Below are 54,733 nucleotides of genomic sequence, written 5' to 3'. Positions count from 1 at the left end.
GTTGTTAATATATCCCTTTTCTAAATTTAATACCAGTAGTTACAAACTTGCGATCTACTATGAAAAATGTTGATTTCGGGTGTTATGATTAGGCATATATCTGTATAATTAATTATAGATGATACGTTGATAACTCAAGTGGCTAAAAACTTATCATATCATCTCAATTCTCATTTGTAAGGTTATAAATCATATTTGTGAAAAAATAATTATAGGTGACTTACGTTTTAGAAAGCATATAGTCTCTCCGTCTTCTTTTACATGTCTATTTTGCTTTTCGATGAGTCAAATTGACCAATTTTTGACTAAACATTACAAATAGATTATTTTTAAAATCCGAAAGTTGCATATTAAACTAGACAAAATATACTTTCCAATAATATAATTTTTATTATTTATTTCAATTATATAATACATGTAACTTTCGATCAAAGTATAGTCAATTTAACTTGTCAAAAGTCAAAATGGACATGTAAAAGGGATGGAGAAAGTACACAACTTGTCAATTATATTTTTTATTGACATCAAGTGAGAATGCTAAGGTTAATCTCATTTACTTGCATCACAAATATTGTTAGATTCCATCAGGAGTAGCTATGTATAAACTATACGTGCGCCCCTCTTTCAACGGAGCATCTCAAACAATAATAATTACAGGATTTATAATCCAGATTCTTTAACAAAAGTTAGGTCTTAACAAATCATTTGATTTTTTAAGTATCGAACTCTCTCAAACTAAGTGGCTCCGCAATGTGTTGTTGGGTGTCTAGGGGAGCCAAGTGCGGAGGTCCCTCCGCTCCAGATTAATCTTAAATTATTAAACTTAACCACTTTATTTGTTAGTGCAAATCATGTTTTGTTACAAACATATTCGTATCCTAGACATGACATCCACGGTTCCTGCGTGTCCTCCCCAAATGCTATTTTCGAATTAATAAGTTGTCGTCTAAAAATACATAAGCGTAATAGTCGGATTATAAATAAAATAATATATTTATCATATTAAGTCATTATTTTAAGTTACGTTCGAATATTTTTTTTCAAAAATTATCTGATATTGATGGAGGGAATCTTTACAAACTCTGCAATCTGGGCTCCCCGGCCAGATGTAGGGACTCATTTTTAATGAAGGCCTTTTATGTCAAAGAATAAAGTTGACATCATGCTTCCCCAAGACAGACTTCCAGCAAAAAAGAGAAGATAAAATCAACAACCTTTCTCCCATGCTCTCATTCTTATTCTCTTTTTTTTGAACAGTAAAAGTACATATTAAACTATAATACTTTATTAAAGCGAATTAATTATGTCTATAGTGCGAGAAAATAAATAAACAAATTTGAAAAATAATTTTAAGATGTAGTACTATATCCACACGGTTTCTAGAAAGGCAAGGGGTTGGTACCAGTACTCCAGGTAGACCAAGACAAAGGTGGTTTGTGGTCTGCAGAAGTGGAGTCAATTGACATGAGTTGCATCTCCATTGATGTGCATTTCTCAACGATCATTTAAAGCACAGTAAAGAAAAAAATTACGGTTCTGCAATATGGTTTACTCGAGTACTGGCATTTATCAGTTTGACAGTAACATAATGAAGAAAGTAGGAAGGGTAACTACGAGGAATTGTGGATATAAATTTTCAAACATGGGAATTTAGATGCAGGGTTAAAAGCTCCATCCAGATGAAGCTCTATGTGCCTAATATATATGATAGTCAAAATGAGGGGATTTTAGTAACCATATTATCTGAACAAGGATAAATAAATGTGGATCTTCACTGGTGATACTTTATAGCATGCTGTACATATTAGCTAATCTATTCCTAATCTCTTAGAATTATATAGTTAATCGGTGAGCACTCACCCGAGATCTTGATGACAACAAAGATAACTTACTACCTTCAATCCAAGTAGACAATTCAGAGACGGAGGTGTTTTAATTGAACGATGGTTGCTCTGAGTGATCTACTTCTGGATACCACTATTTGTATTTAAGACACTGGTCAGGGTCTTCTGAAAAAGTTGATGATCACATGGCACTGATCAATTACCAGGAACTGCTCAGTGGCTAATTTCCACCTCCATTAATGCCAAAGGGCTGAGTATGTGCTGAGTAGAATTTCATTACCTGATCAAAGGAAGAAGACTAAAAAGATAAATAATCCATATTAGCCATCTCTAATCAGTAACTAAAGTGTTTACAGCAAATATCTGTAAAAGAGAAACATATGGAATCCTATAAAGAAGTCAACAAAGTATAGAGTGATTGGACATCTATCAGTATCACCATAAAAAAATAATCTAGCTATTGCTCAAAAAGATCGAATATATATCCAAATTCTCCTGGGATCTCACTGCAGAGCACAAGGTGCATGATGGTGCAGCACCTGTATCACTTAATGATGCAACCTAAACTGGCTACTTTCAGAAGTGTTTTGATTCACAATCATACTCTTCTTAATAAATTGCACTATATTGCACCCATTAGTGTTGACTGGCAGATGATGACAAAGCCAGAGTTGCATATACTTGAATATATAAAAGCAAAAAAGATCAAAAATCAAATTTTTTAATTAATCTGGAAATCAAGAAAAATACAAGTTCATTCCAGACATTTTATGTGCTAAAATAGGAATATCTCAACATAGACAAAGAGACCACTGATCTTCATTATTCGCCTGAGCCGAAAACATTAAATCCATAAAAATGAAAAGACATTCTTATAGCCTCGGGAGAGAAAACAAGAAACAGCTATTGAGGTCTACAACTATTTAGTAGTCTACTCACCTTTGTAAACAGGAGGCGTTTCCCATGTTGAGATCTTATTCTATAATATGATCAGTCTAATAATCTGTCCCAAGTAACGGAAGGCCTTCGTTGCTTCTCTTAAGCATTTGTTTTTCTCATCCCGAGACCAGTGCTGCAACAAACACAGTGTACTTAAATGCAAAGTAAACATCATAAATCTTAAATATAAAGTCTAGTTGTCAGAAATCTCAGGCCAACCTCTCCTAGCATGTTGAGTTTCTCCCGTACACCTCTCAGCAACTCTTCCGACTCCCCCTCCCAGTTATAGAACTCCAGCTGCTTTGATTCTAATATCTTTTCAGACACCTGAAAAAAATATACCCATAAAGCTAAGGATATCTCTAAAGAGTGCAGTCACATTATCATATAATCATATGTAATTCAAAGAGTACAGTCACGCTATCATATAATCTTATGTACATTTAAGATTGCTGTCAGTATCGTCGCAAGGAGACATAATGCTGATCTATTTAATCAATGAATTGGTACAACTAATCTATGTATCTACAATTAAATTGCTCATGGCAGTAAAGTTTTTTTTGTTATTTACAATTGGCCTATTAAATGATATATGTCAAGGGAGAAACAATTTTTAAAGCTCACCTAAATATCTATACAAGGGCACCTATAACTCTACTCAAATAGAGATTTGATAGTATAAATTAAAAAAATGAAGTTTTCCATATTTTATTTGTTAAAATTCTCGCAATTCAAATTGCTATGAAAACTGGCAATTTATTTTGTAGTCGTCTATACGAATCTTAAAATTCTATTATCTATAATAGTCAAAAATTTCTGCCTCAGCCACACTTGAGGCTCCTCGTATTTCAGCTCACTGAGCTAACCTTTGTATAGTGGTGGGTGGGTTGGAGCGCTTGCTGAAATTGTACTGAGCTATAGCATAATCAAAATTCATGCTTATCTAGCATAATTACAAAGAAACTTCAACATCAAATGGTAAGACACAACTTGCATGCAAGGACAGGGGTCAATGACGATATTTATAAGTTATAAAGCAAGAAGGCTAATACTTGTACAACCAACTTCATGTACAAACATTTGCAAGTCTACGAGCCATTTCACATCAAACCAACCTAAATGTAACAGTTTATAGTTTAATTCCTAACCAGAGTCATGCATTGAAGTATATCAAAAATTAAAAGGTAAGCCATAAAACCTGCTTTCCTATAACTTGACCACCAGCTATATGTGAGAAGTATATGTTGTAAAAATGGCAAAGAAACAATGGGGGACTCGTCTCTGCAAGTTCCTCCAAGTACTTCACATATGCAACTCCAGGATTGCTTGCTTCAGGGATCACAATATCCTGTTGACTAAACCATTCTAGATCTTTTGAAAGAGCAACTGATCGTTCCAATCCGGTCTTTCTGAAGTAGGCATCTGGATTGAGTAATAGCCATAATTAGAATGAAAAGTAACAAAATCATACAGCCAGATGAACAAAAATTAATAAATAACATACAAAATCCTACTATAATTTTTACTCTGTTACTAACATTAAAGACCCAAAAGTCTAAATTACAAGACTAAATTGCCAGGGCAGGATCAGAATACCGCAAAGTAGATTCAACCTCCTCATTCTACTTGATATAAATAACACATACACGCAAAACAAAAGGAATGTACAGAGCATTCTCAAATGATTGAATAACAAACGACATGATTCTTGTAGTTGTCGCACATTTTTACCAATTTGAGATTATTATTTGCTGAGCATCAATTTTTGCACAGCTACTTTATTCAGCAATTCCCAACAGATATTCAATAATGTACCAACAAATAAATTGTACAGGCGAACATACTTACAAGCACAAGAAAACCAAATGACACACAAAAAAATAATTCAATTAATCCAAATAAGACTGCGCTGCTAAAATTATAATCCTAATTCATCCAGTTTCACCAAATTCCCGTAAATTCTAGCACAGCACAAAATCAACAAACACAACCATAAAACCCGAAAAGCAAACATCACAAAGAATCAAGAACTCACAAGAAACATGACTAGATTCATCCACAATCCTTTCGACAAAATCGAAAACAAGCTTACTATCAACCAAATACTTAACAAACCCCTCCACAGTGGGCTGCCACGTCTCCTCCCCCTCTCCACCACTCCCTTCACTCTCACTCTCACTCTTATCCTCAACTTCACTAATACCAGGATAAGTCCTAACCCTAGGCTTAGCCTTAGCACTTTCTCGAAGCTTCATAGCCACAAATCTCATTTCTTCAGTGATGCCTTCTTTTTCACCTGGGTATAGTTTCCTGTATCTTCTCCTCTTCTTGAGAACAGGTGGGGGCAGGGTGGGCCCCGGTGGGTCCGTGAAGGATGGTGGTGAAGTGGTGAGGTCTGAACAGCATGAGATGAAGTGGGGTTTGGGGAGTCTTGGGTTTGAGTACGAGGTTTGGTTGAGTTTGGGTAAGAATGTGAGGGTTGGTAATAAGTTGGAGGTTGAAGATGAAAAGCTCCACATGTTCACTCTGTTTCTGCAACAAAAACCGGGGATAATTTGGCTTTTAATTGGGTGGTTTTGATCCGACCCGGAACTATTTCAATTAGGTCATCTTTTCTATTTATCGGTGGGCATTTTTGTAATATTTGTTTATTAAAAAATAATTTAAGAGGCTACCTGATAAATGACATGTCACAAGAGTTGAAAAATACATATTAAAATTGAGAAAATGTACTTTTCATTCAGACAAATTTATTACATATCTATTTTTATTTATGTGCAATATTTAATCAAAATTTGATAAATTTGAGAAAAAAAATCAAATAAGATAAAAGATTTGAAATAGAGAGAGTATAATAATACTGAACACTAATTTTTATTTCTAGAACTTGTTACCAAATTTAAAATTTAGAAATTATGCGTTTATGCGTTTGACATAGAGAACTGCATCTTGCAGCCCTCATCATCTTTGTGATCAGTATTTATTACATTCAACCAATGTTGTAAAAAACTAGAATCGGATTTAATCGATGAAGTCACGCAACAATGATTAATCAAGGATCAATCGGATTGATCAATTCAGAACATGGATTAAATGGCGATTTAGAACAGAACATTCGACAAAGTTGCAGGAGCATTAAGAGGAACACAGGCCCCTGAGAACAAGAAAGTGAGTGTTCTGAGTCTTCTGACTAGTCGATCGTTCAATAGAAATTAAAGAAACATCTGTTAAATCAGATTACAACAATTCACATTCAGAACTAATTGAACTAAACAAAGAATCCCCTTGTGTTGGAGCTCCTAATAGCTTGATTAACCACAAGATCCTGTTGGTTTGCATAGTAGCTGCACCAGCTCCAGGATACTTCAACCAACTCGGTGGTCTGCCTACCTCATTTTTCCACCATCCACGCAAAAGGATCTTCAGCTTCAAAGACAGGCAGCGACATTGATCAAAGTTGTGTTCCTCCCTGGTTTAGGTCCTACACTCAGCACCATTCCAGGCGTGGTAGCCCCAAATCCAGGGGTCAGGATCGGGTGCTATGGGAAAATTTACAGGCTGTTTAGCTTTTCCCGTGGCACCTGATCCTGGCCCCTGGATTTGGGGCTGCCACAAGAGGAATCAAAACTCCAGTGTGGACATATAGTCCTTTGCAAATGGTTCAACAGAAGACAGCAATCTGCAGCACTTAATAAGGACCTAAATTCATTCAAAACCTCGTAATCCAATTATACTCCCCTAGTCCCAACTGTACTCCAAAAACCAACAACTTTGTGCAGATGAACACGAGAGCATCATTATGTCCAAATAAACACCACAGAAAGGTTAGTAGGGACTCAAGGGAGAGACTTGAACATGTTTCACCACTAACTTTGTAATTTGTTGGGATAAATCTTGTGACTACACGCCACACCACATGCACAAAATTGTTAACTGCACAAAATTCCATATAAGATTCAAACGAACTTACTCAGCAGTTACACATGCACTTACTATCAGAGACAGTATGCAGTAATCATATGCCTCTCTGAATCAACATAAATGCACAATGTTCTCAATTTTCACCACTAATGATGCTTTTACTTGGCTTAGTGTGAAGAATCCAGATGCATTCCACAGTCCTTTACACATCATCAAGTAGAGTGTCATCCATTACATATAATACTTCTCCACTGCAGACAACAATATATATGGAGTTACACGAAGCCCAAACTCGAGAGGCAATCATAGCAAACTTGTTCATCTAAACCGCAATAATCATTAAAACGGCCATGTACATCCTAAAAATCAGAACTTTAGAACAATCACAATATCATTCTAATGTTTACCCAATCATACCATAATGTACTTTTTCTAATGAGGCAATGACTGCATCGTAAAAATCCAACTTTACAACAATTCCATTATTATTCAAATGTGCACAGAATCATAACATAATATACTTTTTTTTTCATGACTCAATATTCTATGGGGCATAGTAAAATTCTCCCAATAGACTTAAACCATACTGGCATAATTTCAAAATACTCAAGGGCCAAGGCATAACAAGATTACAAGAAAATGTAAGCAAATACAATTCAACATCATCAAAACATTCATTCAATAAACACACATAATTCACCAGTTCCGGAAAAAAGTTCCCAACTTCAAATAAATACCCATCAAGATTCAAGAATTAAGGGAAGAAACAAGAAATACCCATCAAGAATAAAGTCATCTAGGCGGAGGGAAGCTGCTGTGAGGTAATATCAATAAGAGACCTAAGCTTCGCAACAGCAGAAGTTCTATCAGGAGGGCAATTCAAAAGAGAAGTATTCAAAGACTCAACAGCCTCATCTAGCTTCCCTGAAGCCAAACAAGCCATCCCAGCTTTGTAAGACTCATCAGCTAACTTAGCATCATAACTATCATTAGTATTATTATTGTTACTATTAATACTATTATTATTTTGGGTCTTTGGTTTTGTAACAGGGGCTTGAGGGTTCTTGTTTTTTGGGTCAAGAAGTGTGATTGAACGGCTGGATTCTAGTGCAGAGATTGCAGAGTTAATGTCAGCCATTAGATTATCTGGCGTGGTGGGCCTGCTTGTGACTGTGTCATAGACACTCCAGGGTTTGTTTTGGTTCTGCTTCATCTCTCTGTGTTTTTTGAGTTTGGGTTTGAGTTTTGTTGTGTGAGAGATGATTTGGTTTGGTTGATAATGATGTTGCCGAGGAGGATGTGTGATTGTGTTAATGATTGTGTAATGATTCATGATTGGGTCAAACAAATAAATAAATATTGAAATCATTATTGTTTTAGTTATTTTGTACTCTATTTTCTAACACGTATCTCATGTAGATTATTATATCAGATTTTATTTTTCAAAAATGAAAATATGTGATTAAAATTTTAATTTATAAAAAAATTAATTAAAATAATAATTTTATTAATACAAAAATTAAAAAATAGGAAAATATAACGAAAGTCAAGAAGTTAAATAATATAGAGAAAACAGGATATGTGAGAAAAAATAAATAATTATTATTTATGTGAGAAAATATTTCCTTTTTTTATTCTTTCCGCACAAAACTTGTGTCATGAAAAATTATAAAATATTTTAATAAGATAATTTATATTATTAATAAACTTTAATATTAGTTACTCATTTAAGTTTTATATATTAAATTCGGGATGTATTAAAATATTCCCGATAAATTTTAATAAAAAAACATCAATTCATTGATTACACTTGATTTGACTAAAAATCTTCTATTTATCTAAAAAATTCAGGTAATACCTGAATCAATAACTCTAGTAATTCCTATTCTCATTTCATTTCTACAACGACTGTTGATATATACTGTAAGACTTAAGAGTATACATGATCCAAAAGAACAGGTGGTATTAAATTAGAGTAAAGTACCTCTTAACAATACTGCTGTGACTGGAAGCTGAACAGTGCTAACATGATATATAATGGAAGCTCTCTAAGTTTGAATATTCCTATACAGAAAGGGAAATGTACTATCATCAAAAACAATAATAACTCTATACTTTAATAATACTCGCATGCTTGTTATCCCATCGTTAAAATTTATAAGATTACATTCATAACCAAAAAGATCATCTCATCCCCGAGTTCTCCAACTTGAGGAAAACCAATGGTAAGCCCCCCCTACTTGTATCGCAAAAAACAGGGGGGAAAGAAACAAGAAAAGTAAGAGCATGCGTTCTTCACAAACCACACCCGTTGTTGCCTAGAGACAAGAACTCTCGTGCCTCCTGCTTTCAATGGGTTTTTGTCAGCTTTCATCCTAAGGTAGGCCAAATTATACACTTACAATCCCAGCTACCCACGGAACAACCAGCGGAGCATTTGGATGTGAGTTTCTGTAAGATTCGGAATACTTGTCCTTGAAGCTTACTTGGGGTTTCTCGTCCTGCCGATTCACAGAGTATAATGATTTCATTAGTACGATGAAGCAATGTGCATGTTCAAATGAGAATTACTTCATTTGAAAGATATTAATCAACATACATATTTTAGCCAGCATTCTTGCTGTTTGTGTTCATATATATCCGGAGAGTAACATCCCCCCTCTGAAGGGCAGTATACCCATATATTGCATCGCTTTTCGCCTTCTCTTGCATTTTTTGCTTGATCCAGACATGCTTGACAACAGTCGTAAGCGCTCTCTTTATGGTGGGTCAGGCCCCAGCGAACAGCTGCCCCACCATAATCTGTATGACGTTCGGTATTGCACTCGGGAGGAAGCTGCCTGCCAGCTAATATTTCGCTGTCTGGATAGAAAAGGTTCGTTGTTAATTCATACATCACAAAACTTTTGAACTATACATATATATAAGGATATATATATATGTATTACCAAACTCTTCTTCACCCTCAGGCTTGTCATCATGTTCCTTGTTAGGAATGGCGACAGGTATCCAGAGACCGATTTCATCTCTGAAGTCATCCCAGCGAGACTTTAATGCTTTAACAAGAATTTCTACAAGCATACATCCACAAACATTGAGAACCTCTATATAGCATTCGAACAAGACTCCATAGAATTTTTTATTTATTTATCTCTTTTCTTTTATACTTTGCAAGAGGCAATAATCTCGATGTATAGTAAGGGCCCCTCATTGAGATACATAGAAGTTTTCTATTTTGCAGGAGGCAACAGATATAATGTAAAGTAAGCACACACCTGTGACAAAACAAAATTTTTAAAAGAGAAAAAAAATTTACTTGCTTCCTTGGGCAGAATGGTTGGACTTATGCTATTTCCCCGAGCCAACTCTCTAGCTTCTTTTAGTTTTTGCTTGCGCCATCTTTCAATCGCTTCTGTTTATCGAGAAACAAAAGAAATTGTTATAACACACAACAAATGCACAGACATGAATACTTTACGTGGTAAGGGACGCATAGTCGCATAATATACGAGGACCAAAGCTGAGCCACAACTGAAATTTTGTACTATTGCTATAACTGCTAACCCCAAAGCAACTCTAATTTCTAAACAAACCAATGAGAAAGTAAATAGCATTTATAAACTAAAAGACTAAGAAAAACTGTTTGTTCAACACTGTGTACAGTAAAGCAATATCCTGCCAAACCATAAAAATAAACAAACAGTAAATCCTAGACACCGCATGTTACTGTCAGGCGGAGTGGGAACTTAATATGTTATGGCTCATTTATAGTTGCAATTCATATTAATATCCACATATGAAACAACTACCAATTATTCCAATCCCTGTAAGTTGAGATCACTCTCAAAAGAATAAAAATATAACACTCACTAGTATAAGTAAGTCTGCTTTGATAAGCGGATTTGAAAAGAATAATCTTCCTAGTAAAATGCAGGTGTTCTAAATAGGCCCAAGCTATACTACTATACTAGTTAAAGGAGTAAGTCTAATTTCTTGCAGGACTTAAAAAGAATACAAACAATTATCAACATGCATCAATTCAAAGATAATCTTAAAAAAATTAAGAATACCATTTTTGTAACATGGCTCGGCATTACATTTCCACAGCATCTAATTCCATGTATTTGTAGATTTTCAATTCCTTCCAACGGTCTCAAAAGAAAAAAAAAAAATTTAACTTCAAATGATTCTCTGACATGAAGACGCCTTCAGTAATAGGTTCCCAAAGAGATATCTATTCATACTTGAATACACCTGAGTGACTAGCACATCTTTATCCACCTACTAGAAACCTACTAAACATAACCCAAAATCTTTCCCTAACCACACAGTCTTTCATAATCATATCTTTCACACTTTCCAGCTATAATAGGAAGTTAAACTTCTTGCGGAAGCAACAAGATTCTCCGTTCTACTAAAACTACAAAGTAGAAGAAATCATATATAACCCATGGTGGTCTAATCCTCCTCACAGAGTCACAGTAGAAGCAATAATATTCAATCCATAGTGGCCTGCCTTAATCCACCTACTAGAAACCTAATAAACATGCCCAAAAATCTCCTTACCCCAACCACACAATCTTCCATAATGACAACTTCAACACATTTCCAGCTACGAAAAAAAGTCAAGACTTCTCAGGGAAGCAAGCAACATCAATCCAACACACTAAGTACTAGATATTCAACCCATGGCGGTCTAACAATCCTTAGTCCTCACAGTAGAAACAATAATATTTTATCCAGAGTGGTCCGCTCAATCCTCCTCGCAAGTCATTCTTTCACAAACACTCCGACACAACACCATAGTTACTGAAGTCTTTCAGTTCAACCTTCCAAGTAAACTAGCTCAAAAGCCACAAACTTGCCTAAATAATACCTTCTTCATTTGATATCAATTTCTAAAAGTAATTTAGCACCTTGTACAGTCTTAAATGTTGACGAACTTATAAGTTATATACGCTTCATTGATTATTTTCATTCTGTTGATTTAAAAACTGAAATTTTCCTACAACATGCTGTTTTATAGGGCAAATGCTTTTCGCTGACTTCAGTGTCCGTTTTGTTGAACTGTGAGAGACGCTTCATTGATTATTTTCATTCTGTTCATTTAAAAACTGAAATTTTCTACAACATGCTGTTTTATAGGGCTAAATCATAATATATAAAAGTGCCAAAGTGGCAAAAGCTTTTCGCTGGCTTCAGTGTCTTGATCCATATTTGGTAATGCAGATACCACAAACTTCATGATACATAGTGGAATTATAAAATTTAATATATTTAACTTGCCGGCTAGCAGATAATTAGTCAACAACTATTCGCTAGTGGCTAGCCGGGCCCTCGTTCACTCGAGTTACCATCACAACAACCATGATAGAAGCTTATATGCATATAAAGTTCTAACAGAGAGACAAAATTTTGCAACATCAAATGATAAAACACCCTCCACAACAAGGTATTCAGTACAAAAATATTCTATCATCTTATAAATCAACTTTTTCCCAATTTTCCCACAGAGGCCCGTGTATAGTTTAAGATGCTATCTGCTATGTTCTGTATTATAACTTATAAGACGTAATCTCAATAGTCAAGGTCAATAGTCAGACAAAAGGATCAAGTTTGACATGCATATATTATTATACTCCTATCTAATAAGAAGCCCTTTATTTCTTTCCAAGATAAGAAAATTTCAAACTCTATATCAACACCATGGTTAATCTAATTAATATCATCCATGGAATCTTAATTTAATATATAAATATTCCAGGAAGCTTAGATACTTCAGCTGCCATGGATTTCAATCACATAATTCAATTTCTGTAATCTTGCTCTAATCTGTATTATCAGCAGAACATTGCAAAACAGATAAATAGAAAAAGAAACAAAAGGAACACACACTCATGAATTGCTGCATACACCTAGGACACAAGTAGCAAATAGAAAGTCATCTATGATGCACTAAAACTAATTAACAGAACAACGATATTGACTATAAACTGAGCACACAAAACAGTTAATATATGATACTGTTATAGCATGTCAAAGAGAGAAATTAAATAGAAGTAGCACCCACCATTTTGAACAGTTGCATTGGAGGACTTCAAGCTCCTCAATAATTGCACGATCTCATCAATTACCTGATGTTTCAAGTGTGATGGCAAATCAAGCTTCTTCTCTTCTCGTGAAAAATCCTTCTTTAACTCATCCACCTAAGCCACAACAATTTGCACACCAAATCATTAGCATAATATGCATTCAAATTTCACTCTGATAATTACCAAACAGAATTTTAGCTAGATTGGGGTAACAACAATGCTCACCAATTTAATAAGCTCAGTGGGTTGTGCTTCTTTTCTAATATGATTTGATTCTTCCATTTTCCTAACCTGATCAGGGGTATACCTAGCAGCTACATATACACCAAGAACATGGAAAAACAAGCATTAAACACAAAATCAACAAAACTAGCAAATCAATCGGTTCAAGAAACCAACCTAAAGCAAGAAAAATTAAACCTTTTTCAAAATTTAAGACAAGAGCATACATAAACAAGCACTAAACATAAGAAATTAACAAAATCAGCAATTGGGTCAGTGCAAAAACCAACCTAAAGCAAGAAAAATTCAAACCTTTTTCAAAATTCAACACAAGAACATAAACAAATAAGCACTAAACATAATAAATTAACAAAATAAGTAAATGGGTCAGTGCAAAACCCAACCTAAAGCAACAAAATTTGAACCTTTCTCCAAATACAACACAAGAACATGAATAAACAAGCATCAAACATCAAAAACCGACAAAACTAACAAAAGGGCCAAAGCTAAAACCAACCAAAAGCCATAAAAATCACACCTTTTTGAGGATCATTAAAAGGGTAGGTGTAAAGGGAGTTATAAAGAGTGTGAAGAACATAGAGAGCAACCCCAATGTTAATTGAACAAATAACCAAAGTGGTTCTCCTATAAGAACACCATTTTGTTCTCCCATTGTAGTACCCCCACTCTCCCCTTGCCATCTAATCTTCTTCTTCTTCTTCTTCTTCTGCTTCAACTTGGACTAATTCATCATCTCCTTGTGTGTGTAAAATTTAATAAGATACATACAATCCACACACAAAAGATGAAACACAGCCGAGCCTTTTCTTGACCCAAGTGATGTATAAAGAAAAGGGTGTGTTAGGGAGATTCTTGGTGTGGATCGAGTAGAATATAAATCAAAACAAGTGGGGAATGTGTAGAAACAAGGGATAGAAGGAACAGTGTAATCATTAATTGAACGAGTTTAAGACAGAATGGGCTGTAATGATGATTTCTACCTTGTGATTAACCCTTCTAACCACTCTTTAACATTTTCCTATTTTACAAAAATAAAAATAAAAAAATATTATAATCTTGATTTCTTTTGCTGAGGATTTAAAGAAGTGATTTTGGAAGATTTTTGTATGTTCTAAAAGATTCTGAAATGACAAAAGTCACAAAATGGTGATCCCTAAATTCAGTTCTAATTTCATACTTTTTATGATATGTTTAAATTTTATTGGTGTGTCGCTGACTTTTTTAACGGCATTATGTTAGATTATACGTGAATTTTTGAATTTTGTATACGTAAGTAAGCTAAATCGAGAAACTCATAGTTTATAACTAAAATATCATAAATTCTGGTTTCAAAAAAAAAATATATCATAAAATCAAAATCCAAAAAAAAAAATCTTGACAGCGACCTTCCTGTTTCAAAAGGATCGTCAATCTTATATACTCGTTTATTTATGTTCTTTTTTGTTATAATTTTATTAATTTTTCTAAATATTGTTGTCTGATAAGGGCGACGCCAATAACATTCATAGAAATTATAGTATGACTAAAAAAAGTAAATTTATATAGTTAATTAAGAATTTTTTTATTACAATTTATAATCCTAAAAGAATATACTTCTGAAAATATTTTTCAAAAAGAGATATAGTTAGATCTTAATAAATGGGTGGCTCTTTTTGAAATGAAGAATCTTAAACATATTTAGCAAAAATATTTGTTCATCATTTAGAATAGGGGTGTCAAACGGATACGGATTTGCCCATATCCGTATCCGTATCCGCCTACTCAAAATCGGATCCGGATCCGGATACAGATATGCAAATTTTAGAATAAAAAGATCTGTATCCGTATCCGGCCGGATATTATCCGGATACGGATAATATCCGTATCCGCTTTTTTAAACATCACCAAAAATCAAATATACATTCTGAGATTAATTAAAAAAACATATTTTGAACCGTTCAACATCAAATGTATACCGAGTTAGAAATTAATAACATACTTTAACAGAAGTTTGGGCATTCAGACCAAATATTTCGAAACAAAATATTAATTTTAACAACTTAAAATCACAAAACAACACTATTCGCAACAATTTTAAAAAGAAAAAGCTTGATGAAGATAGTTCCATTTTCTCCATTTGCAAGATACTTAATGTTTCTTTTCTATTTTAAATATTAATTCTTTTTCAAAATTTATATGATAAAATAAAAAATATAAGTAAATAATAAATTTATTTAAGTATTAATATATACATATAATAATAATTTCGGATACGGATACACATATATCCATATCCGTATCCGCAAACCCCGGATTCGAATACGGATAATATCCGTTTTATTCCGGATACGGATTATATTCGCTTTTTCCCGAATACGGTAACGGATTTTTCGGACGGATATCGGATCTTTCGAATTTAGAATAGGCAATACTACTATTAGTAATTCCATACTCATTTTCTAACAAAAAAAATACCCATACTCAATTTTAGGCTTTAGAATGACTTTCAAATTAATAACCATTTATTAACCAACACCTCTTCTAAACAACTGATTACCAGCTCACAGACATGTTGCATCTATCTCTGAAGATTAAGTGCTCGAAAAACTAAATCTGATCGAATTATTTCATCTATTAAATCCCAACCTTAATGATCTATACTGAACTTTCATAAAATTTAACAATGAATCAGGTAGCCAAGCCAAGCCTAAGATGCAAGTCCATGTCATGCTAGGAACAAGCCAAGCCCAGAGACAATGCAAGATCAGTGCTAGCAATCTAGTTCTTCAAATGCAGAACCAGTTTGTCCAAATTATGAGAAGATGAGCCATCTGGACCACACGCCTTTTTCGCCTTTCTCTTCCATTCCAAAGTCCTGTTTCTCATTCTCTTACCCTCCATTCCGTCCATCAACAGTCTAACCAGCTTCTCCATATCATCTCTATTCACATCATTAGGTATCTCCATTCCGCACTCCCATTGGTCACATAAGTACTTGCAGTTTATAGTTTGATCTCCCAAGAAAGGCCAACAGAGCATTGGTACTCCAGCTGATATGCTCTCTATGGTTGAGTTCCATCCTCCATGTGTTAAAAACCCGCCCACTGACACGTGGTTGAGGACATCCTCTTGTGCACACCAGCTTGAAATTAGGCCTCTATTCTTGATGGCATCCATAAATTCAACACCTAGAGTAACTTCGGATTCACCCATTATCAAGTCTGGCCTAATGATCCATATGAAGAAGCAATTGCTATTAGCAAGACCCCAGCCAAACTCCATAAGCTGCTCTGCAGACATGACTGTTATGCTTCCAAAGTTCACATAAACTACAGAATCAGCTGTTTTAGAGTCAAGCCATTGAAGACATGTGCTATCCTCTTTCCAAAGACTATATCCGATGCTCTTCAGACGCTGTTCCTGATCAGGTGGCATTTGGTCAAGCAGCATCTGTTGAGGGCCTATTGTGTATACACTGGTAAACATAGATGAGATGACATTTGCAAGTTCTTGTTCCAAATCGTCGTAGGTATGAAGTACATGTGATGTTCCATTTATTGCTCTCTGAGTACATTCCATGACGAAGTTAAATATGAAATTATTTGGATCTGTTGTCCTGATAGCGGTTGGGAGATCTCTTAAACGGATATCTGGCATTCCTGGGATCCAGTCTATTGTGGTGTCCAAATATCCGTTTGTTAGATAGCTTTCATCTGCATCATGACGAACAATTTCTAGATAGTATGAAATGTGAATACTAATATAGCTTTTGCATGCACATGTTATTGCAATGTTTTCAGGGAGGTATCACCTATATATTTTTTAAATTTTGTGGAGGCACTTATATAATTTTATAAACTTTAGAATGATGAAAAGATGTTAAAAAAATTTAGGGGGACACGTGTTCCCCAATGCCTTTTAATAGATCCGCCCATGATAGTTTCGAGTGTTGACCCTAGATTGGAAAACCTTACCTTTTAATGGGATAAGACCCCTTTCAAGCAAATTTCTGAACTGATAAAATCCCATAAATCCGCAAGCAGAAATTGTCCAAAGCAGAACAACAGGAATTCCAAGTGAATGTGCAGCATCAGCCGCGAATGGCATGAAGCCGTCAGAGAGGATGGAAGTGACCTTATGTGTTCCTGCATTGAGCTTCGAAAGAAGGCTCTGAAATGCAGGCAGCATGTTGTTCTCTATGACAGCGCGAGAAAGTTCAAGTAAGTCTTGGGTGGCCTCAGCCTCAGATGCAGGAAGGCCATCAGGTAATGTCTCGAATCTGAAACTCTTAAGGCTGTCAAGAGATTGAAGAGCTCCTGAATTGAGGAAACGTTTGTGATTGAACTCTGTATTTACAAATGTAACTAGAAGGCCTTTGCTGTGAAGGAGTTTCGCCATTTTTAACATTGCCTTTATGTGGCTTTGAACCGGGTAAGGTACGCAAACTACATGAGCCTGTTTCTCTGCTGCGCTTGAATCCATACCTCAATCAATTAAACAAAAGTATATAGCAAATTAAAGGCAATCTGCGACTATAAGACATAGCAAAACTGATGAATGTCTGAGTAAATATACATGATTCTGAATTTTCGGGATCCTGGACGCAAGACTTGCCCGTCTATAGTCAGAGTCGTTCCAGGTAAAAGATGCATTATATTTTTACTGTAGTATATGTAAGTTGTGAGCTAAAAATACGAAGGTGGTGAGATCGATGTTAAGCAAGTGGAGTTTTAAACAAGAGGAGAAGAACGTTGTAATCTACGTACCTCGTTCGGTTGAAGTAAGAGTTGATCAGAGCTTTGAGTGAAGAGTTGTATGTCGTGTTTTTATAATTTCCAAGCCACTGCTCACGAATTTAGGATTGAAGCAACTAAATTTTTTGAAAATATTTGTCCTACTTCCAAATTTTCCGAAAAATATTTTTATAATTTTTATAAAATTTAAAATGATAAAAAATATTAAAAAATATTTACGAATTACACGTGTCCCGTACTTCTGACTAGATCCGTCTTGAGAAGTATATTTGGCCGGAGATGCGTATAAAATTCTGAAACAGAAAATAAGTAGAGATTGATTAATATTTTGTTTGTTTTTATCAGAACGAGCATTGGTATAGTTTACAAATGATTAACGAGGTTAGAGCAACTCCAATGCACCCATTCCTTACCTATATTTGATCCACATGGACAAGATTTGAGGATTGAGAACAAAAAGATCTCCTCCAACGCAACTCCCTATCCCCTGTTAATTTTAGGTGAGAGAAAGTTCAACCCCTTATTTGAGGGATGAAAAAGCAACTCCCTATATGCTCCATGTCATCACCAACTCATATCTCCTCTTATTTTTGTGTTATTTATCAGTGCAATCTTTCTCTCTCCTTGAGTAGTATGTATAGATTTAAAATATAGGGAATCAAATAGGGAACACCGTTGGAGCAAAATAGTTTTTTGATCCCCAATTTTTTAAGTAACCATTAAAATATAATATTTTAGGGGTTGAAAATAGGGAATTGCATTGGACTTGCTCTTACAGGATCGTTTGTGAGTATACTTTGTAGTAAACAGGAGTAAATATATTTTTTTTTTTTTTTGCCAAGTAAAAATAATTATTTTTGATCCATTAAATAGTCAAATGCCCAACTAGGATTTTTTTAAGAGAAAAAACACTGTGTGCCTTTGTAATTGTCCCAGGGATGCGTACTTTTCATGCCCTTCATGTTTATATTGTGTAAAATTCACCCACTTATTCTAGTTGAAGGACAATAAAACATAAAAAAGAGCCCGCAAGGTTGGTTCAGCTGGTTAAAGAGGGGACTTGTATCCTCTTGGTCACAGGTTCGGCTCCCTTCTTCAGCTGGTTAAAGAGGGGACTTGTATCCTCTTGGTCACAGGTTCGACTCCCGAAGGGAGCGATATTTGTTATTATGCCTCCTGGGCTTAAGTGCGGTTTACCTTGGTTCACGTGATTTGCAGGCTATTACGTGAGTTCGTGGTTTACCCGCATCCAAACGTGATATTTGTTATTATGCCTCCTGGGCTTAAGTGCGGTTTATCAAACGTGGTATTTGTTATTATGCCTCCTGGGCTTAAGTGCGGTTTACTTTGGTTCACGTTTACCCGCACCCAAACGTGATATTTGTTATTATGCCCTCCTGGGCTTAAGTGCGGTTTACCAAACGTGATATTTGTTATTATGCCTCCTGAGTTTAAGTGCGGTTTACCTTGGTTCACGTGATTTGCAGGCTATTACGTGAGTTCGTGGTTTACCCGCACCCAAAGGGTAGCGGCTGCGGGTTCTACGTTAAAAAAAAAAACATAAAAAAGAATAATTCCTACGTTAAAAAAAAACATAAAAAAGAATAATGAAATATTCATGATCCGGTGAGGAAAAACGGAAAGAATGTGAAATAAATATAGAATGCATAAGAAACTTATACTCGAATAAAAATGTTAAATGATAATCAGATAAAAGTTTACAGAGGATTATGAAGTCTGGGTCGGAGTGAATTGAAGGAGCTTTTGGTAACTAATTATGAAGAACAAGAATATTTTAAGACTTATTTTTGTAACTTGAAAGTAGCCTTCGTTACCCCATGCACATTCCTTCTTTTTTTGAAAAAAATGAGAGAATTCAATAAATAATAGCCATACGGCATCTACAAGAATGATCGAGTCGAACAAACATAGAAAAAATTAACATGCCTGTCTTCATACCCAAGATGAGACAAATAAGCGATGTTGAAATTGACGATGGTTCATGTATAGATCCTTGCTCTGTGTTCACCATCTTTTTCAAAAACTCCGTTTGAGCTATCGACCACAAATGCAATTCCCAAAAGGCTTTTATCGATGAATCCAAACCACTCTCACAAAAGAAGGAGAGAAAAGCACACACTCTCACTAGGGAGAGAAATCAAACTATAACCAAAACAAATTAAAACAATTAGATCTGCACACGACGCTTAAGAGATAATCGATCCACTCACAAATCCAAAAAGGCCTCTGGAAACGAATAAGAACGAAAATCGAAAGTTTCGGTGATGTAGATCTAAAAACCTTTCCCGAAAAGGGAGATTTATTGAGGAAATCAATGAAAAAGTAAGAACAATAAAAAACTAGCAATCAAACGGAAAGATTTGGGGCTTTCCACCGGAAAACTGATGGAAGCCCCGCCGGAGATGAAAATAGAGAGGCTAGAGAGAAAAGAGAAAAGAGAAAAAGAAAAACTAGGGTTTTTCCTATCGGTTATTATGCACATTCCTTCTTGTTTACAAGAAACAAACGTTAATTTCCGAGACAAGCAGACGTCATGGTAAAGAAAAATTCAAAAATTGGGCCAAAATTCGAAAGAGAGGCTGAAAGTCTATGTAAAGCCCATCTAAATGTCCACTACAGTGCAGGGATAAATGTTGGGTCTCAGTCCAGAAATGTAGAAAAACCCAAGAAACTTAAAATTAAAAATAAATCAGAAACTTATCTAAAGTCAAGGCGGGATATATTTTTTCCAATAACTTATTTTTCTATATAATTTTTTTTAATAAAACTTCATCAACTAATCTATCAAAAAAAATTCACTATAATATTTTTATTAAGTCATAGGTCAACTAAAATATATTATCCAACATATAAGTCATAATTTATACCGACTCAAACGGGCTTATATGCGTATCCCGGAGTTTCTGCAATAAAAAAATATTACAGATATGATTATAAAATCTTTGACATAAAACTGACCGTTATAATGGACTACAATAGCTTTACTTGAGCACTCCTGTTCCCATAAATTACTAAGCACCCCCGGAATTTGTAATTGCATAATGCTTAATGCAGAAACGATCTTCCAGTCTAGCAGGGGGGTTTATTCTGTCCATAACCCTGGCCTTGACATAATCTTTGTAATAGAATCCTCTGTATTGTGGTGGCTCACCAATCTGTGTTGTGAATTGTGGTAATGGCTCCACCCACTTGTCTCCGTCCAAATTGTAAAAGAATGCATAAGAATTTCTTGTTGTTTCTTTCGGTCTCACCACCCTATGTGTCGCACTCTTGAATTTGTTGTTGCTCAATACCTTTTCCCATCCAATAGCAGTCGAACATAACAATTAGAGAAGAAAATGTGAGACGTGGATTATATACAGATCAGGGACGGAACCAGAAATTTAGATTGGGGTGGGCTTGATAAGTCAATAAAGAATAAAAATATATCTACTTGTATGTTTATGAGGTCGAAAGACCTGATGTGCTGAGATCTAATAGAGATATACTCGCTGCACTATACTTGGTATTGATAAAAATAGAACTCCACCTAGTTACTCAGTATTTTCTATTCTCTTATCTGTATCTAGTTGATTATATTGATGGGCTGGGCTTAATTAATAGTGAGCTTGGATTCACATAACACATAAATTGCATAGCATATATAACTACTATATTATTTTTTCAAGAACTACCCTGGGCTTAAGCCCAGGTAAGCCCCTTAACAGCTCCGTCTCTGATACAGATAGATACGCAAATTTGAGAAATTAGGGCTTATTTCAAAAAAAAGTACAATTATATGTACTTTTCTGCAGAAATAAATCCTTATTTCTGAAAAATAAGGTTAGCCAAACGGCCACTATGATTTGCCAGGTTCAAGATATGTTGAAAATTCATGTACCTGGATCACATCACCTACATTGACTACTAATGTGCCTGGGGCTGGAGGTATCGGAATCCATTCACCATTATGGAGTACTTCTAGACCTCCGATATCATCCTGTAACACAAAGGTCACTACATTTCCATCCTCGTGTTCTGATTTCCCAGAGTTTCCGATATCAGAAGCTGGTAAGTAGTACAGTGACACCAAAAAATCAGAGGTCCTAATGTTGTTATAATCTTTGAGGAAGTCTGGGGGCAATTCCAAACAGTCATTTATAATATTCTGTACAAGGAAAGCTAGGTTGCTGTATCGAGCAAATATATCCTCTAACACTCCCCTGTCAAAAACATTCAATTTCAGAGATATGTAGACACAAAATTACCAAAGTGTTCTGTTCTAAATTTTGTCTTGAACAGAAGAAACATATGTGTATGATAATCTCGGCCTGGTAGAATGATATGCTACCTCAGTGTAGATTAGGATATATACAAAAAATCAGGGTTAAAACCACAATTATTTAAGAAACAATAGATACCTACGTCGTGTTTGGTTGGGTATTATAGAATGAAATGACTAAATGATAAATGAAATAATAGAGATAGGAAGGAAGTTTTAAAAAAAAGTCGAGTGACTGCAAAATTGTTAAGATGGAATTTGAAAAGAATTTGATTATACAAGGAAATTTATCATTTTTTTCTCAAATGGGATGTGATCTCTAATGTAAGGAAAGGAACGAAGAAAAGAATGAAATCCAACACAATTTATAACATAGTTCAAATTCTATTCTATCTCTTCCAAATTTATTCACCCAAATCAAACACAACATACTTTGATTAATCATATAAACTTATAACGAGCACCATTTAAATAATCAACAAAGATAAAATGAGTTCAATGTCATATTATCTGTTGATTGAAAATTGGCTTGTTAGCTATCTGTTGATCACATCTTGAGACATGATAGTCAATTTAAGTTTTAACACTAATGTATCTAGAAAATTTATAAGTTTTGAGAGCATCTCCATGAGAAAAGTCCGTCCCCCGATTGTTCCTTAAAAACAATGCTAACTTGTTTTCCTCAGTAATCATCAGTATTCCTGTGTAGTTGAGATTTTCTTTTTTGATGTAAGTCCATAACTAATAGAGTAACTACTTTTAAGTAATTAAATATTGGATTTTTTAATATGTTCATGATTAACAACCGTTTTTTTAATCAGGTAATGAATTTCTATTGGATCCAATCTCATTAACAATGATCACTCGTGTATATACATAAGAATTGTCGTCAATAAAAATCTTTCATCCAAATAAAAAATAGTTAGGCACATGCTAGAAAAATCCGAAATAGACCCGATTCACGAGAGATGAAAGTGAGTTGGGCTTACTTGAATTGAGGTGGATTTTGAGGGAGCACGTTATGAGGAGAACCAGCTTCAAAAATGGACAAATACTCGTTCTTATCAGGCGAGTGCTCAGGTTGCTTACTAAACCCGGCCGGCTTGGGGACTCCTGGACCAGCTACGCACTTGATCTTCTCTTCTTCCGGGTACTCGAAAAACGTCTTGGCAAGTTCAAGTGAGGTGTTCATGAGCTCCACCGGTATACCATGGTTTACTATCTGAAAAAAACCATATTCGCTACATGCTTTGCTTATTTCTTCTTTCACCACCTTTCTGCTCATGCTCCTACTCTTGGTACTAACATGTCCATTGCTCTGTCCTCCTAATTCAGGGGGAGTGATGAATGGGGAGAGATCTATTGTGGGAATACTAGCACCACTTGCCATTGCTTAATTTCCTTAATTTTTTTTAGCCTTTTATGTGATAGTAAGGTTTGAGGTCGTTTGGTGAATGGTGAGGTATGATATTATGGAATGGTTTGGCTTATGTGGGAAAAAAAGTATATACACTTTCTATTTGTTTTTAAAATAAGATTTTACTTTTTAAAAAAAGTGGAGGAACAAAAGTCGAACCACAATTTTATTATTTTAAAATTTTGTTCAAGATTTGTAACATTTTGAAACTTTTAGTTGAATTTATTCTCTTCTTTTTAATCTTTTCTGTAATTAGTATAATAATAATAAAATTCGGAAAAGAACATAAGTGAAATTTCTTTTTCTTTACAACTACCACATTGCGTGTAAGATACAGTGTCTATGATAAGTCATTTGAATTATTTAGTTTCTTACTGCTAAATTCCAAATCTTTCATCGCCACAAACTACATTTTCATTGGGATGGAAAGACAGACCCGTAACAAGTGACAACTGAGGATACCTTGCCCCTTAAATCAACTTGATCAAAGTGGAAAGTCTACTTGCGGACGTAAACACATGTAATTTTTGAAGCCATTCCAATAAACTTAAAAAAATATTTTGAAAAATAAATTAAAATTTATAAGTGATTAATTAAATAAAAACTAGTATTTTTACAAGTGCTTGGTTTTTTAATTAAAAAGCTTGTTGGGCAACCCTAAGCAAACCGAAGCACGGTTTTGTTTGATTTGAAGTCTGTTTTGGTTTTTCTTGATTCTCGTTTATTTAAAGAAACAGAATCACATTTAAGAAATATTTATTTTAGTTTTAACTTCTTTTTTATATTCTCTTCTAATGGTTTTTTACTTTTTAAATCACCAAACATTTTAGATAATATAGTTCAAATATTTAGATAATTTATAATTCACACTATTTAAATACATTAATAACATATAACTTATTAATAGCTTATAATTCATTTTTTATTTAAATAATAAATAACTTATTTTAAATTTAACTAAAGGTTCCTAAATAATTGCAGTTATGTTTTTTTGGCCGGCTTTTCAACACTCATTTAAAATATCATTTCATAATATATTTTAAAAAGATTTTCTCTGAATAAAAATTTAATGTATAAACTTTTATTTTAAAAAGTTTAGAAAAAAATTATGAACCTATAAATTATAAGAGATTCAGAATATGTGCAAATAGCGTGCATGTTAATGCGTTTTAAGTACAGTAGTACACAACCGAAATGACGCAATAATGTGAAGTTAATTATGGATCTCACTTTCCCAATTTTACACATCTTTCTCACATGCCTTGGAATAAGGAAAGATTATCCTGAAAGTCGATTAATAATAATAAATTACTTTTTTTGAATTATTAAAAGGAAAAAATATTACATCACAAAGATTAGTCAACAACCGGATTATTCCTTTTTCTTTTGACAAAATATAACTTTTAACTTTACAAATGAGTATCTTTTCACTTATTTGGGTTATTAAAAAATAGAGAATTCGCTTTGTTGTTTACGATTCTTTTGGTATGCTTTCATAATTATTCAAAATTCGTGCTCTAAAATTCCGGAGTAGGGTGTAAAGTATCCATCCAATCAATTTTCAATTTTTTAAATATTTTTATATAACTTAAAATTATATTCAAAGAATATTTTTTGAAAGTATTGAAAAAAATATTTTAAAAAGGAACAATTTTTTTCAAAAAGACGGTGGGCCGTTTGGCCAGGTTTAATTTATTGCTTAAAGTAAAATAATGAAGTAAAAATAAGAAATTAATAAGTTAATAAGTGTTTGGAGAGAAACAAGCTGTGAGAGAAGCTAGCATAAATCTCCAAGAGCCTTGTTGCTCCTAAATATAATATAAAAAATATGGCTCTTAGCAATTTAAAACAAAGTTAAGAGTCTAAACTCCAACAATACTCTCTACATCTCTTTTCTATTTCATATTTTATTCATATATTGGGCTCCACTACAACAAAAGAGAGAGTGAAAGATGGAAGTGAATTGGATGGAAAGATTTTTTTATTGTAAAAAAATAAGTTAGGAGCCATGTGGTGGCTCTTAATTTTGAGGAGAGAGGAGAGAGAAACAAGAGGCTCTTAAGATTTAAGAGCCACTTAAGAGTCTCTTGGAGCAACATTTTTCTTCTCCCTCCTCAAATCTCAAGTTAGGAGCCTCAATGAAGAGTCTCTTGGAGATGCTCTAAGTTAGGAAAAAGTTGATTCGAGTTCCCAAACAGACGCAGTATAAAACAGGTAGATATGTTCATGTGTTTCTTCGATCAAGTTGTTTATTTGACAAAGGAACGCCGTAGAAATTGGAAATAGAAATTTATCTGTTGAATTAATAGTTCTAGAAAATTTGTGAGAGATTTTTTTTTTAAATAAAACACAAATTTTCAATTTAAACGGATTGTAATTAATAAACTGATGGTTTTTTTAAAAAATTAATCAATTCTTTTGGCAAATAGGAAAATTGTTACAACATTGCAAATGAGTAATTACAATCGGAATACATCACGAAAATGAGAAGTCTTTTTTTTCTTTTTTGAAAAGAAGAACTAATCCAATAATGAATAATTATATGATATTTACAACAAAACAATCAAGTTGAAAAAAATATAAAAGAGATCATACCTGATTACTCCCTCCGTCCCAGTCACTTGTATACAAATGGCAGAGACACGGAGACCAATGAAAAAGTGCAAAAAATGAGTAAAGTTAAGTGAAAAGTGAGTATAGTGGTGGGATCCATTTATATTTAATAATAGATTTGAGATAGTGGAGAAAATGAGTGGGTGTAATAGTGTTTATATTATTATAGAATGGAGATAATGGAAGGAAGTAGTTGATGTAATATTATTTTATATTGTAAAAGTTTACTACGTATGTATACAATTGGTGAGACGTTCAAAAAAAACTGTATAGACGGAGGGAGTATTAATCTAGTCTTACGAAGTCAGATCAAATCATTGGTTGAAGTTAAAAGTCTTGAAAATGCGGCAGAGCTAATGTCGTAGATATTGAACGAGTTCCCACTCACCCAAAAAAATTTCATCAAACAAATACTACAATTTAGAAGGATAAAAATCTTTATTCAGGAATATTATTGAAAAAACAAAAATGAAAAAAAATTGGGACTTCTTATCGAAAAAATTGATAGAAACCCAAACAACAGCCCGAAGATTTTGTTTTTATGATTTCAATAAATGAGTTGGTACTTTTTTTCATGAATTCACAAAAACGAGAAGTTAAACGTGGATCTCAATTTCCCCATTTTACACATCGTCCCACTTTTTTGTAATTCTACTTCCATCCCAAATTAGATGGCCCCGTTGACTTTGGGCACACAATTTAAGGTTCATTGACCGCATAGATACGTGATTTATTTTTAAAATTTTATTTTTGCAAATAAAAATTAAAATATGAAATTTTCATTTATAAAAGAAAAAATAAAAAAAAATTTCGGAAGTAGACGGTCAATGCACCTAAAGTTACGTGCCCAAAATCAACGGATACATCTAATTTGGGATGGAGGGAGTAACACTTAAATAGTCAATCTCCATTCCCGGATCCCCCTAGCACTTTAAACCTCGATGGGTGCTATTTGACTCTACTGGACTCACAACAAAATGAACAACAAAGTGCTCGTAACGGGCGCTTCAGGCTACTTAGGCGGAAGGCTCTGTCACGCATTACTCACTCGCGGATACGCCGTTCGTGCCTTTGTCCGCACAACTAGCGATATATCCGCGCTTTCTGACCATCAAAATGTCGAATTCTCGTACGGTGATGTCACGGATTATGATTCTTTGGCACGAGCTGCTTCGGGATGTCAGATTGTGTTCCATTCTGCTGCTCTTGTCGAGCCCTGGCTTCCCGATCCTTCGGCTTTCCTGACAGTAAGATTTATTTTACGTAATCGCTAAGTGATCAGTTCTCTCAAAATCTCGGTCTCGAGACCGGACTTTTAAATTTTGTATTTAGGTGATTAAAAAGTTGGCCTTTTACTAAATGGAAGTGATAATTAATTTGCCACCAAAGTATAAATTATAAAGCGGCGCTGCGAGAGTGTTATGTTGGTTGATATATTAGCTCATTTGTACTTGAGTGTATTGAGTGGTTATTGTGAAATGCAAGTAACTTAAATGTTGTAATTGTAATGATAGATAAATGTTGGAGGATTGAAGAATGTGTTGAAGGTGTGTAAAGAGACCGCGATGATAGAGAGGATTATATACACTTCTTCCTTTTTCGCTTTAGGCTCAACCGATGGTTATGTTGCTGATGAGAGTCAGGTAGCAATTTATGACTGTGTATTTGTATTTTCATATGATTTGCTTATTAATTGTGTTGGTATGATTATTTTGTGAAATGATTCATTCTGGCAAGCATTGTTTGTTTCTGTGTGTGAGTGAGTGTTTGATTATGATTAGCTTATCGAATTATTAATGGTGTGAAGATGGGATTTTGTGATTAGATTCATGATGCCAAGTACTTTTGTACGGAGTACGAGAAATCAAAAGCCATCGCTGATAAAATTGCTATGGATGCTGCTCTTGAAGGTGTGCCTATTATAGCTGTTTATCCTGGAGTAATTTATGGTCCCGGAAAAGTCACTGCTGGAAATCTTGTTGCTCGAGTGGTATTTACCTACTTCCGTTTTTTGCTGTTAATGATATAAGAAAATGCTGTTTGCCCTATGCGTCCGTATGTGTACATTGCACAGACAGCCTTTACTATAGTTCTTTGATTATTTGTTGAAGCTTAGCCAAATTATCTTACCTAGATTTTCAGTTTTTAGCCGAGCATATCAGGACCATCATATTGAGGATTTTCTTGTGTATAAGTTAAGTGATGATATACAGCATTGGTATGTGATAGCTTATGGCTGGTGATGTACATATTACCTAGGATTTACTGGACAGAGGTCTCCTTGGTTGAAAACTGAGTACATTATAAGCTGAAATTATAGATGGAGGGAGAATTTAAGGGGCTCTAAGGGCGAGTAACTTATTTGTTCATTACTACAGGGGGTACTTGTTCTTCATCTTACAAACAATTAATTCTGATAATTACATGTCTACAAATTGGTAAGGGTACCTTATAAACTAATTGTACTTTAGAGGTTGTGTGTTTGACATGTGATTACTGTCCAAATCATACCATTCTTGTTTCAAAACGTAGAATAATTCATTGTTTTAGCAACGTATAACTCCGAGAGCTCATCTCTTTGGAGCCTTTAACTAATGATGCACATGCATAGAAATGTATCTGTATGCTCTCTGCATGTCAAACTGTAACCTATGGTCTTAAATTTTTTTTCCGTCAGCTGATTGAACGGTTTAATGGACGCTTGCCTGGTTATATAGGCCAAGGAAAAGATAAGGTTTCTTTTAGCCATGTCGATGATGTGGTAGAGGGACATATAGCAGCTCTAAATAAAGGCCGGCTCGGTGAAAGATATCTTCTCACTGGAGAAAATGCGTCATTCATGCAAGTATTTGATATCTCTGCTACTATCACTGGGACCAGAAAACCTTGGTTTAACATCCCTTTATTATTGATTGAGGCTTATGGATGGATATCAGTTTTTGTATCTAGATTAACAGGAAGACTCCCCCTTATCAGCCCTCCGGTATGGTCTCATTTTTTTAAAATATTTGATTCAGAATTGTTTTTTTGTTCACACTACTACTTTTTTGCTCCATCTGTGTAATCAACTGATTATGAAATCTAAAAAAAAAGGCTTAACTGAATGTACAATTTTTGCTTGTTGCAAGTTCAAATCCTGTACTACATAGTTATATATCACATAGTTGGAAATAAAGAAGCTTTCACGAGTTTTTGGGTGATGTTAAGTGTAACATCCCATATCGGTGAATATAGAATTTTCAGGGCCACTATAAGTAAGTCAATAACTAATGTATAACAAAGTTGCTAGCTTTTTTGGACTAATCTGTGGTGAGTTATTGGGTCTGATATGCATGAAGTTGTGGGCTTGGGTCGTTATATTAAGTTTCTCATCTCAGACCTCATAGAAGCAATTTGACTAAGTTTGATGATTCTCTTTTCACCAATAATAAAAATGTTTTCCTTTTGTACTTTATAACTAACGAGGAACCCACAGCTTAACTATACAATACTTTGGATAGTACTTGTACCTTTTCAGCCTCCACAATACTGATCAATGCCATCTGCATTACTAACTTTCACCAGAGCAGCCTTCAGCTTCTGCTACCATCATCACTTCTTTGCTTGTTTAACCCTATCAATTAATAGCAATTTGTAACAATTTGTATGGTTGACATATAGTTTATAAGAATATATGGGTTGTTTTCTGGAATCCGACAAATGTATATCCTGTACAGTTCACAACTCAAACTGTATTATTTTCTTCTTCCTCTCGCTTAAGACTTACCTTCACATGTTCCCCTCTTTCATGCAGACTGTGGATGTTCTTAGACATCAGTGGGCTTACTCTTGCGACAAGGCAAAAAAGGAACTGGATTATAACCCTCGAAGTTTGGAACAAGGTCTGATAGAGGTACCGTCGTGGTTGAAGAGCTTGGGCCTGATAAAATACTAGAAGTTTACTGATGAAAGTTGGTGCTTCTACTTTCACATCTCTTAAATCTAAATAACATACTTTCTATGGCACAAAGTACCTGCGGTTCATTGGTTTACCTTGACCAGAAAATAGCGCTTCATCTGCGACCTTTCTATCAGTTGTCACAGACCAACAAAAGAGGGTGGTGAATTAATAAGATTAGAAAACCATTGACCATCTTAAAAACAGTTCAGAATCTAATAAACTCTACTCTCCAACTACTGCCACCGGCCTCTCTAAGCGACACGTCTCTGTAATGTCAAGTGTAATATAGACAGAACATAGTTCCTTGCAGTGTCTTTGTAGTTCTACCGTTACCCTCATTTTTATTGTACTAGAGATTGAGAATTCAAAACTTAGCCTGAGGCAATGTCTGTGTACTTGGTACAAACTTTGATGTCCCGAGATTTATCTTTTCTGTTATTTTGCCCCAGGGCCACAGTTTTGATGTTGTATGATGCTTCTTCCCAACCTATATGAATCCGCCTGCATTTCGAGTGAGTTTTTTTAAAAAGATTCTTCAACATAATATCACTTTTGTCTATATTACACTTGACATTACAGAGACATATGAAGAAACAATTACTGTTTATTAACAAAATCACTTACACGCAAAAAAGACATATGAAGTTTTTACAGGTAATTGGTAGTTTATATAGTAATGGAGCACTATTACTGAAATATTAAACGTTTAACAACTCTTTCATGCTCAATGAAAAACTTGCAGAAACAATACAGTGTTCAGTAATTACATTGTAGCATTCTTGTTGGGGATAAGATTTAGTGTGATTTGGGTTTCATAATACCACCAAAAGAAGGGTAAATAAAATTAAGATAATATACAATATTCACAATTTGACCTTCTTGTATTTGTGCACACCCAAGTCAAGTTAAATAATGTTCAAGAAAATGGACTTGCACGTAGGACTGACGGCTGCATGAATATAAAAACATCACTCAGTGACAAATTGCAGGATAAAAGGAGCTGGGTAGGTTTCCTGAAAGACTCAACTGTGAGAAATGAAGAAGATGAAGGTGTTGGTGACAGGAGCTTCAGGGTACTTAGGCGGAAGGCTCTGCCACGCCTTACTCGCTCAAGGCCATTCTGTCCGTGCTTTTGTCCGTCCAACTAGTGATGTCTCCTCTCTGCCTTTAGATGAAAATATTGAGTTCTCCTATGGAGATGTTACAGACTATAGTTCTCTACTTGTCGCCGCCTCTGGCTGTCAGATCATTTTCCATTCAGCTGCCATCGTCGAGCCTTGGCATCCGGATCCTTCCATTTTCATAGCTGTAAGATATTATATTTACTTTGTGTAGCGTGTTTATGATTGGACTCTTAAATCCGTGTTTGATGACACTCTTTTAGAAAAAGTGGCGCAGGAAGCTGCTTTTGAATTTTGTTCTACCAGAGATGTTCCTATGTTAATGAAGCTCCTTTGTGTTTTAATATAATGAATGATTACTATGAGATCCAAGTAATTTAAGTCTTGAAATGACAGGTTAATGTTGGAGGTTTGAAAAATGTGCTGAAAGCATTCAAAGAGACGGGGACGATAGAGAAGATAATATACACTTCCTCCTTTTTTGCTTTAGGCTCAACTGATGGCTATGTTGCAGACGAGAGTCAGGTAGTAAATCTATCAGTTTTGTGTCTGTGAATATTTCATTAATCATTTTAATTAATTGGCTATGTTACTGATCGTGTGAGTATCAACGTCTGTGTTCAGATTCATTCAGGCAACTACTTTTGTACTGAGTATGAGAAATCAAAAGTTATTGCTGATAAGATGGCTCTGGATGCTGCATCTGAAGGAGTGCCTATTATACCTCTGTATCCTGGACTTATTTATGGTCCCGGCAAAGTCACTACTGGAAATATTGTTGCTCGCTTGGTAAATTTTCTAGCTGCTTTGATGAGATATCCACATTTTGCTGCCTGTGATATTTGCAAATACTACTACAATATTCAATGCATTATATTTGCACAATTTTTACTCTGATTACTAAATATTAATTGAATAATGAATCTGCATTCACTCTGTATGCCAAAAATTGAATAATGAATCTGTTCATGTCAGATCATTGAACGGTTTAATTGGCGCTTACCTGGGTATATAGGCCAGGGAGCAGATAAGGTTTCTTTCAGCCATGTCGACGATGTGGTACAAGGACATCTAGCAGCTCTTAATAAAGGCCGGCCTGGTGAAAGATATCTTCTTACCGGAGAAAATGCATCATTCATGCAAGTTTTTGATATCTGTGCTACTATTTCTGGGACTGGAAAACCTCGGTTTAGCATTCCTTTATTGGTGATCGAGGCTTATGGATGGCTATCAGTTTTTGCATCGAAAATAATGGGAACACTCCCCATTATCAGCCCTCCGGTATGTACTAAGTGGTTTTATATAGCCGTGTCAATTATTTTTTGCTCACACTACAACTTGGTTAAGGCATCTGATCAGAAAAATTAGTTATATTTCCTTCTGCAAACTAATGAGGAACCCTACTGAGTACTGCATAAAATAATTTTCCGTCTTCTGCTTTTAGTTCCCCTTTCTCATTTGTGTATCGGTTAAAACTTACCATTCACGCGTTTTCTTAATGCAGACTGTGAATGTTGTTAGACATCAATGGGCTTACTCTTGCGACAAGGCAGAGAAAGAACTGGATTATAAGCCTCGGAGTTTGAAAGAAGGTCTGGGAGAGGTACTTCCCTGGTTGAAGAGCTTGGGAATGATAAAATATTAGAAGCTGGCAAATGGAACTGCATTATCTTCACTGCTTCACCAATACACCACTATGCACATTCTTCTGCCATCAGTTGTCACAGACCAACAGAAGGGTGGCCTCTCTAGCCAAGTGACTCTTCCGGTCACTGTAACCTTTATCGTCAAAGTTGTACTGTTATTTCTCTCATTTCTTTGACACGATAATATTTACCCCCGCATTCACATAAAAATTGTAACGGATTTCGGTTTTAACAATTTTTCAAGTAGCATTGCGAGCAATTTATATTTGATTAGTTAGACAGATGAATTTAATTTAATTATTAAATATAGTTAATGGAAAATAACAGACTTATTAATTTTCTTTTAAATAAGCCACTCTCAAATTATATGAGTTGATCAATTGAGGTTAACGCCGGTCTCAATCATATTAACGTTTTAATTAAAAAATCTCATAATAATATGTTTGATAACTAGGGTAATTAACAATTCGAAAAACCATTCGAAAAACAATTCAAAAAACAATTCGAAAAACCATAAATTTCATATTCGAGTTACCAAATAATTATTTCAATTAGCTATTTTACAGACGAAACAGTAACATCCGCCCACTAAAACAATAAACAATTATTTAATTTCGAATCGACACACTAATCGAGATAAACCCAGACTCCTAAACTAACTGCTGGTTAACTTCACCCTGCACACTGTAAAAACCCAAATTAACAGTGCAAATCCAACGGTCGACTCGCAGTAAAAGCGTCGTACGGAACTAAAATATATCAAATCTTTATCTCATATTCTCATTCTATTTATTCTCTTCATTATTTATTACCCTGCTTTTTACCTCACCTCTCTCTCATTTTATTTCCCCCCTTATTTGAATTGCTTCTTGTTGCTCAGCCTCATCTGCGGTGAAAATGGTGATGCCTAAAGCGAAGAATGAATCGAAATCAGCAGCTTCAGGGTCTGCTTATGAGGAGCTACGTCGAAAAAGAATGGAAGAGAATAGAAAGAAACTGGAAGAGTTGAAGCTTCCTCGCCTCTCTTTGGCTCTTAAACCCTCTCCTAAACCCCCTAAGTCCTCTCCGGTATCTTTATTTCTCTTTTGGTTTTGTTTGTTTTTATTTACGTGTTCTGTTAAATCTCGATGGCTAAATATCCTCGTGTTGGAGTATTTTATTTTATTTAGGTGTCGGTGTTATGTTGGGACCGGAAATTAATCTGATTATTTATCGAGATTTTTATGAGTAAACCAACTCCGGTACCTGAATTTTTTTGGGTTTTTTTTCTTGTTTACGTGTTCTGTTAAATCTCGATATTTATCTACGTATCTGTGTTATGTTGGGACCAGAAAAATAATTCAATTATTCATCGAGGTTTTTATGAGTAAATCAACTCCGGTACCTGAATTTGAGTTTGTTTGTTTTTGTTCACGTCTTCTGTTAAATCTTGATGATAAGTGGATGCCCCTAGGCTGAAGTTCTGCTATGTTGGGATCGGAAAAATAATTTAATTATTTATTGAGGTTCTTATGTGTAATGTGCAGATGAAGAGGGTTAAGAAAACAGAAGTTGTAGAGGTGAGAAGATCGGGCCGTTTTGTTAACAAGCCTGCCCCTGTGTACCGAGAAGTCGTATGTACAATTTATTTTTTCCCGATTAACTGATTAGTTTTGTTTTTTTTAAAAATCTGTTTTTCAAGTTTCTCATAATCTGTTATTTTATCTGATATCAGGTTACTTATGAACGTCCTGATTTGCCGAGAAGGTACTTTTGATTTTTCATTAGTACTGTCATTTTTTGGTATCTGTTTTGTGCTCTCTTTTTTTCCTTCAGATTTTTGTTGATGGACTGGGGGTTTATGTGTAGGTACTTCAAATATTCGCGTAAGGATTTGGCAAATCGGGTTTATGCATCGGATGAAGCTAGGGCAGCTGCAACATACAAGGCGGAGGAATTGGAAGTTAGTCTTGGCAATGATTATCCTACTTTTGTTAAGCCTATGCTCCAGTCTCATACCACTGGTGGATTTTGGCTGGTATGCTCATATCCGATATGTTTTACTCGTGATCGGAGTAGGGGAGGATGAGTTTTACGCTAATTTACATTTCATGCTATCATTTCAATGAATGTTCGGCAATGTACTTGCATATTTAGAGATTTTTTTTTGTGAATGTTGTTTTTGAGAATCCGCCAGTACTTCTTGCGTCAATTGTTGAATTCAGACCTTTTTTTTCCCCTGTTTTGGGTTACATGCTTGAAAATCTTTGTCCTCTCCCACTAATTTATTTATAAATTTTATTGATAAGGGTAGCACAAATTGCATTTCAATGAGATTAATTACGTGTATAGATCATTGTTATAGCTTACGAAGAACAATTAGCAGACTAGCTAGTAAAGACAATATTAGTGCTTCTTTAGAGGATCATTGTTGCTGGAGAACACTAGATGACTAGTTGGCATTATTATATTGTTCCGCTCTCACTGGGGCGCTTATACTGAATTGATGAATTTGGATGCATATAGGGTCTTCCAAATTCCTGGTGTAGGACTCACCTCCCCAAGAATGATGCTACCATCACATTGATAGACGAGGAGGGGGAAGAGTGTTTAACTGTTTACTTAGCGCGCAAAGCAGGACTCAGTGGCGGATGGAGAGGATTTTCTATCGATCATGGATTGGTAGATGGTGATGCATTAGTGTTTCAGTTGATTCGACCTCTTACATTTAAGGTCAGAACTGCAACTCTCAAATTACCAAATTGTCGTCGTTTTTCTATTCTGACTCCCACAGAGACCTTAACCATCTACATTATTATCCGCAGGTGTACATTATAAGGGTGAATGCTTATGAAAAGGGTGACAATATGGAGGCCTTGGATGCCGCAGACATCTGAGAACTAGTATTAGAGTAATTCTCCAGGTACATTTTCATTTCTGTATCAATTCTTGCTCTGTTTCTTGTCATTATTTGCAGAATAATAGGGTCAAACATTTATGCACATTTGTTATTCCACTAGTCATATGAATCTGGCAACTATATACGGGGACGGATCTAGTAAGAGGCATGGACAGATCTAGTAAGAGGCAGGAAGGACACATATCCTCCTAAATTATTATTTTTTGACATTTTTTTACTATTTTAAAATTTACAAAATCATAAAAGTGTCCCCACAAAATTTAAAAATATACAGGTATTTTCCGAAAATATGTTTGATGCCCCAAGATTTGAATCCTAGATCCGCCCCTGATTGTATATGTGTTTCAAATTCTGATAAGTCCTGCATTATTTTCCATGGCAGGATGATAAGCTGTAGCTGGGCTGGAAGAAATTATCAGAATATTTGAACATGATATTATTATTATATAATTGTATCTAATTGACCTGATATTTTGTAATCTTATAATGAGCCCTCTTGTTCAGGAAGCTTATTTAAGATTAATCCTGGTTTATTATTAGTCTAGACAATATTATGAAAGGCAAAGTTCTGCAGTATAAGCTATGCTTGTACTTTGCATTACTTTATTATAATTTGTCAAAAGAATTATAATGATAGATTTGACAATATTTAACATGTTAATTATGTTATTTGTGCATAAGTTTAGTGGTAATGTGATCGTAGAACTTTTCAATGCGACTTTTTGAACTTAGCCCATTTGAAGAAATGCTAGCTAGCTGTCTTCAAATTGGGTCCTCCGTAATTGCCGCGTTCCAGTCCGAACATAGAAGCCCACAGCCACTAATACTGTCATTTGCTTAATCAATTCTTCTAATTGGCCGCCTTAAGTCGGCTTTGGGGTGTTTGTTTCCGGCTTAAAAGCCGGGTTTCTGGTTTATAAGTTAAAAACACTTATTTGTATCGTTTGTTTAAAAAGTCAAGAAGCATTTATAAAAAGTTAGGAATGCTAACTTTTGCTTCGGAGTTTCTGCTTATTTCTCAAACACTTTAATCACTTATAAGTTTTAATTTGCTTCTAACTTCTACTTCAATTTTTTTATTTTAATCAAGAAACACTTATTTTAAACTCACCCAAACGATCTTTTTGTTAACTTTAATCCACGCTTATTTCAATTCACCGTCTTCCCGGACGTAATTTCTAAGTACATGTCCGAGAAAAATCAAATCAGCACTCCATATATTTTTGACATAAACAAAATTAAACATATTCGATATATTTCCTATATCACTGTATAGGTCTGAATTTTGAATATAGTTTATTTTTCGAAATAAACAGTTTTTTCTTTCGAAATAAACGAGTAATGATCCACAACAATCGATTATAACCAGCGGAAAAATTCACTGGATGGTAAAAATCTCATAATGAGTGAATTTTTCGCTGAAAAAAACATTAGTTTCCTAATTTTCAGTAAAAGCCAGTGTTAATGGAATTCAGCGGAAAAGATCACCGATAATATACTACATCGTACGTATGACAAGAACCCGACCAAGACCGAAAACAAATTCAGAATAGAAAAATGGGAAAAAACATACATAACGCGGCTGACCGAAAAAATAATGATAAAAAAGGAAAACGGTGCATTATGGACATCTCATCAGCAACAGAAAAGAAAAGAAAACTAACATGTTACTACAGACAGCTATCAAGTTCCCACTTACATATATCTTTCTCCTTTCTTGCTCTTATCTCTTTTGTACAAGAATCCAAGTTCTGATCAGCCAAAAGTCATCTACAGAGTAAAACATCATCAGGATCTGCATCACTTCAGTTCTCAAACTCTTCTGAATAAGGTACATGTTTTCTGCTGCTGCTGCTGCTGCTGCATTTTTATATTCATTCTTGTTTTTGAGTCTAATGTTTCAAGAATATATGTTTAGTTAGTTTTGCATCTGTGTGCAAGTACATTATTTGATGACACACACACATGTGCTACATGCTTTGATCATTGTTTGTCGGTTCACTTGAATTTTATGTTCTGTCTGGACGGAATGAAATGAAAAATTGGGAACAAAATTTAAGTCTGGAGATGAGTATGTCAGAGGGAAGACCGAAAAAATGAAAGGGAAACAAGCTTTGTATACGAGGAAAAATGTACATATATTCGCAAAATGATGCATTTAATTGGAGTTTAAATTGGTATGCATGGAATGGAGGAAGAATGGAAATTGTACAAAGTGATTAATGTGTTTCTGTACATAACATGTGTGAATTATTGTTTTGTTTAGGACTTCACTGGATTTGCTTGAGTTGATCACGGAGAAAGGACTAGTTGGATTTGCTTTTGAGATTTTAATTTCTGCCTGCGGAAGAACATTTTGATTTTATATATACAGTAGGGTGGATTGGAGGGAGGAATATGTCGTTGGTAAAGGGTGAACATCAAACTATCCCACTCTCTTTGCTCCTTAAGCGGGAAGTGGCTAGTGAAAAAATTGAAAAGCCGGAAGTCTTGTATGGCCAGGCTAACCACAGCAAGAAAGGCGAGGACTTTACACTAATCAAGACAGAATGTCAACGTATATTAGGAGATGATGTTACCACATATCATGTCTTTGGGGTATGTTTTGATTCCCAAATCTGTTTTCAGTCTCTGCGTTTTGGTTTGATGGCAACTGCTTATATGTCTGCTGACTGACTAGTGCACAAAGAATTTCCCGTTAAATCTAATTTGAGGCTGATCAATAATGATGCCTCCGTAAACATCACACAGTTATTAGTTGCTTTTAGGAAAGACTTCCATGAAGCCTCCTTTTATAAGTTATATAAAACACGAAGAGCTATAATCATTTGTAAACAACTAATTATAAACGTAAACACTGTTATTTATGAATTAAATGGAAGTGCCCAATTTTCTAAATTTAATTCAGTAAACTGAGAATGCGTGAGAGTCAATATTTAGTTTATCTCTCGTCTCTGTTTCTTATTATTTCTGGACACTTTCATGCCATTCACATGCGCATATCAAATCACTGATATTTTCCTTTTCCTTGTCAATTTTGTGTTGGGTTTGTTTATATACATAAAACTGGTACTGGATTATTTCAGCAGTGCTATAGTGCCTTGCAGATGAACCAATCTTAAGCTTGTTTTGTTTCTTATATTTTTTTCTTTGCAGCTGTTTGATGGTCACAATGGATCTGCAGCTGCTATATACACCAAGGAAAATCTCTTAAATAACGTTTTGGGTGCTATACCACCAAATCTAAATAGGGACGAATGGATTTCAGCATTACCACGGGCATTGGTTGCAGGTTTTGTGAAAACGGACAAGGACTTCCAAGGGAAAGGTATGTACTTTCTCCCTGCTTAATTCTGTTTGATCCTCAGAAAAGTGAATTAGCTTCATGTCTAAGCTTTCATCTGAATATTTGATGCAGTTAGATACTTTGTATGCTTCATTCATTTCTAAGCTTTACTTTCATCTGAATATTTGATGCAGTTAGATACTTTGTATACTTCGTTCATGTATGCTTTACTTTCATCTGAATATATGATACAGTTAGATACTTTGTATACTTTGTTTGATGCTGAAATGATATCAGCCGATTCAAATACAGTCTTATGCTCAAAAGTTGCTACACAGAACATTTTAAGACAGCAGGCATGGTAAAATCATTGACATGAACAGAAAACGTGCTAGATCTGATGGATTTATTTTAATTTCAACATGCTTCTGCCTGTTGTATCATCAATCAAACTTTTAAGCTTAGGGAACTTGTTTAAACTTGTTAGCTATCTAGCAATAGAGGTATAATTGGTCCACTTCAACATAAAGATAACTGAGAACTGAGAAGTACTTGGAAACATAGATACCTATTATATTTTCTCATTTCCTGTTGGATGTGTTTGTTTTATCTCTTGATATTTATAGACGCCGCTAACTTTTCTTTTATTATTTACCTATCAGCACAAACTTCAGGAACAACTGTAACCTTTGTAATAATTGAAGGATGGATAGTAACAGTAGCATCAGTTGGTGATTCTCGTTGCGTCCTTGAATCTGCAGACGGGAAAATTTACCATCTGTCAGCTGATCATAGACTCGAATGCAATGAAGAAGAGTAAGTTAACATATATTTCCTTTATTGCTATACTTGATATTATCATCTTTAGAGGCTTTATGAATAGGTTTCTTATAATTTCACCATTATCAGGAGGGCGCGTATTACTGCATGTGGTGCCGAGGTTGGTCGCCTTAATACCGGTGGTGGTACACAAGTAAGTTTTCCGAAATTGTGCTAATGACATACTGTAAAACGAATAATCTATATGTTTTAAGCAAAGTTAAAAGGCAACACAAGTATACTTTGTCTCATAGAAATGATCCTCCTTTGCATTGCCTTTTTCTAAATTTCGATATACACTATTAAGTTAAGATAGATTTGGTTCGTGAATACATTATACATGTAGTTACTAAAATTGTTTTATTGTAGATTGGTCCTCTGAGATGTTGGCCTGGCGGGTTGTGCCTTTCACGGTCTATTGGAGATATGGATGTTGGCGAGTTCATTGTTCCTGTGCCTTATGTAAAACAAGTGAAGGTTTGTTACCTATCTGTCTCTGTTCATGTACATTATCTTTCATGCAATCTTTATATGTTTCCATCTATTAACTTCACACTGTCAGTTTGACAAAAGCTACTTAATTTTATATTGAGGAGTACCTCACTATATGTTTGGAAATAAGTTGTCATTCTAACCTCATTCCATGCCATGATCAATTAATCATTTCTCTCCCAGATTGAATATGTTTCTTGCATTTATTAATGGGTAAAATACGAAAAATGGTGTTACTTATTCCAAACTGTTTCCTGAAGTTACCTTTCAGATATATCTCCTGAACATTTCTCATATTGGATGTTTCTCAGTTTCTTTAATATGAAAATCCCATTATGACATTGCTGAAGCTTTCCTGTTGCTGGGCAATTATTGTATACCTGAGTTTACCAAGATTTCTGATATTCTGCACCACTTAAGAAAAATTCAATTCTCAGTATGTTTATCTAAAGCACAAATTCTTTAAAAGCCCGTGCTTGCGTACAGTGTTGGTAATACCTGGAATTGGACTCCACGGATTTGTGTAGAATTGTCCTCTTACTGTGTGCTAGTTTTCTAGGATAACATGAAAACATAGATAACAATTGTTAATCATGTCAGCATTTTTGAAAATCCTTTTGCTATCTCTGCAGCTGTCCTCTTGTGGTGGTAGGCTCATCATATCAAGTGATGGGGTTTGGGATGCTTTAACTGCTGAATCGACTCTTCAGTGTAGTCGAGGAATGCAACCAGATGCTGCAGCTTCTCAGATAGTGAAGGTATATTTTTAGTTTATTTACAACTTGATTGCTTTCCTCTACTCGCATAAATTTTACACCGATAACCTCATCTGAATTAGTCAGAAACCCACTTCTGACATTTTGTCCTATCTACAGGAAGCTGTAGGAGTGAGAGGACTTAAAGATGATACGACCTGCATTGTGGTAGACTTGCAAGCTCCAGAAAAGAGTCCTTTGCCGCCACCAAGAAAACAGGGTATTTCGGCTTTTAAATCCATGTTTCGAAGAAAGAGTTCCGAGTCACCTTTAGTCCTGGAGAAAGATTACAATGAACCATATGAGGTTGAGGAATTAGTAGAGGAAGGATCTGCAATGCTTTCAGAAAGGTCTGTAGTTGCAATGCTTTATCCCGCCATAATCACATTCTCTTCTTGACAAGTCAACATTACAAATTTGATCTTGGCTAATACAAGTTTTTTGTGGCTTGCAGGTTTGATACAAAATACCCAATCTGCAACATGTTCAAGTTGTTCATGTGTGTAGTCTGTCAAGTAGAGATGAAACCGGGAGACGGTATTTCCATACATGTAGATCAATTAAATGCAAGAAACTTGCGGTCCTGGGATGGTCCTTTTCTCTGCTCAAGTTGTCAAGTAAAGAAGGAAGCCATGGAAGGGAGAAGACCTTCAGGACCTTTAAGATCTAGATCTGGATACAGTAACCGTGAATATTAATTGCCAACTTGATTTATATGCATGAAAAACGAATTAAAATTGGAAAGAGTTCAATATGATAAGCGGAGAATTTTGGAGCTAATTATGAAAGAGAAGGCGACAGACTCTGTTCTGTTTGGTTCAGAGGTTCACTTTTCAATGAAGTTTTTAGGGTTACACGAGTCATGACGATCATTGCCTTCTGCTCCAGTCACTAATCTGCCCTTGTGCAGTTCAAAAGTTGATCCTTACTTATTTTACAATGATTCATATCAGAAGTTCAGCAACAATGTGTGATAGTGAACTTAACTGGTCCGAGTTTTGGTAGATGAACCAAGTAAGCTTGAACTGCAAAACGCTTCATATTGATAAAGTAGCAAGCAAGTTACAAGAACTTAAAGGTAAAATTCTATCTTCTACAGATCTGACAGTTCATGCAGCAGTAGCGGCATTTCATGTGACATTATTGTGGGGAACATGTTTAGGACTCGCAAGGATTCTCCCATGAGGAACTTTTGTAGTTCTTTATTTTTGTTCCTGATTCATTGTCTCTCTTCTTTATGATGTAAGGAATTTAATCTTTAGAGTAGAGAATGCGTTTATTTCATTTTTCTTGGTTCAAATTGTACAAAAGAGTGTCTGTCTTCAATGGCCACAGCATCTTTATTATTAGAAACATCCCCTCCCCCACAAGAGCTTTTGTTAATAAATAGGACTCGGCCCCAACAGATCTATCTCCGATTCATATGTTATATTATTACTTTCTTTATATTTCTAATAGTCTTTGCCAGAATTCAGATTAATAAAAGATTTTATGATTACCGATTAGTAATTTTTCTGGCTATTGTAGCTTGATCATCGACGAATGATACTTATGGTTAAAAGGGTTAGCAGATATGATAATGACAGAGCTAGTACTACTGAAGAACATCCTCTGCTCCTGGCTAAATTTGCCGAAACTTAAGTTCTGGTATATGTCTCAGTGACTTGGTGATTCATATATGGGCTTTTCTGTTTGTTTCTTCTAGTAAAGGAAGCATAGCATGGCTGTAGATTCATATCCTCATGGGCTCTGAGCAAGAAGACACTGGTTAGGTATTACCCTCAGCTCTGCCAATCTGGTCGGCTTTCGGTATGTTCTGTGTTCATCTTCAGGATTCGACACTGAATTTTATGTGACTTCCCGCTATGTATTTCGTCTTCTGATCATAATTCATAAAATCTGAAATTTGTGAAGTCTCATTCAAACCCGAAGAGTACAAAACCAGCAAAGAAGCTGTTAAGCTACCCCTATTCAATTTTTAGGCCAAAGGGTGGATCACAAACGCTAATTACTGGGGTATAATTTTGCTTTCGTGTACATAATGAATTATGAGAATTTCGAAGTAGCCAAGAAAATCAAATTCGAGTCATTTTGCTTAACTGAGCTCCGATACCATGTTAACTTATCAATTCTATCAATTCTCCTTAAATTTCAAGATTTCAGGTTCTTTTACTCGTCAGAGCTCTGATATCATATTAACTTATCGATTCTCCTTAAATTTCAAGATGTTAGGAGGGAGATTACGAGGATCATTCGTAAATTGACATGATTCGGAAGTCCTATGATAAGATTAGTATTAAAGCTAGCAATAAGTCGGTGTGATTAGCGTGTTGGAGCCAGAGTTGGCAAATGCGGAACAAAACAAAGACTTCACAGTCATCCTCGAAAGATCTTTTTGTTGGCAAGGCCTTGTTGCTTTTGCCTTTTGGCAAGTAGGCAGTACGAGCCACTCGAAATCTCATTCATTCTCTGCCCCTGTAGACAAGGAGTGATCGGCAGAAAGAAAGGTAGCAAGCAACGTGAAATGGGACAAAAAACTTGACCAGTTTTCTTATCTTTTGATGGTAAAGAAGAGGATTTTTGAGTGGCCAAGTATAGAAGATGAGCCTCTCTGTCCACCCGAATAATGCTTCTATGATTGAGATTTTGACCTTAACCAAGCGAGCTAACTTCTTCCTTGTATCTTCCTTCTTGTTCCATCATGGACCACTTTTTTATACCACACGTCTGTATTCATCTCCACTCGTCTCGCTTTTTAGATGCTTACAAATTTTTAATAATTTTCTTCAATAATTTTTCATCTAATTTCTTGTTACTCATTTTCGCCATGAAAGTGTTTTCGGAAATTTTTTCCATACTCTTTATTTTATAAGCATTGACATATGTGTACCATTTGATACCACACACGTTATTCCTTAACTGAAAAGATAGACTGACTGTACAAATTTCGACAAATAAATGTATGTCGATATTTAAATTTCTCATCATCATTGACATATGTGTTATGATATTTGATGTCAGGAGATGATATTTATAATGATGACAAGAGATTGAGTTTTCGAGTTTCGTGAGACGAGTTTTATACATGAGCACGTAGAGCACGTAGACATATGTGATATTTGATGTCACGAGATTATCTTTCAACTGATAACAAAAAATCGAATTTTCTTCTTCTTGAATTATATACGAGATTACTTTTTAGCTGATAACAAGAGATTGAATATTTGAGTTTCGTATAAACACAGTCTCCTTAGATTGCATATGGACAATTCTATCTAGGTAGAATGTAGTATCCCCTCACGGGGACACTTTGAAAGATTTACACCTGCACTACAAAATGGAATAAAGTGCAAATCTCAAGGTTGCTGCGTGCAGAAAGATAACATAGAAACCATGACCCGATATAATCTTTAATGCATAATATAATCTGTTTTTTTCATCTTCTTTTATATTCAAAGATTCCCTCGAACTGGGCGTGCGGTTTGTATAATATGCATGACAAAGCTCTTCTATTCTCGCCCTTTTTTATGTTAATGCGCTTAGGCACGGTGTATATTCTAATCACCACGAAACTAGCTTTAGGAAGCAGCAGTTTTGTGTGTTAATCAATCATCTCGCTGGTACCACTCGTTTCACTTTTCGATTTATGTGGATGTTGCTTTGACAAGGACCCCCTCTTGCTAAGTAGAATTATTGTTCTTTGTATTGCAAGCGAAATCGTTAGCCTTGATCACGACTAGTTACAAGATTTCGTGACATTATTAGAGCTTACTAGTAGCAACTAATCTCGTTGATAATCGGTTAATCTTTCTTAAAAAGATTTTTTCATACGAGTAGACATCCCGTCCGTTCTGATACCAAAATCTTCAAACTTACGAGTTTGTTATGAGAATATGAAATGAGAACAAATATATATCAATTGAGAGCATGTTTGAAAGTTTTTTGTTAACATCTTAAAGTATTAGAAGAAATACCAAGATTATTTTCGGTAACGATATACATGCAAAACATATATAATTAACAACTTGCATTTGCATGTGCATGTGCAGATGAGTTAAAAAAGGTTCAACCTACTGATTGGCAAAGAGTCCCCCCACCTCTCCTCACTCTCCCCTTCTCTCTCCACTGCTTCCTTATCCGTCTCCTCCCTTAGATTTCTTCAGAGTATCTAGCCAGCCAACTCATGGAACTCCAGAACTTTCAAAGTACAAAATCATCAAGAGCAGACAAGATGGATGCCAAAGCAGCCTCTGCTTCACCACCATCTTCCTCTTCATCTCCTACTCATGAATTCTCCTTCACAATCTCCCTCCACCAAAATTCCTCCATTCATGACAGAGTACTTAACCAGTCTCCCCCTCAATTTACCAGCTCTGCCATTGATCTTTCTCCTGCAGATAACATATTTTTTCATGGCCACTTGCTTCCTCTGCACCTCCTCTCCCAATTCCCCATCATTTCGCCTCAGAATTCCTCCACAAACTCCCTAGACATCTTCACTCTCCCTATCCGAGACCTCCTCATAGAAGAAGAAGAGGAGACCACCTTGAACGAGACCATCTCCTCAGACGACACAGAGAACAACTCCAAGTTGCATGAAAATCTCCACGACAATACCATCGAAGCACAAAGCCGGGTAAAACCCAAGTCATTCTCCCTATTCAGCCTCTCAAAATGGCGAAAAGGGCGTCAGGCTGACAGAGAAAAAGATGACCAAGAATCAAGACATGACAAGAAAAAGCTCAAATTCGACCTAGTCAACCAAGTCCTCAAAAAATACATCAAAATGGTAAAACCCTTATTGTCATTCAAATCACCAGCTGAATCAAGAAGATCCTCCTCACCAATCATCAGCAAGAGATTTCAGAACCAGCCACATTCATTTTCAGGGAGCACCAGCTCAAGAAAGGAGGATCAGTTTCGCGTAAGGCGGCGCAGAAGAGACTTCTCTGCACCAGCCTCCATGAGGACCTCTCCAGCCAACAGTGGACCTCTTACACCCAATGGAGCATTCTCTCCCACAAGTGACAGCACCATGGAAGAATTGCAGGCTGCTATTCAAGCTGCAATCACTCATTGCAAAAACTCCATAGCCATGGAAGAGAAGGTCAAGTGGCAAAATTAAGACCATTCTTTCCTCAACTCTATTCCTACATTATTGTAGTTCTTGTTATCCTAGATATCGAATAATTCAAACATGTTGTATAAAATTATACCAGTGTAAATTTTGGTCAGTTACTGAGAAATGAGATAGTAAAGAATTACAATCAAAATCAAATTCAAGAATTCGTATATGAAAATAAAATTTCTTATTTTTGGTCATTAATGAACTTCGATTATTCATGAACACTGGAATTTAGATAAATAAAGAGGGGTGGAACTCAACAAATCACTACTGTAAAATACATAAAATTTAACAGTCTACTTGTGAGAAATAATAATGATCCACAGTGTGTATTTTGCATTATTAGATTTGGCTTCTTTAAAATTTAGAATTATGTGAACCGGTCAATTTCTTAATCATCTATTACTAAATTCCATCTGCCAGCTAACGTAGACCACAAGGAAAAAAAAATTATGATTCTTATTTTTTAATAATTAGCGAACAATTTTTTGAGGCAATGTCTAAGATGAAATAAATATGTGTTAGCGTGTAGTTAAATTTATGATTTGATATGACAATTTTTTGAACTGGCAAATTAATTATGACAATTCAAAAGATAATGGGGTTGTTTGATGCTAAATCATTGTTAACTGTTACTGTGAAAATGTCTTCATAATAATTTTGGATTAAAGTTAAATATAAAAAACTTAATAGTATGTACTCTTTTAATTAAGTTATTTTTATTTTTATAATATTTAATAAAATTTATTTTTAACACTAATATAAATAATTTATTAAATACATTATTGTTATTTTTATATTTAAAATAACTCATAAATCATTTATAGATTTTATGTTGACCATTTATCGTATTAAACCATTATACAACATCAATTATTATTTTAAGCATGTCAAACAAGCTCGTTGTATATAAGATAATTATAAACATTATAACTGCGCGTATTTATTTATATTTGGATTCGTTTATTTCCCCTATCACAACGATGAAAAGTGGGGTTGATCCCCTTTTTGCAAGAGGAACAGCACGATTAATTTTTTTTATAAATTCTAGTATACAAATATTATATTTTTAATTTTAAAATTTGTGTTTATTATTTATTTTTATAAACAAATAATACGTAATAGATATTTTTTAAATTTTAAATGTACTATCTAAACTATTAGTTAACTTGATTATGATAATATTTAAGAAATTTATATAAAATATAATAAATATTATAAATATTCCCTGAGTATAATTTTAAATATAATATTATTATGATCTGACTAATTTAAATGAGACATGGTACATAGCTTCTTCCCTAGACCACGATTTAACCCAGTACTTGTGAGAATTAATAATGATCCACAGTGTATTTTGCATTATTAGATTTGGCTTGTTTAAATTATATGGACCGGTCACTTTCTTAATCCTATTAAAACTGCATCTACCAACCAAGGTAGACCATAAGGGAAAAAGATTATTATTCTTATTTTCAATTTTCAGTGATTAACAAATACCCCCTGTTTCATATTACATTACATGTCCACTTTTGATAACTAAAAATTATTTTAAATTAATTGTTTCATTTTAATTTTCAATGCAAATAGTCAATAGTTGTATTTCCTAAATGAAGTTTATACCACATCCTACTATATTATATTTTCTAGATCAAATATATCCCACATATTATACTTGATCAATGCAATAAATACAATAATAAATGAAGATTTTTCACAAAAGTTAGTTTTTCTTAATATGTATGATCTTGTTCAAAAGTGGACAGAGGGAGTAATTCTTTTAAGACAATGCCTAATAAATATAAAAAATAGGGTTGGGTTACATTATAATTTATAATAAGTTTAATTTACTTTATGGTATGGGATTTTTGACTTGACAAATTAATTAAAATAATTCATATATTTCTTTACTAATAATTCAGATTCACATTATAATAAGTTAGTATAATTTTTAGCAAAATTTAATTTAAATATTAATAAATAATCTATTAAATTTATTGTTATTACATTTTAATAATTCAAAATCAACGCTAACAAAAATTTATCCACATATAAATTTAAATTGAATAAATCATTGTATAAAATAATTATTTTTTAGCCATGGGAAGTGGGGTTAAGCCCATTGGGCCATTTCTGCAGGAGGCACAGCACATGTATGATTACAGTTCACACGTACTAGAAAACTATCGCACAACCTGGCTGTGAGTCCAGCCACAGAAGCAACAACATGTAAGTGCAGAGCCCAAAAGGGCCCAAACACTCGTCTCCTCTCTTCTTTTTCGGCCTGTACTATTATCCACTTTACCCTACCTTAATCAGCAAAATAGGGATTGGTTTTTGTAACTAAAATAAATGTAACTATTTTTTTAAAATAAGTATTTATTTTTATATAAATTTGAACACATTTGAATTTTTTTTGTAAGGAAGACATACCCGATATTAGGGCAAGTTGTACAATATCCTAGAAATGAATATATGTCTTAGTTTAAAAAAAATGAATATATGTCTCATAAATATAATAAAAAATAAATATAATAAAAGATACTCCTTCTGTCCAATTGAATAGCATACATTATTTTTTTGGCAAACCTTTTAAGACGTGTTCCATCATATTTTTTAAATTTCTTTTTTTTTCTAAATAAAAGTTTGATATATAAATTTTTATTAAAAAAAAAAAATTTTAAAAGAACATCATGGAACTATATATATAGAAGTTTCGAAATGCATCCAAATAGTGGACATATACATCCCAATAGGATGGGTTGAGTAGTATTTTATTGTTTCTACTTATTTTGACAAATATTTGGAATTTGATTTGTTCTGCCATATATGGTGTTCAGATCCAGTTTTCTAAATTTATGGGTGATCCAATTTCACATGAATGAAATGTATTAAAATTTTAGTTCAGTTTATAGTCACAAATATGATGGCCAAATTCACGGATAAATTATAATCTTTTGATACTAGCAGTACGCATATCCGGTTTTTCTTTTTTTCTCTCCGCGTCTATGTTTTTAGTTTGAATATGAACATAATACGTATTTTGTTCGCATCAATTACCAGGCCTGGTAAACACTAAACAAGCATTTGAACCAGCTGTTTAAATTTGCCCGTGAAGTAAAAACGTCGTATCTAATGTTGTGGATAAGATTTGGGCCACAAATTTGCTATATACCATAAATTTGATATTTTAATGTTATAGTCTCAATCGACTTCATCTTCGTGTTGTGTGGGAGAAACATATACGATTAAAATATTTTTTATTCGAACAAGTTTCAAAGAAAAAGTTTGGCAATTTCTTTGTTTTTATCTTGGCTAGACTTTGAAGAAGCTAATGAAAGCTCATTCGATCTCCCAACTAACTAAAATTTAAAATTGTTCGACTATTATTCACAAACTTTAATCACACAAACGGAGATTTAAAGAGCAGCATCCCGGCTATCTACATGCCAGATATCAGCTATAAATAATATCGAAAGTGTAACAACGGGTGCATAATCTATGCTTGTGAAATGTCAGCCCTTGGCATTGTTTGAAAAAAATTAAACAGAATTAAACAAAAAACAAAAAGACGGGGACCTTCCATCGGAGAAAAATTAGTAAAAGCCTCCAAAATAGTTTGAGGATGGACGAAGACAAAGATGAAATGCAGCTCTTTAAACCTTAGTTTTTAACATTATTTAGAGTTGGATTTCATTTCCAATTTCCAATTTAAATTAGTTTAATGTATCCAAATCCGTTTAAAAGATAAATATCAATTCAACCATGCATTAAAAAAGGTTGAATGTTTATAATTTGGCTCGAATTTCACTCAATTATAAATATTGACATATAATATATTCAAATAGCAATTAATATATTTGAAATTAATTTAACAAAAGTTTGATCATAATCACAAATTTAAAAAGGTAAGCGTAACTGAAATATAATGACCTGAGATGAAGGCAACTTGCGTGTTTGTAATGGCAGCTTTCCTATATGTCGAAAGAAATTATCCATTAACACCTGTATACTACACACACGCAGAAAGAAAAAATTACACACAGATGCTCTAAGATAAATACCTTTTTATTTTATAACCACAACCTACTTCTCTTGCCTAAAAGCAGTTTGAAACCAGCCAGCGGAAACTCGGATAATACTTGGCCCTGAGGGTCAGTGTTTTTAAACATGAAACTAATATTAAAGAGAAGTTCTCTGTACAAGTCATTATATTTTAAGACACCACCACAGAAGCCGGAAGGTACTTAGATAATCTCCAACCCATGACACCATTTTGGTGTGAAAACTACACCATTTCAAAATTTCACTCCAACTCATCAACACCATTTCCTACACCAAAAAGAATCTTTTCCACATTAAATGGAATATTCTCTCTTTCTTAAGTTATTTATATCGATATTGAAGTGTTAATTTAATCATGTTTATGATCTTTGCGTTTAATTACCTGTTTGTTTTAGTTGCGTATGGGTTGTACATTTTCTTTTTTCTTTATGTTTTAATTTAAACAATCTTCTTTTAACTTACCAATATAATCCATTTCCCCTTTGTTTGCATGCACAGCCAGTAAAACTTCAATCATTATTACAACTTATTTAAAAATAAAAAATGGGCTCTTGGTAACCTAATCGGGCACAAAATGGGCTCTTGATAACCTAATCGTGTATTTTATTTTTGAATCAAATTTATTTAAAAAAAACATATTTTCTATATAAAAATATAAATTTATTGATATTTTGAAATAAATAAAAAATGTGAATTTAACAGGAAAGAAAGAAAATTTAAAACGATCTAATTGAGAAATAAAAAATATAAGATAAAACAACTTTAAATGGGACATAGAAGGAATAAATTTGTTTTCCTTAACAAGTGTGAGAGCATAGTGAATATTTTAAAAAACTTCAAATTTGGTATAAGAATGACACCAAATCAATACTTGAAACCGTCGGTATCAACCAATTTATCTGGTGTCATTTTTACACCAATTTGGTGTTGGATTGGAGTAAATTTTACACCAAATGCAACACCAATTTGGTGTTTTGCTGTTGCATTCGAGATGCTCTTATGCAACTAGTTGCAATATTTTTTAAACTCCTCGAATCCAGCTCTAGGAGTTGGACATGCACAATTTTTGCAGTATTTTATCTTTTCCTCGGCATAGGACAGGAAGTCTGCCACCCTCAGCTCGGCTTGACAACGGAGCTTCGCTTCATCATACTTCTTGTCATTCACAGCTTTCACCCCTACAGTCGGAGGTGAAAGTCCGCCTAACCTTGTCACAGGATACAGAAAATCCTTTCTTCGTACTATTGCACAAAATTAAAAACGATGATGTGAACACAATATAGTTATTATAAACACATGCAAATACTAATTAGCTGACTAATAGTAACAGGAAAAAAATGTCAAAAACCTTATTCTCTAATAATGCATTACGTTATATTTCCTATTTGATTGTATATCGTTTGTTGATCAATAATTCAAACTACTTAAAAAAATAACAAAGATAGATAATCTACAAATCAGAAAACTATTACTTATCAATCAATCTTGTGCAACGGTAAACAATGTCTTGGGTAAATATAATAAAAAAGGAAAATAAATTTTTTTGTCACTCAACTTATTGTGTTTTTAAAAACGTGCCACCCAATTAATTTTTTTTTACTCATTAATGTTAGGTTTGATTTTATTTTCAGCCACCAACTTAGGTTTGGATTCGATTACTAGCATTACGATAATTTTTTGTAGCATCATTTATACATAGTGATAATATGTAATATTTTGATGATGTGTCGTATGTTTATATCTTTATATATAGCAATAATAACATAAAATGAGCCGATGAAAAATTAAAATCAGGAAAAAACGTAATTAGAATTCTAAAATTTTTAATAAATCATGAATATGAAATCAATGATTTCAAACAATTCACCCTCTCTCATAAGATAAAATGTATTTGGGTGATATGACACATCATCTTTCGTTATTATTAGTAAAGTTTCAATCGACTAGCTCAGTCTAAGATCTCTCCTAAATTTATTTTCAAAAATTTTAATAACTTTATCTTATTACAATTTTCAAGATATAAATAGAGAAAAAAACTTAATGTTCGATGATTGTTCTCTATAATGCATCATTTTATGTTATTATTGCTCCCTCCTCTCTCATTACTTTACAGTTTTTTCTACTACTTACGCACTTATTTAAGACTCTTATGAAATATAGTTTCAGAACTTATTTTTGTGTGTAAAAATTTAAACGCTGAATTTTCATTTGGAAGAAAAAAAAAATTATTTATGAAACTACATCTTTTAAAAGCCATAAAATGCGTGTAAAATTCTTATCACCCAAGGTAAACGACCTTGGAGACATAAAAAGTACTATATATAAAGATACAAACATATCAAATCATTAAAACATTACAGACTACCACTATATATATATATATATATATATATATATATATATATATATATATATATATATTTGACAAATGCAACTACCACTATATTTTAATAATGCTACACAGAAAAAGTAGGGCTAATAATCAAATCCGAACCTAACTTCATTGACCAAAAAAAAAAGAAGTTAAACCTGACATTAGTGAGTTAAATAAAAAAAATTATAATTGAGTGGTTAGTTTCTAAAGATGCAATAAGTTTAGTGACAAAAAAAATTATCATAATGCTAGTAATCAAATCCGAACCTAAGTTGGTGGCTAAAAAAAAATCCAAACCTAAATTAGTGATTAAAAGGAAAAAAAATTTAGTTGGGTGGTAAGTTTCTAAAGCACAATAAGTTGAGTGGCAAAAAAATCTATTTTCCCTAATAAAAATGGTTAGCTATAACTATCAGGACACATTAAATTTCTAGCCGTGGGATTAATATCGTCACGACACATTAAATTTGTAGCCGTTGGATGAATATCGAGCGATCACAATTATAACAATTTTTTAATATGTCCGGTGCCTTTTAACTGCCGGATCAGGACTCATCCGACGCTTTTTAAGCAATGGGGTCATTTTACTCCGTCCAGCTGTTAAAAAGTGCTGGACATGTTAAAAAATATTATAATCTTAACCGTAAGATATTAATCCAACAGTCATGTGCTATCTAACCATTCCCGTGGACCAATACTCATGAAAATAATGTTATAATGATTTTGACTTATTTATAAATTCGGATTTGACATGTTTGTCATACCTTGTATCGGGTATTGAAAGCCAACTCTCCCGATCCATGCTATTCTTTTTGACCTGACAAGAGGTTAAGAAATTTAAGTAGAGGAGATTGTAAGATCTCGCTCTTATATTTTATTATTATTAGATAAGAACATCTACATTTTGATTAGTTGGTTTGTAATTTGACATGATAGGTATATTTCACATATTACATATGATATAATCATTAGTTCTAATATATTATAATATTTTAATATTTAAAATATTTTTATGACAGATAAAGTATTCTAATAGTTTGAAAAAACTGGAGATCATATGAATAATATATCGGAAGTAGTTACCAATTTAAACATATACAAAATATAATTAACTATTACAATATCACATGAGTTATAATTTCATAGGCTAATATAATCAATTAATTTGAGATAAAATAGGATGTCGTTTGCTTTTAACACTCAATTTAGAATGGACGGGTTTAGGGAATCCCCGTTTTCCGTTAGATGTGGAGACGGGGAGAAAAAGAATCTCAGTTTAGAGCGGGCGGGTTTAAGGATTGATTTAAAGTTCGAGAATTGATACGGATATTCTGATATCGAAATAACCCGACACCAATCCCTGACTAATGCCTTTATCAAATATTAGTTTTTATGACAATCAAGAACACTAAACATTTGGGTATATGTTCATATGTATGTTATCATGTTTATCGGTTGATAATAACAATTTTCTATATATTATTCATTTTGATATGAACTATTAACGTGAATATAATGTCAATTTTGAGAAAATATATTTATTTCGATATAATCCGTTGACATGAATATCAAATACTAATTTTAGAAAGACATATCTAAATGTATAGCCGTTTTGAGAGTCGATCTCCAAAACTAAGGTTGTAACCGTCACTTTTTCGCTGTTCAACTTTCATCCTCTTTACTAATTATTCATCTTCGCTCTTCCATCTTCTCTCATATTTATCAGTTTTATTAACAAAATCAAAATCTAACCCTTTTCGTGTGAGTTCTTATTGGGTACCTTGTCATCAAGGTTGTGCCCATCTTTTTGGAATGTTTGTATTTGTTTTGATGTGTTTCTGTGTTTTGTTTTGGGTTTTGATAATGTTTCCAAGAGGGGCTTACATGGTATTTTGGCTGATCTGTAAGGCTTGGACCAAATATGGCACGATGGTGAATATCGCAAAAACTCACCTTTCACGACATAAAATTGTTCATGTTTTGAGGTCATTTGTTGATCCAATATCAGTTGATGTAACTGATAATTCTGAACATTGGGCTACATATGCTGCTTATTTGATGGCCAATTGCGATGCTACTATGATCAGAACTGTTGTATGTTGGATTGCTCGAGATTTGATTGTAATT

General features: G+C 34.1%; 9 protein-coding genes and 1 long non-coding RNA gene across 11 annotated transcripts; 5 read left to right on the top strand and 5 right to left on the bottom strand.

Annotated features, from left to right (window-relative positions):
* Positions 1 to 1,754: 1,754 nt before the first annotated feature.
* On the bottom strand, positions 1,755 to 5,330 carry LOC108220434 (probable inactive heme oxygenase 2, chloroplastic). Its single transcript, XM_017394207.2, has 5 exons — positions 4,819 to 5,330; positions 3,982 to 4,205; positions 3,003 to 3,110; positions 2,784 to 2,916; positions 1,755 to 2,124 (listed from the first exon to the last, which is right to left on the bottom strand). Exons 1-4 carry the CDS (start codon positions 5,300 to 5,302, stop codon positions 2,824 to 2,826), a joined length of 909 nt encoding a protein of 302 aa, XP_017249696.1. The 5' UTR covers positions 5,303 to 5,330; the 3' UTR covers positions 1,755 to 2,124; positions 2,784 to 2,823.
* A 622-nt stretch (positions 5,331 to 5,952) lies between these two features.
* Positions 5,953 to 7,622, bottom strand: LOC135152553 (uncharacterized). The gene is made up of 2 exons (XR_010291747.1): positions 7,482 to 7,622; positions 5,953 to 6,955 (listed from the first exon to the last, which is right to left on the bottom strand). It is a non-coding gene; the product is annotated as an uncharacterized LOC135152553 (long non-coding RNA).
* A 1,088-nt stretch (positions 7,623 to 8,710) lies between these two features.
* LOC108219836 (uncharacterized) lies at positions 8,711 to 13,997 on the bottom strand. The gene is made up of 7 exons (XM_017393377.2): positions 13,557 to 13,997; positions 13,022 to 13,110; positions 12,775 to 12,910; positions 10,021 to 10,116; positions 9,653 to 9,775; positions 9,304 to 9,566; positions 8,711 to 9,205 (listed from the first exon to the last, which is right to left on the bottom strand). The coding sequence occupies exons 1-7, from the start codon at positions 13,717 to 13,719 to the stop codon at positions 9,095 to 9,097; spliced, it is 981 nt and encodes a 326-aa protein (XP_017248866.1). The 5' UTR covers positions 13,720 to 13,997; the 3' UTR covers positions 8,711 to 9,094.
* A 1,617-nt stretch (positions 13,998 to 15,614) lies between these two features.
* Positions 15,615 to 17,507, bottom strand: LOC108222486 (7-deoxyloganetin glucosyltransferase). The gene is made up of 2 exons (XM_017396406.2): positions 16,993 to 17,507; positions 15,615 to 16,731 (listed from the first exon to the last, which is right to left on the bottom strand). Exons 1-2 carry the CDS (start codon positions 17,498 to 17,500, stop codon positions 15,797 to 15,799), a joined length of 1,443 nt encoding a protein of 480 aa, XP_017251895.1. The 5' UTR covers positions 17,501 to 17,507; the 3' UTR covers positions 15,615 to 15,796.
* A 3,068-nt stretch (positions 17,508 to 20,575) lies between these two features.
* LOC108220081 (flavonol synthase/flavanone 3-hydroxylase) lies at positions 20,576 to 23,532 on the bottom strand. Of its 2 annotated transcripts, none has more exons than XM_017393732.2 (3): positions 23,044 to 23,532; positions 21,674 to 21,995; positions 20,576 to 21,086 (listed from the first exon to the last, which is right to left on the bottom strand). In XM_017393732.2, exons 1-3 carry the CDS (start codon positions 23,442 to 23,444, stop codon positions 20,805 to 20,807), a joined length of 1,005 nt encoding a protein of 334 aa, XP_017249221.1. In that variant the 5' UTR covers positions 23,445 to 23,532; the 3' UTR covers positions 20,576 to 20,804. The 2 variants fall into 2 exon arrangements, with proteins under 2 accessions (XP_017249221.1, XP_017249222.1); XM_017393733.2 differs by having other exon boundaries at positions 21,692 to 21,995.
* Positions 23,533 to 26,952: 3,420 nt separating this feature from the next.
* On the top strand, positions 26,953 to 30,494 carry LOC108224133 (uncharacterized). Its single transcript, XM_017398702.2, has 5 exons — positions 26,953 to 27,331; positions 27,599 to 27,727; positions 27,910 to 28,074; positions 28,762 to 29,067; positions 29,878 to 30,494. The coding sequence occupies exons 1-5, from the start codon at positions 27,062 to 27,064 to the stop codon at positions 30,016 to 30,018; spliced, it is 1,011 nt and encodes a 336-aa protein (XP_017254191.1). The 5' UTR covers positions 26,953 to 27,061; the 3' UTR covers positions 30,019 to 30,494.
* A 449-nt stretch (positions 30,495 to 30,943) lies between these two features.
* On the top strand, positions 30,944 to 33,037 carry LOC108224131 (uncharacterized). Its single transcript, XM_017398701.2, has 5 exons — positions 30,944 to 31,332; positions 31,542 to 31,670; positions 31,770 to 31,934; positions 32,121 to 32,426; positions 32,650 to 33,037. Exons 1-5 carry the CDS (start codon positions 31,060 to 31,062, stop codon positions 32,788 to 32,790), a joined length of 1,014 nt encoding a protein of 337 aa, XP_017254190.1. The 5' UTR covers positions 30,944 to 31,059; the 3' UTR covers positions 32,791 to 33,037.
* A 538-nt stretch (positions 33,038 to 33,575) lies between these two features.
* Positions 33,576 to 36,351, top strand: LOC108222163 (B3 domain-containing protein Os06g0194400-like). The gene is made up of 7 exons (XM_017396068.2): positions 33,576 to 33,859; positions 34,318 to 34,404; positions 34,506 to 34,537; positions 34,640 to 34,808; positions 35,297 to 35,503; positions 35,596 to 35,693; positions 36,073 to 36,351. Exons 1-6 carry the CDS (start codon positions 33,689 to 33,691, stop codon positions 35,665 to 35,667), a joined length of 738 nt encoding a protein of 245 aa, XP_017251557.1. The 5' UTR covers positions 33,576 to 33,688; the 3' UTR covers positions 35,668 to 35,693; positions 36,073 to 36,351.
* Positions 36,352 to 37,319: 968 nt separating this feature from the next.
* Positions 37,320 to 42,445, top strand: LOC108224073 (probable protein phosphatase 2C 12). Its single transcript, XM_017398622.2, has 9 exons — positions 37,320 to 37,521; positions 37,957 to 38,288; positions 38,847 to 39,018; positions 39,639 to 39,792; positions 39,886 to 39,949; positions 40,165 to 40,272; positions 40,920 to 41,045; positions 41,163 to 41,392; positions 41,497 to 42,445. The coding sequence occupies exons 2-9, from the start codon at positions 38,088 to 38,090 to the stop codon at positions 41,738 to 41,740; spliced, it is 1,299 nt and encodes a 432-aa protein (XP_017254111.1). The 5' UTR covers positions 37,320 to 37,521; positions 37,957 to 38,087; the 3' UTR covers positions 41,741 to 42,445.
* A 2,828-nt stretch (positions 42,446 to 45,273) lies between these two features.
* On the top strand, positions 45,274 to 46,167 carry LOC108220452 (BRI1 kinase inhibitor 1). Its single transcript, XM_017394227.2, has one exon. It carries the CDS (start codon positions 45,274 to 45,276, stop codon positions 46,165 to 46,167), a length of 894 nt encoding a protein of 297 aa, XP_017249716.2.
* The last annotated feature ends 8,566 nt before the right edge of the window (positions 46,168 to 54,733 follow it).

This window comes from Daucus carota, chromosome 5, assembly GCF_001625215.2.
Source record: "Daucus carota subsp. sativus chromosome 5, DH1 v3.0, whole genome shotgun sequence".
NCBI lineage: Eukaryota > Viridiplantae > Streptophyta > Magnoliopsida > Apiales > Apiaceae > Daucus > Daucus carota.
The sequence above is the reverse complement of the archived record's forward strand: the minus strand, read 5'-3'. Positions and strand labels throughout refer to the sequence as shown.

Coding starts and splice junctions, on each gene's coding strand:
- LOC108220434 (XM_017394207.2), bottom strand. CDS start 5,302: ATGTGGAGCTTTTCATCTTCAACCTCCAACTTATTACCAACCCTCACA. Junction 4,206..4,818: donor TGAATCTAGTCATGTTTCTT/GTGAGTTCTTGA, acceptor TACTCAATCCAG/ATGCCTACTTCAGAAAGACC. Junction 3,111..3,981: donor GTCAAGTTATAGGAAAGCAG/GTTTTATGGCTT, acceptor TATTTTTTTCAG/GTGTCTGAAAAGATATTAGA.
- LOC108219836 (XM_017393377.2), bottom strand. CDS start 13,719: ATGGCAAGGGGAGAGTGGGGGTACTACAATGGGAGAACAAAATGGTGT. Junction 13,111..13,556: donor TTTTAATGATCCTCAAAAAG/GTGTGATTTTTA, acceptor GTGTATATGTAG/CTGCTAGGTATACCCCTGAT. Junction 9,776..10,020: donor CATTCTGCCCAAGGAAGCAA/GTAAATTTTTTT, acceptor GTATGCTTGTAG/AAATTCTTGTTAAAGCATTA.
- LOC108222486 (XM_017396406.2), bottom strand. CDS start 17,500: ATGGATTCAAGCGCAGCAGAGAAACAGGCTCATGTAGTTTGCGTACCT. Junction 16,732..16,992: donor GGGTCTTATCCCATTAAAAG/GTAAGGTTTTCC, acceptor GTCATGATGCAG/ATGAAAGCTATCTAACAAAC.
- LOC108220081 (XM_017393732.2), bottom strand. CDS start 23,444: ATGGCAAGTGGTGCTAGTATTCCCACAATAGATCTCTCCCCATTCATC. Junction 21,996..23,043: donor CAAAATCCACCTCAATTCAA/GTAAGCCCAACT, acceptor TGTTTTTGACAG/GGGAGTGTTAGAGGATATAT. Junction 21,087..21,673: donor ATGTAGGTGATGTGATCCAG/GTACATGAATTT, acceptor GGATGGGAAAAG/GTATTGAGCAACAACAAATT.
- LOC108224133 (XM_017398702.2), top strand. CDS start 27,062: ATGAACAACAAAGTGCTCGTAACGGGCGCTTCAGGCTACTTAGGCGGA. Junction 27,332..27,598: donor ATCCTTCGGCTTTCCTGACA/GTAAGATTTATT, acceptor TTGTAATGATAG/ATAAATGTTGGAGGATTGAA. Junction 29,068..29,877: donor TCCCCCTTATCAGCCCTCCG/GTATGGTCTCAT, acceptor TCTTTCATGCAG/ACTGTGGATGTTCTTAGACA.
- LOC108224131 (XM_017398701.2), top strand. CDS start 31,060: ATGAAGAAGATGAAGGTGTTGGTGACAGGAGCTTCAGGGTACTTAGGC. Junction 31,333..31,541: donor ATCCTTCCATTTTCATAGCT/GTAAGATATTAT, acceptor TTGAAATGACAG/GTTAATGTTGGAGGTTTGAA. Junction 31,671..31,769: donor ATGTTGCAGACGAGAGTCAG/GTAGTAAATCTA, acceptor GTCTGTGTTCAG/ATTCATTCAGGCAACTACTT.
- LOC108222163 (XM_017396068.2), top strand. CDS start 33,689: ATGGTGATGCCTAAAGCGAAGAATGAATCGAAATCAGCAGCTTCAGGG. Junction 33,860..34,317: donor AACCCCCTAAGTCCTCTCCG/GTATCTTTATTT, acceptor TGTAATGTGCAG/ATGAAGAGGGTTAAGAAAAC. Junction 34,538..34,639: donor CGTCCTGATTTGCCGAGAAG/GTACTTTTGATT, acceptor GTTTATGTGTAG/GTACTTCAAATATTCGCGTA.
- LOC108224073 (XM_017398622.2), top strand. CDS start 38,088: ATGTCGTTGGTAAAGGGTGAACATCAAACTATCCCACTCTCTTTGCTC. Junction 39,950..40,164: donor ATACCGGTGGTGGTACACAA/GTAAGTTTTCCG, acceptor GTTTTATTGTAG/ATTGGTCCTCTGAGATGTTG. Junction 40,273..40,919: donor CTTATGTAAAACAAGTGAAG/GTTTGTTACCTA, acceptor CTATCTCTGCAG/CTGTCCTCTTGTGGTGGTAG.
- LOC108220452 (XM_017394227.2), top strand. CDS start 45,274: ATGGATGCCAAAGCAGCCTCTGCTTCACCACCATCTTCCTCTTCATCT.